A 68,686-nucleotide genomic window follows, 5' to 3' on the forward strand; every position below is an offset into this window, starting at 1 on the left:
AATTGAACTACATCCAAGATAAATGTGCTTCCATTTCATGTATAATTCGCACATGCACGTTTGGAAAACACTCCTTTTTGCAATTAAGTTTTGCTTATAAAAACAACAATTCACTACAACCAATCATTTAAACCAGCATTTGCACACCAACAAGTTAAATATTTTTTCAAAATAATCTCGTAGTTTTTTTTGTCGTTTACAAGTCAAATTTTTACCTCTAGTTTTTTCTCTATATAAAAGTAGGACATTTGACACAAAGTTTATAACGGACAGGACTAGGTCGAAACCACAAACACCCCTGGAGTAAACAACAACATATAGTAACAAAACATGAAACAGAAGAAAATGTGCAGGTCTTAAATGTAAACAAGGTTGTACAATTTTATGATGTTATTTTCACGAGAATGTGGGGTGCAGCTTGAAGTAAATATTTTTGTACCAATTTACTTACAAATTACTATTTTATGCCGATTCGTCGAATGCATGCGTAACAAAAGTTATATTCACTATTTGAGTACAGTAAACCTTGAGTATTTTCTACACTTATTGCAACGCATTTTAAATCCCTCCCTCTCCAGCTAAAGTAGAATTGATACCTGGAACCAACTAGCACTCTCTTTAATGAAACATTAACAGAATGATAATGCGAGTTCAGCTAAACCCATGGAAACTTATCAGTACAGCGTAATACTAGAGCTTGTCGCCATGCAATGTAGAACTTCGAGAGTATACCTGTTTTAAAATTATATATTTATTGAAGTATCCTTAACTATTTTGTTTGTCAAATGGCTTGCTATTACCTTTAAAGGGTTTCTTCAAAACTGTAATAAAATTTGTATAATCTATCTTAGAAAATGTTCGGCAATTTAGTTCAAACCTGGATTATTCAGAACGTTTAATATCTGCAATTGCCGTAGCCCAATGTTACACTTCACCAGACGACCAATCAGACTGTTATTCTTCAAAACTGTAATAAATTTGTATAATCTATCTTAGAAAAATGTTCGGCAATTTAGTTCAGACCTGGATTATTCAGAACGTTTAATATCTTCACTGCCGTTAGCCCAATGTTACACTTCACCAGACGACCAATCAGACTGTTATTCTTCAAAACTGTAATAAATTTGTATAATCTATCTTAGAAAATGTTCGGCAATTTAGTTCAGACCTGGATTATTCAGAACGTTTAATATCTGCATTGCCGTAGCCCAATGTTACACTTCACCAGACGACCAATCAGACTGTTATTCTTCAAAACTGTAATAAATTTGTATAAATCTATCTTAGAAAATGTTCGGCAATTTAGTTCAAACCTGGATTATTCAGAACGTTTAATATCTTCACTGCCGTAGCCCAATGTTACACTTCACCAGACGACCAATCAGACTGTTATTCTTCAAAACTGTAATAAATTGGTATAATCTATCTTAGAAAAATGTTCGGCAATTTAGTTCAAACCTGGATTATTCAGAACGTTTAATATCTGCATTGCCGTAGCCCAATGTTACACTTCACCAGACGACCACTCAGACTGTTATTCTTCAAAACTGTAATAAATTTGTATAATCTATCTCAGAAAATGTTCGGCAATTTAGTTCAAACCTGGATTATTCAGAACGTTTAATGTCTTCATTGCCGTAGCCCAATGTTTACACTTCACCAGACGACCAATCAGACTGGTTATTCTTCAAAAACTGTAATAAATTTGTATAATCTATCTTAGAAAATGTTCGGCAATTTAGTTCAAAACCTGGATTATTCAGAACGTTTAATATCTTCACTGCCGTAGCCCAATGTTACACTTCACCAGAACGACCAATCAGACTGTTATTCTTCAAAACTGTAATAAATTGGTATAATCTATCTTAGAAAATGTTCGGCAATTTAGTTCAAACCTGGATTATTCAGAACGTTTAATATCTGCATTGTCGTAGCCCAATGTTTACACTTCCACCAGACGACCAATCAGGACTGTTATTCTTCAAAACTGTAATAAATTTGTATAATCTATCTTAGAAAATGTTCGGCAATTTAGTTCAAACCTGGATTATTCAGAACGTTTAATATCTGCATTGCCGTAGCCCAATGTTACACTTCACCAGACGACCAATCAGACTGTTATTCTTCAAAACTGTAATAAATTTGTATAATCTATCTTAGAAAATGTTCGGCAATTTAGTTCAAACCTGGATTATTCAGAACGTTTAATATCTGCATTGCCGCCGTAGCCCAATGTTACACTTCACCAGACGACCAATCAGACTGTTATTCTTCAAAACTGTAATAAATTTGTATAATCTATCTTAGAAAATGTTTCGGCAATTTAGTTCAAACCTGGATTATTCAGAACGTTTAATATCTTTCACTGCCGTAGTCCAATGTTACACTTCACCAGACGACCAATCAGACTGTTATTCTTCAAAACTGTAATAAATTGGTATAATCTATCTTAGAAAATGTTCGGCAATTTAGTTCAAACCTGGATTATTCAGAACGTTTTAATATCTTCACTGCCGTAGCCCAATGTTACACTTCACCAGACGACCAATCAGACTGTTATTCTTCAAAACTGTAATAAATTGGTATAATCTATCTTAGAAAATGTTCGGCAATTTTAGTTCAAACCTGGATTATTCAGAACGTTTAATATCTTCATTGCCGTAGCCCATTGTTACACTTCACCAGACGACCAATCAGACTGTTATTCTTCAAAACTGTAATAAATTTGTATAATCTATCTTAGAAAATGTTCGGCAATTTAGTTCAAACCTGGATTATTCAGAACGTTTAATATCTTCATTGCCGTAGCCCAATGTTTACACTTCACCAGACGACCAATCAGACTGTTATTCTTCAAAACTGTAATAAATTTGTATAATCTATCTTAGAAAATGTTTCGGCAAATTTAGTTCAAACCTGGATTATTCAGAACGTTTAATATCTGCATTGCCGTAGCCCAATGTTACACTTCACCAGACGACCAATCAGACTGTTATTCTTCAAAACTGTAATAAATTTGTATAATCTATCTTAGAAAATGTTCGGCAATTTAGTTCAAACCTGGATTATTCAGAACGTTTAATATCTTCACTGCCGTAGCCCAATGTTACACTTCACCAGACGACCAATCAGACTGTTATTCTTCAAAACTGTAATAAATTTGTATAATCTATCTTAGAAAAATGTTCGGCAATTTAGTTCAAACCTGGATTATTCAGAACGTTTAATATCTTCACTGCCGTAGCCCAATGTTACACTTCACCAGACGACCAATCAGACTGTTATTCTTCAAAACTGTAATAAATTGGTATAATCTATCTTAGAAAATGTTCGGCAATTTAGTTCAAACCTGGATTATTCAGAACGTTTAATATCTGCATTGTCGTAGCCCAATGTTACACTTCACCAGACGACCAATCAGACTGTTATTCTTCAAAACTGTAATAAATTTGTATAATCTATCTTAGAAAATGTTCGGCAATTTAGTTCAAACCTGGATTATTCAGAACGTTTAATATCTGCATTGCCGTAGCCCAATGTTACACTTCACCAGACGACCAATCAGACTGTTATTCTTCAAAACTGTAATAAATTTGTATAATCTATCTTAGAAAATGTTCGGCAATTTAGTTCAAACCTGGATTATTCAGAACGTTTAATATCTGCATTGCCGTAGCCCAATGTTACACTTCACCAGACGACCAATCAGACTGTTATTCTTCAAAACTGTAATAAATTTGTATAATCTATCTTAGAAAATGTTCGGCAATTTAGTTCAAACCTGGATTATTCAGAACGTTTAATATCTGCATTGCCGTAGCCCAATGTTACACTTCACCAGACGACCAATCAGACTGTTATTCTTCAAAACTGTAATAAATTTGTATAATCTATCTTAGAAAATGTTCGGCAATTTAGTTCAAACCTGGATTATTCAGAACGTTTAATATCTGCATTGCCGTAGCCCAATGTTACACTTCACCAGACGACCAATCAGACTGTTATTCTTCAAAACTGTAATAAATTGGTATAATCTATCTTAGAAAATTTTCGGCAATTTAGTTCAAACCTGGATTATTCAGAACGTTTAATGTCTTCACTGCCGTAGCCCAATGTTACACTTCACCAGACGACCAATCAGACTGTTATTCTTCAAAATAAGAGTAACAACGACTAAGTGGATTAAAGAATGAAACATTGGAAAAAAAAATAGCGAAATTCTAAAAGAAATTCCTTTATCCCCAATTTCCAACAAGGTTTCAGTCTATCTTTCTGATTGAGTAAGGCGACTAACAGTCAAGTAACAGTTTTGTGGTTATTAATTCTTCCTAAAAATCTTTTATGGGCATTTTAAGTTAGACTACTCGCTTCGCACTCTGTGTTAGGAGCTTTACCTGAAATTGAAACTGCGCAAAAGCACACTTTCTTCTACGATTAGAGTTTATCCCCACAATTATGGCTGATAAAACTAGACCGATGTAAGGCTTATCATATGAGGAGTATGATCGATGATGAATCAAAAGGTACACTTACAAATACCGATAACATATTATAATGAATTCACGTGCTCTCTTTCCAAAAATTGTGTAAATCAGTTTAGTTACGTATCTTTCTGAACCGAACTGATTAAAAATAAATCAACATACCGTACGAAAAACCATAAATCCTCTGTATTTCAGAATTCCCAAACAAAAACAAACAATGTTATTGTCGGTATTAAATAACGTTATGAAAATTTAAGTTGACGCGAAACACAACGTACAAGTTTTTAAAGACAAGTGTATACCAACATTGTATACGGTCATGAATAAGCTGCGCACGAATTCTTGCTGGAAAGGTCAACGGAGTATCGTATAGTAACTGTCTACTGTATGCGTCGTATAGTAACCAGTATAAATGTCGTACACAGATTGAGTAAGTGGTAAGAACAAGGACTGTCGCGTTAAGAGCTTGAGTACACACCGACTTGTGAGATAGGCCGCTCTCTTCCTAATAGGTGAGCAAACTCTCACAGTTGTTGGCCCACTAGCATAGCACACCCGTGCTGGGCGGTCTACTGTATGTATCGTATAGTAACCAGTATAAATGTCGTACACAGATTGAGTAAGTGGTAAGAACAAGGACTGTCGCGTTAAGAGCTTGAGTACACACCGACTTGTGAGATAGGCCGCTCTCTTCCTAATAGGTGAGCAAACTCTCACAGTTGTTGGCCCACTAGCATAGCACACCCGTGCTGGGCGGTCTACTGTATGTATCGTATAGTAACGAGTATAAATGTCGTACACAGATTGAGTAAGTGGTAAGAACAAGGACTGTCGCGTTAAGAGCTTGAGTACACACCGACTTGTGAGATAGGCCGCTCTCTTCCTAATAGGTGAGCAAACTCTCACAGTTGTTGGCCCACTAGCATAGCACACCCGTGCTGGGCGGTCTACTGTATGTATCGTATAGTAACGAGTATAAATGTCGTACACAGATTGAGTAAGTGGTAAGAACAAGGACTGTCGCGTTAAGAGCTTGAGTACACACCGACTTGTGAGATAGGCCGCTCTCTTCCTAATAGGTGAGCAAACTCTCACAGTTGTTGGCCCACTAGCATAGCACACCCGTGCTGGGCGGTCTACTGTATGTATCGTATAGTAACGAGTATAAATGTCGTACACAGATTGAGTAAGTGGTAAGAACAAGGACTGTCGCGTTAAGAGCTTGAGTACACACCGACTTGTGAGATAGGCCGCTCTCTTCCTAATAGGTGAGCAAACTCTCACAGTTGTTGGCCCACTAGCATAGCACACCCGTGCTGGGCGGTGTATTGTAGGCAACGCCATCACGCTTCCTACAATTCAGCAGTGGCGTAACGAAAGAAGGGGATTTTGTGCCCCTCCCTCCTTCCCAGCAATGTCATCTCAAATGAAAGTCTAAAATATAAAAGAAAACATTAAACCAAGGTGTACTAGTAGTATTTTGCCGATCAGATAATTTATACTTTTCATATTCACAATAAAAGCTTTTTATCTTGGCTTGTATTCTATTGACCATATGTATGACTTCCAAAACCCACTCAGATTCTTTTTTACGTTTCTAACTACATCACTGCAATTCGGTAGCCATAAAGACCCTTTAAATCGGCCTACAGAAAAGAAAAGACGGAAATATGTTTTTATACAGCATCGGTCCATCAGGTTCTTTAAAGTACTTTATAGATCGGTCGATTATTTAATACCCTTTACATATTAGTGTTTCACTTTTTTAGACGCTATAGTCCTTGGATTAACCGAAGACGATGTATACAATGTACTTTACATGTAAGAATAGATTTTACATTTTAAAAGAGCTCTACATTTTAATAACCCTAAAATTATACATAACCACACATATTATTGTCCTTTTTAAGGTCACTATTATCACAGAGTATTAAGCCTCATGTTCAAAATTGATCAAACAGAACTTATGAAAAATACTAATAGTTCACTGGGTAAAAATGAAAATTGGTTAAATGAAAAGCCCGAATTTAGGGAAGTAGAGTTAGGAGCACATGGTCTCTTTTAGAATTAACCTTTTTTATGTAGCTTTTATTATACACTTGGTCTATGTTGCAGATTTTTTATGTAGCTTTTATTATACACTTGGTCTATGTTGCAGATTTTTTTATGTAGCTTTTATTATACACTTGGTCTATGTTGCAGATTTTTTGTGTAGCTGTTATTATACACTTGGCCTATGTTGCAGGTTTTTTTGTGTAGCTTTTATTATACACTTGGTCTATGTTGCAGATTTTTTATGTAGCTTTTATTATACACTTGGTCTATGTTGCAGATTTTTTTATGTAGCTTTTATTATACACTTGGTCTATGTTGCAGATTTTTTTGTGTAGCTGTTATTATACACTTGGCCTATGTTGCAGGTTTTTTGTGTAGCTTTTATTATACACTTGGTCTATGTTGCAGATTTTTGTGTAGCTTTTATTATACACTGGTCTATGTTGCAGATTTTTTGTGAGGCTTTTATTATACACTTGGTCTATGTTGCAGATTTTGTATGTAGCTTTTATTATACACTTGGTCTATGTTGCAGATTTTTGTGTAGCTTTTATTATACACTTGGTCTATGTTGCAGATTTTTTTAAATTTTTAAGAGCCTAATATGCTATTCTCTTGGCGGAAAATATAGTTTTCGCACTAAAAAAAACTAGTGTCCTTGGAACAGATCATATATTTCTCAATTCGACACCCTGAATATCATCACACATGAAATACGATATGTCTTACTGTACGATGATACGTAAATGATTGATTTACACTGATTGCTAACCACGGTATCATTTTCAATACTGACAGATTGATCAGACTGACATTCGGTCCGGTAAAAACATCGATGGACCTAATTTTCAGTGGTGTACTATTGATTACATGAACGTTAGTAACAATGAATGAAAGAAAAATACCTTTATAAAAGAGTAAAAGCAACCAAGTCGTCCCTAACACTCAAACTCTAGTATAGCTAGTATTGGCGTTTCTATTTCGGACAAGAATCATATGTCTTTACAATAAGTGAAAAACTCAAAAGAGACACTTTTTACACATAAGTTAATATTTTTATTGCAGGAAAAGTTCAATAAAGTAAATATTATACGCATATATTTGAAAAGCTGTATCTGTGAACTCCTTCACAGGTAGAAAGGAGCTTAATAACGAACTTTTATTTGAAATTCGCTAATGGCCAGGAATTAATCTAATAATAAGAAGGACAAGTAGCTTACATTTTTACGAGCACTTTATGCTGTGAATTGTGCTAAAGTATAATTGGTAACAAAAATAGTAAAATATTGTCAACTAAAATAACCACAACAGCAACAACTTGTAGATTCAAACAAACATACAATAATGATAATATTGTAAAGTGAAACGTTTTGTATTATTTAATTGGTCAATTCACAGTTTATCTCTATTTCAACTGCCATTGCTTCAGTTTTTATCTCAGACCTGTCAACTATGAATTTTCTAAGTGAATCTGGATAATGCGATCTTTGATAGACAACTCCACTATGTGAATAAATTCGACGCCGTACTCGTGCAAAGGTAAAAGAATTCTTAGATTATGATTCCGTTGAAAGACAGCTGGTCTATTCTGCGACCACCAGACTATACCGACAAGGCAGAATGTGAAAGATATGGCCTTACTAACTAGGGCAGCGACTCGCTCTACCTCTAACCGTACTCCGACTCCACTCGGCAGCCACATCGCGGAGCCTCGTACACGATATCGTCCACCGTCCTCGACTCGTTAATTGCGCCGCGTTAATGTTAATCGATAGCGACGATTAATTAGCGGGTGGTTTTGAAACGCGCGGTGCGCCGCGCCCGGTCGGGTCGGTCGGATGACCCAGAACGGCAAAACCAACAGGTTTTCACTTTTTGCCGAATCGATAGCCGCAACAGGTGTCCGGCCAGAGATAAGAGCTGCGGTGACACAGCCTTATCATTAGCAAAGCCTCTGTAACTGGTTATAAATTACGTTAATTTACGACACACTGTTGTTTTCTCCGTGTTGTGTGTGCCTCGTCGTGAATGGGTAACATGAGGCGCTAACTACATCATATTATAATATATTTAAAACAAATCTATGTAGATTCTTTATAGAAATTTTTAAAATATAACCATTGTTGTTATAGTAGTTTTGCAGTTAAATTTCACGTGGAAAATATGATTTCTAACTGTAGACTTGCATTATTTGTAAATAATCTACTGATTTAGAAGAACAAATTATTAAACACTCCACTCAAAAAAATAAATATACGAATAAAACTCGTTAGGCTCATTTACAGAAAGTGCTTAGTCCATTATTTAAACTCTTATAGGATAGATTCATTAATTTTATAAGATCGTCGAAATTTTTCTAAAATTTCCAAACAAAATTTATAAAATATTCAATTCCAATTGAATTTTCAAACTACTAATAACAAAAGTGAACTAACTTTCTGTGGTTAATAAAATGAAGGACTCACCAGTAAATTTATGAGTGCAAACAATCCTTATAAACGTAACACAGAACCACCAGCTCGCGAACGCCGCACGATCAAGTAGCGACTGAGTGGAAAGCAGTGGGTGAGGAGCGCGCTTAGACTGTTGCTCGCAGAGCGCTCTAGCGGACCTTGGCGACACTACGTCTGTAATCTGATTTATGCAGGACATTACAATCAACTAACTTTACACGGCAATAAACAGCACTAATCTCGAATGAAAGGTTAACATAAAATAGGCAATGTTCACGTAGATTATGAACAACGCCATTTTAACGATAGAGATATGCCGCTGACATTTATTTACAGATTATAACAAGACTACAAATGGCCCAGTTGACAAAATGTTTTGCTTATCTTTGTTATTGCTTGTACTAACTTTTATGAGCGATTTCCATCAGGGCAATAATTTCTTGGTATGTCGGACTTTGGCCGTTGGCTAGCAAAGTTTCAGCCTGTGAGATTCTAATGCAGAATTATTGTATCGTCTGTGTTTTTTTCCGTACTCAGTATTGGTCGGATTCGTAACTTACCATATGTAAATAAAGGGCTGGGGGTGGATTTTCCTTTCATGTTCAGATTTATATGCCTACAGGTTCATTATTAGTGTAGTGCATAAATTTATTTGACTCATATATTCTAATTGTGCAATGTTCCTTCCAGCACAGTCGGAAGAAAGTTCGATGTAATGTTTTACTGTTATCTTGAGATGAAAATACAATATCAGTAGTCTATTAGATTTAAGGGTTTATTTGTACAACACTGATGGTATGATAACTTTCAAATACACAACGCTTTCTCTAGTGTATAAACTCCCATCATGTATGGATAATAATTTATTATAGCTAGGAATAATTAGATCTTAGTTATTGAGGTGGTGAAAGGTGTTTTAGAATTCTCATGTTATAAACAGGAAACAGCATTTACAAACTTGTGGTTAATGTTCAAACTCGGGTACCTATACTTGTTGATCATAGAGTAGGTTAACTATTGATGAACTATAATATTTTACCATGTTTTAGGAAATGTTCAAGCTCAAGTCAAATATATCAGATACCATCATTAAAATATAACCTATATTAATAAATTCTATATCTAGCACAAGTCGCATAATACATTTGACATGTATTTGAGGAAATTGACTTGAGGTGATATTATATTTATTGGTTTCAATACACGTCTAACATAAAATGCATCATTCTCTTAAGTGAAATCTATTACTGAACAGTTGTTTTTGTCGTATTGCAGGCAGATATCCCTTGATATCCAAAATTAATATCATCTGCCTATTAGGTTATCGTGAATATAGGTTATCCACGAATAGAACATTTTCTGATAAGGATTCTGTATTGTGGACTGTTAGTTTTACATATTACGCCACGTCTCAGAACTTATAACTAATACTAAAAAGTATTAAGTATACTGTACGTGTTAATGAATCTTATAAAACATATTTTGATCTATTTATTAGTAAAACATAACTCTGGCAATGGACGTAAGTTAACTACTAAGCACTTTCATCTCACTAACACATATACTGTATAAATAACAATTACTACCATGCGTGTCTCAAGAGTAGCATGAGACACACAATTTGTTACCCATGTTGTCTTCACTTTGACTTCCTTAGCATCCTTGGGATGAATATTATGAATATTGCACCAATCTCAACTAAAAATGTAACCAATCTGCATTAAACTTTGAGTGATTCCGTATTGCAATGTACGAGTACTTAATTTGTTATTGATATGGCTTTATGAATAAGCTAATATAAATAAATAGTGGTTGGAAATACAGAAAGAAACGGGCTTAAGAATAACTGAAGTTTGTTTATCTCTTGGCAAATCCATCATGATGGGCAGATGCTTATAGTCTATATGATATACAGTATATGATGCTTGTACGATATATGATATGACTTAAAATGTTACAAGTACGGATCATCGTACTATGACAAAAATTTTTTTATTTGATATTAAAATACTTTTTGAAAAAATTACCAGTATTCATCTTTCCAGAGATCTTAACATGAGCATGTAAATAAATAAGTAAACTACATATGAAATTTATTAAGAAATCGGCCCGATTACACCACTGATCGTTGGGCCAACGACCCTCTTATTTAAAACTAAACTAATGTTTGGGTCGTTGGGTGAAGTAATCGAACCAGACCCAATGAAATCTCTAAGCGTATATTTCATATATAAAATTTTAATATGTTTTTCTAGTGAATAATATACTAAAACTTCACATTTTGCCAATTTTTAAAGGATTATAAAACTGTTCTTAGTAAAATATTTATATAAACAATAGGATAATAATGTTCAATAAACCCCGTATTTTGCTTTAAGCTTATCTGTAACATTCGTAAGTGTTAAACATTATTTTTATTTAAGTGTATGTTTTACAAAAAAACTTAATCTCAACACAACGCTTTCTTGTTGTATCATTACATAAAACATGGGTATTTCATTTCGATGATAATTTTATAACCATAATAGGCTATTTCATCTTTAGCAAAATGAATCGATAACAATTTGATGTTGTTACAATAATCGATGTTTCTACCTCTATATAAAATCATACATGTAATTAAAATCAATCAACAGTCAATAACAACACTAAAATATACAAATGTATGATGTATTAGTGTTACATAATTATATTTATATCATAATAATCAGTGTTATATCATAATATGTATGCTATGAAAGGTGAATAATTTATTATATTTATTATTAAATCGAATGCACAAAGTACTATATAGAAAGGGAACAGGCGGACGTTAACCCGCCAAAGTAACGCATAAAATATTCTGTTGTATGTTAATTTACGCTTGGTACCATTTTATTCACAGTGCAGTGGGCTGTTCTGGCATTATCTAAGTCCGCTGCTCAATCGCGTACTACGTCCATTGTACGCCACAAAGACCCCATTTGTCCTGAACTATTCATGAATATTTTTGTATACTTTTACTAAGGACTGTGCGATTTAAAAAAATATAATATATGAGGTACATAGGGGCACAAACAATTTACCTTGTTCAAACAGTTATAAAAGTGGCATTCTTATCTATTTTATCAAACATTTTTCAGAATTTAAATTTTAAATGTTTTCTTCAAAAGAGTATTCATTTGCTATCTTCGTTTTATAATTGTAGTATGCAAATTTACATTGAATTTACTATTATAGTGAAATAATTTTAAAATAGATTTAATAGGTCATTTAGTTGATAGGAAATTGTGGTTTACAGACGTTTGTGCCTTACCCTGAAACACAACGTTTTAGATAATCAAGTTCGAATTAAATCATAAAATTTTAAATAAACTCAATTCGTTGCATTGATTCTAGTGCCATAGGTTTTCTCTTCATCTTTCAGGCCTTCGAGCTTTCTTTCACTTCTTTCAAACACCCTAGCCCTTCTCATATCTTGTTCAGCAGCCTTTTTCATCGCTTCTTCAGCTTTTTTATTTGCTTTGATCAAGGACCTAGAATCAAAGCAAACACTTTGTCTTTGCATCACCAATATGTTTCTGTAATTATTTTATTCTTCCTCGACAACCAGAGTTGTGTGATGGCAGCCAATATCGTGGTCAGGGAAAGTTCTAGGGGTCAAGACAATTTACATTTCCCAAAGCGGACAGAGAGTAAGGCCTCATTTTGTTCCTTAAAAGGTTCTTAACCCGTATCTGTGTTGAGAACGATCTTGCAGCAGTACATGTCAGTAATACTGAATTACTTAAATAATAATAATCGTTTACTAAAAAAGTAATTGAAACAACCAAAAAATCGGGGGAAGTCCGGACCCCTTGAACCCCCTCGCTGGCTACGTCCTTGATGGCAGCATTCAAACTCTTATTATGAGAGAGCCAACGAAAATCACAGTTCAAAGAACGAGTATTTTAGATTCCGTGTCCTCTCAATACACCTTTTCCATAAAGATCTCCAAAAATTAACTTCATTTGTGTCATGGAATCTTCGTAAATAGATTTACTTGTTTATAATGATATTTTGTAATGAGGCATAGTTGATATTTGCATCAGGAACCAATTTCCTTGAAAAAGCCCAGATTATATTTTGTTCCATTGTTGAACAACCTATGAAGATAATAAGGTGATCAAACAGTTTTATACATTACTTGGTTGATTTTTTTATATAGATAGTACATATATTTATTTTCAAAACAGCTCTTTACTTGATTTGCTTTACGTTGGGTATAATAGATAAACAGAAACTTCTTACTGAACAGAATTACTTTCAATATCTACAAAGTAAACTTCAATTACAATCAGTTAGCAGTTAACTGAGACAGTTTTGAATGCACTGTACACATCCTGTTATAAACAGTACACAAAAATAATGCCAATAACAATGTATACACGTTATATGTTCTGCTGTTACTACATGAATCAATATGGTTACAAAAGGTAACACAACGTTTCGAGGAATGGAATCTATCTTCTTCGACAGGTGGGAGAGATATTAGTACATACAGAAATAGAGAAAAGAAAGGAGAAAAGAAGGGAAATAAAAGGTTGAAACAAACCCAAAACCTGATTGGACGATATATCCCACTATTATCCGTGCCGGTGTGATGTGTGATTGTGTTTCTCGTACTCGTGACTTGTGTTCGGGACTTGCTTCTCTGTAGTGAGAACGCCTACACTAGACTCCAAGCAGCTCTTGAGTATGTTTGGACCCTTTTCTTTCCCTTCTTTTCTTCTTTCTGTTCTTTATTTTTTATTACCTTCTCCACCTGACGAATGGGATAGATTTCAATCCTCGGAACATTGTTTTATACCTTTTGTAACTATAACGATGACAAATGTCCAAAATCCTGTTATCCTGTCAAAACTTCCATCGTCAATAAAAAAAACTTTAAAAAAGAAATGAATCAATTATTTAAGTGCCAACACCATGTACTGTTATATTCAAATTAATACTACATGTCTTTTTTGTCAAATTTTATGTGTTGTATACTAAAATGGTCATAATAAACTACAATATAAAAATATAAATGTGTACGAAACTTGAACTCAAACTGCTTCCGTATTAGTTGGTGTATTACTAGATATAGCAGAACAAAAGTTTGTCTAACTATTTGAATTAAATATAGTGAAAGTGGTTTCTATATAGTAATCTTGCTTGGTAGTATAGTAACATTTAAAGCAACGTAGTTCAGAAAATCTGTAATTAATTCTGCACACATAACCCCAGATGCGTATGTTCTCTGTTCCTCAACCCATGTTAAAAAGAACTAGTTTAAAACATTTAATTTATAACATTTATTCAATAACAAAAATGTAAGACTGCGTTCGAGGGTTGGTGTATATTTTTTCAGCGTAAGGCAAATGTTAAACCAGCACAAAATTTAGATTCGACAAAGCATGACTAACAACATAAAAGCTACAGTTGTGAAAATAAAATATTGTGTATCTGAGTTATTAGTTGGCAAAATTTTTTTTTTATGAAAGAAAGTATTTACACTAGACTGAGTTGCATCGAGATGGACACGTAAACAGATTAGGCCTTGAATGGAATGTGATCCGAGAGTACAAATTATTCGGCCACCTGCAACGCCAGTAGATGAGAGGGTAACGAGGGTACAGATTTTGAGAGTGTAAAATATACTACGGGTACACTAAGTTTACAATGTAAAAGCTAGTCCACCTTACAAATGAATCTACGCAGTTTTTACAAAGACGAGATTAATAAGAAAATTACAGAGACAAAGTTAACTGAAAAAATTAATGTACAACTTAAATAAATAAATTTAATGAAAATCTTCAATGAACAATTTGAATTTACAACTTTATTGGTGTTATAACATATTAAATCTATAGGGCTAGAGAACTACATCCGGCTTGGAAGACCATGAACGAAAGTGAGAGTATATTAAGAACAACAGATCCAGGCTCTGATTAAAACATTAAGAAGAGACAAATGAACTAAGAATAAAATAGCGTTTTAGGGTTGATGCCGACACAGTTTCGTGATCTTCCTCATCTCACACACGCTTCATGTCTCGGCTGTCACATCGCATCCTCTAGAGGGCTCCCGTGGGACCGACTTGGTGTCCTTGGGTGGATGGACAGTTAGCGATGACTTAACAAAAGTCACTGGCCTCGGCGTTTATTCTTATATCTCTTACAGAATCTCTCCTTACATTGTTACAAATATAAATTGACACTTTTATGAAGCTGTAACTAAAGTAAGGGGTTCCTCAATGTTGTTGTTCTAGACCAATCATATTTTCTGTACAGCGTACAGCGGGAATTGAATCATCTTTTTCTGTACTTTACAGTCTTGTGCCGATGATGCGCAAACCTTTTTATCCATCCTGTAAATAAAAGTACAGTCCAACGAATAAACAAAAATCATTTAAATATGGCTAAATATTATTAAAAAGTACTGTGTGCTAAGTAAAGCAGGATTCAGGGACCTTTAAAATAAAGAGTAATACAGATAATACTATAAGAAGGCAGTCATGATGATTGCAAATTTAAAATGTGGAGAGTCGTGCAGGAATGAGTTCAGGAGTTGGTGATCACTGACTTTACATTGCTTCTATATCCTGAAGAAAGTCCTTTATTATCGATCCAAATATGAGTTGACACAGGGCAGTGAAGTCCACGGATACAACATGGGAGGAAGGAACAACTTGATAATTCAGTCTTACAGAACGATGGCGTATGAACAAATATCATCTTAGGTTGATGTCAAAGTTATCAACAGATTTCTGGAGTGCATCAGATAATTGGCAACAAAGAAACGTTTAAAAGCTCAATTAAGAGATTTTTGAGTGTTGAATGTGCTTTATTCCGTTGATGTGTTCATGACAAATCGCTGGGAAGAATAATTATCGAAATAATTATTAATTAATTAATAATTATTGGTTAATTCTGTTACCGAAATAAAAGCAATCTTAATGTTGACGGTTGTAAAAAAAGAGAGGTGCAATTAATGTAACTTGTGTCAAAATGAATATTTATACTTAATACAAATATACATAATAGTATTAATATTATATATAAATTACATAATAATATATTATATAAATTAAATTAAATTAGTTATAAGACTGACACATGCATACAATTGTACAAATTGTCTAATGCAATAAATAAAATATAATTTGAACTATACTTATGTTTAGATTTGAAACTGTTCAAAAAGCCAACTCCGATACCTCCAAAAGTGTAATTTTAAGACGTGTAGATCTAACCGACTTGAAAATAATATTCTAAATTTTTTTTATGTGGGGTTACAGTTAAAACAAATATTCTATTTCATTTCGATTGGCCGATACAGGTAGAGGTGGCCCTAATGATCCGGCACATCCCGTATTACTATTAGAGCACAAATTCATTATCCTGACTGCCCGCAAATTTCCGTAGGTTTAATGGAGTAATCAATAGATAAATTGCGACATTCTAAATATCAATGTCCATAGATTAAAGGAATAGTCCTCACTAGTTTACCCACTCTGCGCTATTTCTCCAACTTCCCAATATTCCTAAAAATTTAAATCTAAAAACTGAATCATTATCATGAGGATCAAAAAACATCCATGGGGTTAAAATGGAGTTACAGCTTCTAGAAAGACTATATTTTGTTTTTCAACTTATCGATACCCTATAAAGATGAAATTAATTGGAACTGTATAAATTGTTGGAATTATTCATTACAAAATTATGGAATGTTTATAGAAATTTGAGTATTTCATTGGTGACCATAAAAACTGTATAGTTCTCCGACTTCAGGGAGACTGGCAAATCTTCCAATGTCCATCACCTCTTTTCAGGAGTGTTTATTACGCAATTTAAACAGTACCTGCCAATGACGTACTTATTATTCAATAGGAAATCACACAAAAAGCCTCTGTTAACTGATAGTATTATAATAAAAAGCAAACCATAAATCATATATGTCTAATTCAATATCTTAAAAACCCCTGATAAAAATATTTTAACAGTCCCGTCAAATGAAACGTATAGATACAACAATTTTAGAAAGACAATCATATAACGCGAACTTAGTTCTATGCTCGACGTCGCACTATAATACTTGTTATCGTATTATGAACCGGCAACTTTCTACTCGTATCTTGAAACAGTGCAGAGAGATGGAAAAACAAGGTTTGCCTTATTGGTTCGAACAAACTCAAAATACCGTGACATAAACGTGTAACATATTCTGAGTATATTGTTCACATTATACATATATCGATATGGTTATCAGCTAAAGGAAATGTTTTTTGCTTTGTATGTTTGATGGAAGTTACCAGATTTTAATATAAGAGATATTTTTATTTCTTCCACAATTTAATTTATTCTTAAAAGCGCTTTCGCCGGTTAAGGTATTATCAGTTATTGTTAACAGAAAAACACACATATAAAATAGAAAATACATATGACCAAATAGTTAGGATAATAATATTCAAAACTAATTTTAAATACCAAAAACTATAAAAGTATTTTGTACAAATTTTAAATCATAATCAATCTAGTTTTTAAATAATTTTAAAGAAACAAAATTTAAAGTGCATGTATGACAGTTTTGAAAGATAAATGTATTTCCCAACCTTCCGTAAATTTCAGTGACATTTTTCTACCATTAGTAAGAAATCCATTCAAAAATTAAGAATTGCAAACCATATTTTTCTACAAAATACTTTTATAATTTATTATAACACAAGGACATGTTAGCTAATGTACATTCGGGATTCAACCGATTCCATTACATAGTTTTATTACAAGTGTCGATAGTTTTAGTAACAAAATAATATCAATGCGTGTCAGTGTTCATTTATATTTGTTTTGTTTTCTGCGCGGTATCTCTTTTGCAATTATTTTTAAATACGAAAAATACTCTGTTTACTCCAGATGTTTCCAATGCTTACATGGTTACGCGTAAACCCGTTGTGAATGCACGTTGGCATTGTTTTACTGTCCATAACATTAAGACAATAAACTATCAAATATTTGCCTTCTAAAAGAGGAAAAAGTTTAAATATATCCATTGCGGAACATGAAGATAATTTAGTTAAACCTAATTTTTGTTTTCGTCTCCTAGAACTGTGATCTTAGTGCGGTGTTTTCTAACCTCAAATGTGTGACGCAGGGATCCACTTGAATTATGTGGCACAGTTTTTATTTTAAAATTCGTGATGACCAATGGTTTGATCAGTGAAATGGATTACTCAATGATCGCTCCGTCAAACAACAACGGCCTACCAGCAGCGGCACGTCGGAAAATTCATAGGCTTCATCTACCTCCAATAATAGAGGTAAAACAAGGCTTTGGGTAGTCTCCCTTCTGCCTGATACTGAACGTGACTTGGGACTATCGAGAAACCCTACTGAAATATACTCACTAACTCTATTGTTTTGTCAGTGTTAAGGTTAGGCCTGAAAGAAACTATCTGGCCCGGTCAGAGATACAAATGCCAATCTTTTCACTGTGGTTCAGGACACTGCCATGTGTTCGTTGTGGTAGCCCGCATGAGGGTAGACAATGCCCAAAACCACAAAGTGAACGCGGGAAATGTTGTAATTGTTGTGGTCAATACAACGCAAACTACATGGGGTTCTCCAGCTGTTTGTCTGAGAAAAAAGTTCTTTTTCATACGTTGATTATACAGACCGGCTGCCTCCGTAGATACGCTGCAAGGCCATACAATTTTCAATCCAACTGAACATTATTCCGCCTAATCACAGGAAAACATGAGGCAAAGTGATTCCAAATTGAGGGAAGAAAGAGCTGGTCATATGAACTCTGCAACACCATTGCCTGAACGTCAGGAACTATCGGAGCGCGTTGTCCCAAAGCACCGCCTGGGCCACCTTCACGCTGATCTATCTACAGAGACGTTCCTTCATGACCAACAATGAGACAAAGAGGACAACAACGTAGATGTAAAGAAGAAACGCCACGGAATCTAGCTAACATGTCCGCAAAGTTTCGCACATGGGCTGAACCTGTACGAGGCCAACTAGCTGATCGCCGAAAACCACGAACCGATTCAATCACACACCTAACCTTAAGATCGTTTCTCCAGGGACACAATTCTTTTAGATAAACAACAATGTTTTATCAGAAAGACGTCCTGTAACCTAACGCACACAATGAAAATGTCATCCCAAACCACCGGAAGAGATCTTTTTAAGAATTACCACTTTCCCAGTTCAGTATATCGTGATCCACCCGCCCAAATCTCTGGAAATTGTGAAAACGGACTTCCTGAGACCAATCACTCGTCCGGGGACCAAAACACGATGAAATATCTACTATACTCAACGGCATTATAGAGCTGGTCAGTAGCAGGGTATTTCCTATATTACCAAAAGAACGTGTAATATTATTTTTGTTACTTGTAATTTATCAATGTTCCGACATGTCAATAAATTGAAAATCTCAAGAGGACATGTAATACATTTAAAACAAATCATGTTTAGGTTTCGTTTCATTATGAATCTTCGTAATATGCTGATTAAATTGATACATAACTCTTGGATATTTGAAGTCTATTCCCGACTATAAAAAAATTACAAAATTATGCTTTCACATTATACCGACAAAACTAAATTAATTTAAATCAACGCCCTTTACTGGTTATAAACCCTAAACCTATCGATAAGTTTTATACATAATGTATATATTCAACTAATTTGTGATTTTACAATTACTTCAATTTTTGAGCTCAATTAATAAATTTATTTAAAACAAAGTAACTATCTGTATATTGGTAACATAAATGTAACCTGGATAAGGAGCTTCAACCAAGGAAGCCTGATGGACCCTTAGCGAGAAGATATCCTAGATCCTTACAAAACTTCTACGTCAAGAAAAAAATAGTACATTGAGGCAGCATGGTATTTCCCGAAGCCTATTAGCCTGGACCTAACAATTAGAGAAGAAAGAAAAGTGCATCGGATACGGATATGTTCAGAAACGCATTGGGGGGAGGTTACGGTGTGGCATGAAAGAGAAGAACTTGAGCGATGAATTGAAAATTGGTGGAAAAAAGGGAGGCTGACTGATAGTGCGATAGATTCAATGCAAAATTATTACAGTCTTGCCATTATACGCAACACTGGTGATTTAGAAGCAATGAAACAAACAGTATGGGCGACATTTTGTCACAAAATATCAACTGATGATAATAACCAAAACACGAGCTACGTGATGTACAGTAGTAAACAATTTAAAAAGAAAGTAAAGTTATAAACATAAAATTAGCAACCAGTTGTCGATTGGGCACAGTCTCGGGGACCTTTGCTTTTACATTATGCTAAAATACTTATATTTATAACACTTATAGCAACAAAATTAAATTACATTAAATTAAATGCAGTGCAAGGATTGTTTACTAAATAAGTAAGTATTAACACTATAAAGTGTATCATATATAAAATCTTTAACTTTACTCATGAAGAAATTATTAAAACCCTTTAGATGTTAGACTGCAATTACTAGGGACTTGTATTCGTGATATAGGAACTTACTTTTATGGCCTCATTATAACCTGCTACGTTCCAATCATAAATAGTGTGTTTTGTTACTATATAATGTTAATGTTAATACATGTTATACGTATTAATAAAAACAAGAATCGAATAAAGTATTTGAATGGCATTGGAGAGCCCTTGATCATATGTTGACACAAGAAGAGTTTTGGGTTGGAGAGTGTGAAACATCAGCAGTCACACAGAGTTTATTTCCACCATCTTTGTAAATTTTAGTTATTTTATGAAATTTAGAAATTATGATGCTTACCTTCCGGTGAAATAAACATTATTGAGTGATTGTACTTAGTACTAATTCTGATTCAAGTTTATTGCTTGTGCCAACGATGAATCGCAGTGACGGTCTTGTGCAAAGACGTAACATCAATCGAGAGAACTCTGGTCTTTCTTCAAGAGAAAGTCAAGAGAATTTTGAAGACAGAAAATCGGATAGGGAAGAAGATACTGAAGATGGAGATTCAAAGGAAACAAGACTCACTCTTATGGAGGAAGTATTGTTACTTGGCCTCAAAGATAAAGAGGTAAGATTACTTAAATTAGGTAGATTTCTGAGTAGTTTTATCAAGCACATTAGACGTATTATCAATGTTGACATTATGGTGAAGATGTGGCTCATACAAAACATATAGGTTCAATTCTTAACTCACAAATTTTAACTTATAAATTATGTTGTTGATAGGCTATATTGTGAGATACAAAGGCCCAACCTAATTGCAGAACCCTAATAAATAAACTTTGAATTTGTGCAGTAGAACTAGATAAGTACTCTAAAAGTCTACTTATCACTAACATAACAGTTCTTATGCAACCCAAATTATAATACATTAACAACAAGAATAGTAGCCTACATAGGCTAGTTAGAATAGTGGCTGCAGTTTAATAGCTAAGCGGCCACCACCACAATCACATCATCGATAGGCTATTCATGATTAAGTTATCTAAACCACTTATACCAGAATGTCGAACCAAATTATATTATAGTTAGGCCTATTTGAAATTACTGTGTAGACTAGGCTGATTTTATACAGAAAAAGGTATTAGGCCTAATGATGAATAAGTTTTTTCTAGTTTTTTTGTTAATTATTTGTGTAAGTTAGGCTAGTGAGTAATAACATAATATGCAAGAACAATGGCTTGGAACATGAGCTTTTGTGACAAAAATTTATTTGTAAATATTGAACAATATTTCAAATGGCTACAAAATAATGATCTTGCTTCTTTAAATCTAGTGTCTAGTTTGTAGTGAGGAGATGAAAATTAGTCCCTACAGTTGAATTTATAAGACGTGAAACAGTTTGTGCATCACAGGTGGCTGGGGATGTAGCAATATCCGTAGTATAATAAAGTCAGATCATCAGATCACACGTACTGCTTGTCCCGGGCATAACTTGCGTTACGATTGCACTTGCAATGTTAGGATCATTCCAAACAATCAAAAATAGTTTTTAACTTGACCATTTCGGATTTGGCTGGTTTATTTATAATCTCTGAGATCATGAATTCCACTTTTGCTTTGATATAGTTCATTTAAAAGAGTCATTTCATGGGCTTTAATTTGATTTCCAATTTTAACATTTTGGGTAAAAATGTAATTTTTTTTGTGAAACTCAAAGAAATTTTTGAGTCAGTGTTTTTTAATTAAAAAAAATATATAGGATGTTTTAATGTATGATTTTGTGAATACTCCATACAAATTTCAGAGTGGGACCATTCGATGGGATCAGGAGATATGTTAAAAATAGGCTAGGCCTGCATCAATGGTGTCAAAACATGTTCAGCACGTTATTGGTATAGCATTATGTACAGTCTGATTTTAAGGGGAGAGCCCACACTCATGAGTGTCACCTTAATTGGCTACTTTGCTATTCATACTAAGATCATCTAAGTGCAATCTGAAATGAAGTTTTTGCATCAAAAGCTAGAAAATATTTTCTTAGGCTATGAGACAGGTAAAAGACATAAGTTTTAAGGTATTGCATTGATAGGGGAACATGTTAACCCTAGAACTGTTAATCGACATAATTATGTCGGTTAATGCCGCTATTGTGGTGTTAACCGTCAAAATTTTGTCGATCAAACATTCCCTCCTATAAATTACTTTTTATAATATACTACTCCGTAACGTATCGATATAATTCATGCACACATTTGGATTCGGGAAGAAAAATGCTAAGGAACAGATGAGTTTTATTCCTCTTTGTATTATGGTTATGACGTAGCAAGCTTGTTATTTTTGAACGTAAAAGAAAACGCGACGCCGTTTGTTGTGACCGCCGTATTGCCGCTGCCGTTCTGTATCACTTTCGTGCCGAGCTGTGGGATATTTGTAAGTTTTAATAGTTTTACGCGTGTTTTAGTGTCGTATTTAATGTGTAGTGTGTTGTTTGATGTCGTAGTAGTGTAAACATATATATTTTTTAGAATAAATCAATTTCTATTTACTGAAATATGATTTGAGAAAATTACCGGCTCTGTGTAGGCTATGGCAAAATGACTTGGCTAAAATTCATTTCACATAGTTTGTTATTGTTTTTCACTTACTAAACGTTATTTATAGCACTCTTTTAGCTCTGAAGTAACTATTTATTTTTGGTAAATAGATAGTTTTCACAATAAAAATATATATTTCCTGTAATTTCTTTGGTTATATATAATAACGGTTTGGGTTATTCCTCTATTTTTTTAATATCTTTAGTTATATTTATAGTTTTTCTAACTACATAGCCTAATATTTCCTATTACTTATAAACCATAAATTTATAAATTTTGATATAGTACAAGCTTTAGAAACTATTTTATATTTTGCTGAATGAAAATTTTTCGCAAAAGTTTTGAATAATGGCAAAATTTAACTCTTTTTTACTTTTCAAAAAATAATTTATGGTAATTATTTCATTACTACTGTATATTCTATTTTATTCTAAGTAATAAAATATGCAAAATAACATGTATTCATAGATAAATGTATTTGAAAAACTTGTTTTACCAAAGTCTTACGTGTACACCCGATTTTCAGAATTTATACGCATCGCTGCTTTTTTGTTCTATAGCTTTATGATGCTTTCATAAATGTGTATAATGTTTATGTTTTTCTGAAACTAGATAAAATTTGACACAGAATGGCTATCTCACTTATAAATATTTCTCACTATAACTTCATTTGTTAGTTATGGTCCCCCCCAAATTTAAGAAATATTTTTCATAAATTTTTATATTTGATTAAAAAAAGTGTTTATTAGAAAATTTGGTAATTCTAAGCAATATATGGGTCAACCTCGATTTTTTCTCATATTACAATATAATGTTCCAATAGTCAATTAGAAAAGGAAATGACTAGAATTTCTTGCCGGAAAGGAGTTATAGGGAGCAGGCAACTCATATTACAATATAATGTTCCAAATAGTCAATTAGAAAAGGAAATGAGTAGAATTTCTTGCTGGAAAGCAGTTATAGGGAGCAGGCAACCGCGAGAATTACCTATTAGTGATCAGGGGCACTGACGTGATCTGGGCTTCAAATTTGGAACTACTCGAGTTAATTTTTTTTTCTAAAAAGAGCAAGCAGCGCGAAGCGCTGCGCAGCGGGCAAGCATCGTGCGTGATCTTCGTATATACTGAATTGATTCAGGGCCAAAGGAACGACACAGATTCCTTTACAGATTTTTACGGAGATTTTTGTATTGGGCGGATTATATTGGTTTACTTTGCTTTCCAGCATGTAATTATGTGTTTAAAATTGTTTTACATACATTACCTACATTATATTGTAATATGTAATAACAATTTATCAGAAATTTTTAATAAAAAAAAGGATCACCCCCACGATGCCTGTCCGCTGCGCAGCGCTTCGCGCTGCTTGCTCTTTTATGAAAAAATTAACTCGAGTAGTTCCAAATTTGAAGCCCAGATCACGTCAGTGCCCCTGATCACTAATAGGTAACTCTAAGCAATAATATGACCGTTGCTTGCTCCCTATAACTGCTTTCCGGCAAGAAATTCTATTCATTTCCTTTCCTAATTGACTATTGGAACATTATATTGTAATATGAGAAAAATCGAGGTTGACCCATATATTGCTTAGAATTACCGAAAATTTTTGATGGTTAATTTACAATATAGTGCAATTCTACGTTTCATTCTGAACACAAAAATATATACTCTTATTTATATTGCTTTTATTTTATATTTTTAATAATTTTTTTTAAAAAAACCTTGCGCGAAGCTCCAAAACAGCCCGACACTACAGGATGAAATGACCACCAGTTCTAGGGTTAAATCAACACATTAAAACAATTAGTTCATGAAATTTTAAGAAGTTGTAATTTGGCTAAAATAATTCATTCTCTTAATTACATTGTTCTACAATATATATATATATATATATATATATATATATATATATATATATATATATATATATTTCTTGAATTTTCCGTTTTAATTATTTTAAATTTTATGTTTTTCAATTTTGACCACAAATAAGTGAAAGAATGCGTTGTTGGAACATGTTCTTTTAATTCCTTATGGTACTGGAATTTTTTAATTTGGCTACACAGATCTAAAAAGAAATTTTAATAACTTTGTGGGGAAGTCATGCCATATTTGACTACAGCTTATTTCTTTTTATATTTAAGTTTCTCTGTGTATTTAATGTTGTATTGATACCATTGATTAGCTGTTTACTCTAAAAGGAAGTGCGCTGTTTAGAATCTTTGCTTTGTTAAGTGCCTTGTCATTTAGATTGACACTTTACTTCAATTGAAATGACATGTCTGATGATCAGAGTAATAACTACACAGAAGTAAGAGTTTAATTAAATGTTTGTTGTTGGCTCTTAGTAGCAAACTGTTGAACTTTTTAATGAAACAAGATGTCTTCTAAATAAAGCAGTTTGCTCATTGACAAGATAGAATTAACTGTATTTTTTTCATTAGTCATGACATTTTTAGTTGTGGAATAATAGGCAAACATTGGATATTTTATTTTAGATGAGATTTTTATAATTGCAGGCCATTTTTAATATCCTAAAACTATGTGGACTGAAATAAATTATTTGTTTTCCAAAATATCAAGTTAATTTAAAATTGGCAAGGCAGCTTTCTGGTATGTCTGGGTTATTTGTTGTAGGTTGATTGATTGTTATTAATAAGCCATAACTTGAACTCAATTTTGTGAGCTCTTCTTCTTGATTAAGTGTTACAATGGAAGGGAATGTGAAATCTCCCACAATGATTAATCATTTGGTGATAAGAGCTCAGTACTTCATGAAAATTGAAAGAACACCTCTCATCAGAACCACAACATTGTTGAAACGATTGGCCATTTCTTCTCAGGTCTTAAAATGGGATTCCAGTGGTCTCAAAGCTAAGCTGTTCTCAAGTTTGGATCCCTACACATACTCACCACTGCAGATGTAATACACAGGTGCCCTCACAACAATGTAGGGATATGCAGCATTGTGACAGGGTCTCTATCTGATGATTGTTGGACTGCAGCGCATTAGTTAATAACCCAATCTTAGCAACATTGTTTCAGTGTTCTTAACAAAAGTAATAGGCACTTACTCTTTGTACTACACATTATAATTAGTAACAATAATTTAAAATTTTTATTAAGAACTTTGGTTGTAGGACTATTAAGAAGAAACTTCTTTCTTTATAATTAATTATTATCCTTGTGAACTATTAAAAGTTTTAAAATTTCCTCCTGGTTATCCAATTTCCATATCTCATGTCATTTGAAAAGCTAAAAAGCCAACTGTTCCATTAGTGTCATAAAAATCTATGTTATCTCTTTATTCATATCAGGGATGAGTATCTGCGTAATCCATTAATGTCCAACCACTTTAACTTTTTTTTTTCTTTGTGAATTTGCAACATATCCAAAATAATGGATGTTTGTATTTTACCCGTCAAAGGCTTGATTACCAAATCAATGTCAGAATTCTCTTTGGCACTAGATTTTACCCGTCAAAGGCTTGATTACCAAAATCAATGTCAGAATTCTCTTTGGCACTAGATTTTACCCGTCAAAGGCTTGATTACCAAATCAATGTCAGAATTCTCTTTGGCACTAGATTTTACCCGTCAAAGGCTTGATTACCAAATCAATGTCAGAATTCTCTTTGGCACTAAATTTGTTATTCAGTTTTATGATAAAATCAGAGTTTTATTATAGATCCTAATTGATTCTACCACAGATACATTTTGTTACAGGGATACACATCTTTCTGGAATGATTGCCTATCAAGCGGTCTGCGTGGGTGTATATTAATAGAACTGGGTTTGCGAGGGCGGGTTGAACTGGAGAAAGCAGGGATGCGGCGCAAGAGCCTGCTGAACCGCAAAGTGCTGGTGAAGAACGACACTCCCACTGGAGACGTTTTGCTGGACGAGGCACTGAAGAGGATGAAGGAAACTGATCCTCCTGGCACCACACAGTGTTGGATAGATTATCTCACTGGTAATTTATGTATAGGCTGTAGAACTGACAATAAAATCAGGCAGATGACAGTGCAAGCTCTGTTGTCTGTTGTCATGGATTCAGTAAAGCAGGTTTGCGTTGAGAATTGTTTATCATGCAGTCCAAAATTCTACTAATGTCCTTCATCCCTTTCACTGTTCATCAGAAATTGAATTTGTAACCGTTCAATGCAGTTTTACTGATTTTATTAGGTTCATAAAAATATGTGAAGATGTGAGATAAGTTACTAATAATTTATTAGAATAACATTAAATTAAAATTTGAAAGTTGTATCAAACGTTAAGTTTAATAGGTGTAGTTGTTAGGGTTTGTATATATTGAATAAGTTCAGTGTTTAAAGATTTCTGGAAGCACTTCAATAAGATTTAATTGTTTGCAGAAGTCAGTGGGTCAACAAAGATTAACTGTCAATGATATCCGTCTGCAGTTAGACCAAAGTAGGCTTTCTACATATCTGATTCTATTATGGTTTCTAGTATAAATACTAAATGAGTTAAGTATCCCATTTGTTTCTGTGTAAACCTATAAAACAAAACCTACTCACTTTTCTTTCCATTTTAGAAATGTCTATACTTGATTATCCAACATTCCAACCACACACATACCATCTACCACTCTTGTACGGTTATATTTTCTCTTTCTGATCTTTTGCCCCCTCTATTTCTACTACCACTCTTTACCACCTAGTGCTTTTCGTTTTCAAAATTTTCATGTACCCATAAAAAACAAATTTCTTTTCAAAATGATTATTAATCTACAGTTGTATTTGTACATGTTGTAATGCTTTAAAACCACATTCATTAATTAAAAAGTTAGTCAGTGACAGAACCGCAAAGGTGCTACTCATAGCCTTCACACAAACCTACCTTTAAAATGAAATAAGTGTTAGTTTTAAATATATTACATACGGTACACATTTATACTGCACAAGTGTAGTATAATGTTGTAATACTATACAACATTATAAAATGTTTACTATCATGGTCATGTACATCAAAAGAAATGAACAAATGAGGTAGTACTACCAAATGCCAAATATTATGAGCAAGAACCACTTGTCTGTAATTGTGTGATGTGTTTGATATTTATGGCAATTTAAGAGAGTGAAACCAAATATAGATCTTTGTCATTATTATAAATACTAGGGAGCAATATTAAAAACAGTACAGTATAACAGGCTGAGCTCGTCGCCTTGTGCCATAATGCTACATAACTGTGTGACAAGATATCTGGTCAGCAATCCGTAATGGGTTAATATCCATTTCCTAAAAGCATTAAAGTAGTGCTTGATGTTAAATTTAAAAGCAGGTTTTATAGGACAAACCTTTAATAAACCTTATGTTTCATCTCATTGGTTTCATATGATGTATCTTGCATGCAAGCTTACAGACACACTGCTCAAAATAAAAATATATAATTTTACAGTATGTATAAATTATGAAAGATGACCAATAAATATGAAACTTTGATATATTATGAAACTATCAATCAAAGGAATACATTTCCTTTATTTTATTAAAAAAAAAAACATTTCATGAAGGAAAATTATTTCCTTAATTCATAAGTAATTTAAAAAGCATGTCATTCTCTGAAGTCATATTTTGTATAGGTACATACCGTAAAATAAAACTCTTATTTTTCAGGTGAAACATGGAATCCCCTGAAAATGCGCTACCAATTGAGGAACGTTCGAGAAAGACTTGCCAAGAACCTCGTGGAGAAAGGTGTTTTAACTACAGAGAAAACTAACTTTTTTCTGTTTGATATGACTACACATCCACTTACTGATAATATTGCCAAAACTAGACTTGTGAAAAAGGTAAAGAAATGTTACTAATACGGTATAAAAATTTCAATAGTTATAATGTGTGTTACTTTTTTCTGAAGTAACGTAACAGTGAAGTAAGTAAAAAAATGTTTCATAAATTACAATTATTGGTAAAAGAGAAATAAAGTGAGTTGCAATATATGACTGAATTCTTTGTTTAAAGTTTGTTATTGACGATGGAAGGTTTGAAATGATAATAGGATTTTGGATATTTGCCATTGTTATATGTTACAAAATGTATGAACTACATTTCAAGATCTGCAATGTGTTCTCTGTCCTCAGGTGACTAACTAACCTACCATATAACTACAGTCTAGGTTAAAATAAACAACTCAGTGTTGCTTCGAGTCCAGGCATTTTCACTGCACAGAAAACAACTGCTGAGCACAAGTCACAGGTTGTAAATGTAAGAGAAGAATCAAGAATCTTTATTAGTCATCATAACATTATTACAACACATTGACATCGGCACCAAGGCTTCAATAGAATATTAGCTCACAATATATTAAATTAAATGTTAATTCAAGGGAAAACCTGGATGGCCGAGATGAAACAATATCTTGTGTTTAACTAAGCATGGACAATTAACAATAAATACATGTAATGACAGATTCTACTGATAATAAATTAATAAAATTGGAATAAATTGATAAAAGATTCAATAATAAATAAATAGTACAATAACAGACAATTAAAACAGTTAAACATATATGTAAGCTACAATACAGATAGGTTTAAAATTAAAAAGAAACATCTATCACAGAAAGTGCCAGATATTCATCTATACTATAAAAAGGTTTAGTTAACAGCCATCTATATATCACTGATTTGAATTAGTAATAAGACTAATGTTATGACTGGTAAGAGGTAGTTTATTAAATAAATGTATACCAATAAAAGAATACATAGATTGTGATTTGCTTAATCTGCAGTAGGGCTGATCTAAATATAAGCTGCCTCGAGTAGGATATTGATGGATGTCATTTCTAAGAGGAAAGTCACCAAGATTCTGTTTTACTTTAATCAGACACAAATAAATATGAAGGTTGATAACTGTAAGAGTACCTTCCTCCGCAAAAATAGGTTTACATGTAGTTAGGGAGAAGACATTAGCAAAAATTCTAACAGCCTTTTTCTGTAATAGTAATACTTTTTGAATATCATGACTGTTACCCCATAGGGTGATTCCATGCAATATGGTGCTATGAAAAAATGCATAATATGCAGATTTAAGATAATCTTTGGGAACAAGTTTCTTTAGGTGACACAGCAAAAAAGTTACTTTTGACAGCCTACAACAGACACTTTGAATATTGGGTTACCAAGTCAACTTGAATCTAAAGTTATACCCAAGAGTCGTACACAGGACTATAAATTTAAATTGTACTTTGTTAACGTAAGATTTTTAAAAAGAGAAAATAAAATATTTTATGATTTATTATTATTTAGTAACAGACCATTACATGAAAACTAGTAGTATTTAGTAACAGACCATTAGGTGAAAAGTGGTTAGCTTGTTGTAGGACATGAGTCCTCTCTACAAACAAGGTATCTATATCATCATTTGTACAATAAAAACGTGGAGTTATGTGTGAAAATTACTGAACCGCATTCCACATTGATAGGCAAATCATTTTATGAGAATAAGAATGGGCCCAGGACCGATCCCTGTGGTACTCCACCTTTAACTAAAGCTAACTCAGAGAGTGTGTTGTTGAAGTACTCCCTCTGAGTACGATCAGTCAGGTAAGTTCGAAAGAAGTATAGCTTAACACCATTTAGACCATGATGTAGTAATTTGTTAAGGAGGATGTCATGTGAAGCACAATCAAAAGACTTTGTCAAATCACACAAGTTGGCAAGTGTGCTAGAGCAGTGTTCAAAGCCACCTATTACTCCTGAAACTAGAGGCTCGACCGTGCTCTCAGTGGACAAACCCTTGTAAAAGCCAAATTAATTTTTTTTTTTTTTTAAGAGAATTAGATTTTGAAAATTCACTAATCTGGTATATCACAGCTTTTTTAATGATTTTGGAAAAGGTGGGCACCACAGATATAGGTCGATAGTTCTCAGCCTTTGACACAACTTTTGACAACTTAAGCAAGTCAGGAAACAGGCCTGTAGAAAGACAACGATTGGTGCTAACCATAAGGGGCTCAAGTAACACAGGCAAAACAAATTTCACTAGATTAACACAGATATCGAAGATGTCTTTACTGGAACTGCTTTTGATGCTTTGAACACACTTTAATACTTCCCCACTTGAAACTAGTTTCCACAAAAAACAGGTGACACCTGGTAGCCGCTCACAAGTTGACCGGAAACCGCTGTATAAGACGGAACCTGACTACATGCTTCTTTCACTGTTGCAATGAAGGTGTAATTGAAGTCATCAGGGGTTAGGTTGTGGCAGATCTTACAGGCATTTGAGCTGCCTTTATATCTGATAACTTTTGACTTGCCCCTTTTGCAAAGTAATTTTTAGCAAATTGTAGAACTTATTATTACTTAAAAATAAAAAGTTATCTCTCATTTATGAATTGCTTCTATTTTAATCAAACATGTATTCACAGGTTCAAGATGCAGTGCTGGGGAAATGGGTGAACGACCCACAACGGATGGACAAACGAATGTTGTCACTTCTTCTCCTTGCACATGCTTCTGACGTCCTTGAAAACGCTTTTGCTCCTCTCAACGATGATGACTATGAACTAGCCATGAAGAGAGTGCGAGAACTCATAGACTTAGATTTAGAAGTAGAAGCAATGAAATCGCAGAATCACGAAATTATTTGGGCTGTTTTTGCTGCCTTTACCAAGTGAGTATTCATACATTTTATTTCAATTATTTCTAAATTTACGTAATATAATTCAGCATTTTACACGTGTGACTTTAGGGAATAAGCACTCAAAGGGTTCATGCTACGATGAACGTATGCAATGTTGATTTGTACCATAAGTTGAAAAGTGAATTTTTTGTAGTGTCACAGTTACAGTCATTGTATTTTTAAACATTATGTAAGGTTAAATGTTTTTATAAATATAATCAATATAACTAACCATATCACATACATCCTACTGAAATAAATAACAAATTTGTAAATTCGGTGCAAAAAACTATAAATTTTTGTATAATCCCTCTTTTAGCTCAGGCAGTTTGGCAGGCCCACTATATCAGTTGCAGGATTTTCTTCTGATTCTTAACCCTTTTAGGACGACAAAAATTTTGGTTATTTTTTAGGTACGCATTTTTTTGACGTGACCATATTTCATAGCGAACATACCAAAGAAGACGACGGTGAAATTGGGCAAAATGTAGTAGTTTGATAAATATATTATAAGTCCATTATTTTAAATTGTCCTTACACCATTTTTTTATCCACATGTACATAATTAAATTGTCTACAATATGGTAGCATTTATTACTATTTACAATAACCAGAAAAATTAAAAATTAAATAAAATTTTAGAATTTTTATTTTATTTTTTTATTTTATTAGTTTGGCTTCAGTTTACTATGATAAAAAAAAAATTTTTTACTGTGGGAACTAATATTACTATGTTTCTTACATAGTTTTCAGTTTAAATACAAAATTTTATTAACATTGGTTGAGAAATAATTGTTTTACAACAAAAAAACTTACATTACTACAAAGTACCAAATTATATAAAACGGACTAAAATAAAAGTCAAACAATTAAAGTGGTTTTACTTACCATATAATGTGGTTAACAGGTCAAATTTATCCACAGGTATTGAAATATGTAGTATTGCTAAGAAACACTATAAAACACTCACAAAAATATATACACTATATACAACAATGGTCTAATTAGTTAGCACATTTAGCAGTTAGCACTGCTGTGATCAGCTAAGTTAAATTGATCCATATTCACAAAAGAAGTTGAACAAAACACATTTCACTATAAATCTATAAACACTAAGTTTTATAACTGATCTGAAACAATCAACTATAGTCAACGCGACCGCACTGTGACTGACTGAATGTAAACAAACTAGACGGAATTGGCGCGCTCCGCCGACTGGCACTACAATAGGCGCTCACGTGCAGCTGTTCTAAAAATAGACATATGTTGTATTGTTTGGCCAAGATAAGTTCCGAAATACTCCATTTCCTGTCTCAGGATGTGCCTCTACAAGGAAAACTAATTTTGTTCATCGTATTTTCGATATTACGTGAGTATTATGTAAACGTAAACCGGCGGGCACATAAAAGTCCGCTCGTCTTCTTCGGTAAAACTAGTGCGGACTATTGAAAGCCCGCATCGTCTTCTTCGGCAAAACTAGTGCGGACTATTAATAGTCCGCTCGTCCTAAAAGGGTTAATACTAATAGTCAGGTGTCATTCTTACCACATAAAAAGAAATATTTAAATGTAATTGTAAACAATAGGATCGTTTATATAAAACAAATTATATTTATCTGCTTATAGTGTACATAGTGTATTGCATGAATACATGTATCAGTTATGTTTCCTCGCCAGTGTTACATTCACATATCATAGCTCAGAGTTAGCTATGCTCATTGCAGTGTTATCTCTATGGGTGTCTGTTGTAATGAGCAAGACCATGTGTTGAAGCTGGAGTATTATCAAAAGTGTTAACCAAGCTCACTAAATAGATAAGAAAGTATGTAAGAGTTTAAAGAAAATTTTAAAAATTTTGGTTTTTCAAGATATATTTGTCTTATATGTGTGTATTGTATTTATACATTTTTAGTGTTTGTTTATTGCTCACCTCCAATTAAATTTTTGGTAGGGATAAATATTTCATTAAATTTCTTTCAGTAGCGTATTGGTGATAAAACACAAATCTAAAAAAGTCATAGTTATGGTCTTATCAGGTTTTTTTTGCTAATCTGTGATTTGTGATAACATTTTAAATCTATGTCTGTAAATATTTTTGTTTCAGTTATTTTTTGGTTGTTTCACAAGAGAAAGTAATGACTATTAATTAGTCAACTCTTTCTACTCAAAAGCCATGGAGCTTGTGTTACTCATATTTCCAAGGCAGCTTTGTTATATTAAAGCAAAGTAGAAACAGCTACATGTACATACTGATATCATAGTAACCGTGTAAAGTACATTTTTTTGTAGGGTTTACAATCCTAAATATTAGTATTACAACATTATGTAAATCAAAACAGACAGGACAAATTATTTTGCCAAAACTTCAAACCATACACAATTAAATAACTTAATTTCACCAGCAAAGTCTTATTTGCACTTTTATTATTTCTTAATGAAGTGCAGATAGATGTGTTCATTCACTGTATTCCTCAAGATTAATATTATATAATATTAATATTTTATTCAATGCTAATTTTTATGTTTTCTAATAGTCTTATTATTTAAATTATTTATTTAAAAATGACATAAATATGAAATTATTGCTTGTGAGGTTTTATACATTTCTTTAGATTAAAGTTAAAAACAAAGGGAGTCGTTTCTTACACTAAATATCTTGCATAGGAATGTATTACTCTGCTAGCAAATATATTATCTGTTACTAAAAATATCTTTTGTAAACAAATCAAACCAAGGCCTAAATCGGTTTTGTACTACTGATATCATGGGTCACAAATGTAATACATCTTTATCTATTGATTGTGGACTGTTGTTATGAAGTATTGTATTTAATAACTGTAATCTGTATCAAAACAATGTTAGCAATCTGACCTATTCTCACACTTTTATTTGCATTTTTAAACATTGGAACTCCCGTGTACATGCAGTGATATGCAACTGATATTGATCAGGAAATTCAAAATTTCAGAGTAAAACAATGTCATGGCAATTAAATTTTTGTATATATTTTTTACCCAGTAGTAAAATTCATCAATAGATTTTTATAAACTGTTGGTTAATAAAGTGAATTTGTATGGATTTAAATGTGTCTTAAACCTTCCCCAAGATTGAATTGTTTTATTAAAATTAAAAAATTATAAACCCCTATTAATGTATACTAAGTTTTAAATTTGTTGCAAGTACATCTCATATTTGTTAGGTGTTAAAGTTAGTCTACAGGGTTTGTTCTGGTGTAAGAATCATGTGATATTCAATGAATTTTATGTGACACATAGGCTACTGTTAAGCAAATGCAAAGCCTTCTTAGTTACAACTTTCTTGTTGGATTTGAAATTAGTCAGCTGGTGTTTGGTATGTCAGGCCAGTCATTGTGAAATATTAGCTTCTTACATTATAATATTTCATCATGTGTGTAGAAGTTGGCACATTAGGTGTACGTGTAGTAAGATTTTATGGCTCGGAGTAGACAGAATGCTTACTATTAATAAACAGGTATTAAATTTGAATGATTTTAGCTGTGGATTTTCGTTATTCACTCATTTAACACATTCTTCAGTCACTCTAGGTCGTCCTGTAATCTTTCCTTCACAAATCTCATGATACCCTTTATGTATATGTTACCAGAATAGAACACTATTTTTTAGGATAGATTTTTACCTGAAATCTGTAATACATAACAATAGCTAATGTCCAAAATCCTGTTATCCTTTCAAATTATCCATCATCAATAATAAGCTTTAAAAAGCATTAACAAATGTCATTATCATTTGGAGGATTACAATGAAACTTATGTTGAACTGTAATTACATATTCAGTTTTTTCATACTTGTTATTTATTTGTACTAGAGATAGAGGAATTCAGACGCGCGCATAGATCCCAGATACTACCCGTTCAAGAAATAAACTCTTATCTGTTTTGTAGGTTGCGTTTATGTGCCCGCTGCTATTTAACATCAGATTTTAATCACGATTTCGATTTTCCGATTAGTATCAACAAATAAGTTATTTTTAAAAACACGTTAAACAACACTGTAATAAAAATTGAAAAACAAGTATATATCCTTTATTGCTATTATTTGGGTTTCTTTAATTATTTAATTTACAGTGACTTCAATAATCTTTAGTTAATAATAAGGCTCACCGTTTATTTGAGTCACAACTCGCTCAGATACACTAGGTGCTGCAGTAATTCTTTGATGAGCCTTCGACAATATAATATAACAGTTTGGCGGTCTGCCTCTTCCTTCATAAATTTATAAACATTACTCATGATTTCGCGGGCCTGACTGTATTATTCTACCTCTGACTCTCCACTTTAACTCATCAGACATCAGTAAAAACAAAGCACAAGCAACCACTACACTCAGCATCGTCACAAAACAGATGGATTTTTAGCGAGTGAGGTGAGTTATTTGCGTCAATATGATTTCGAGAAAGGAGGCTGTCGTTGATGAGTCATAGGAAATGTTCTTGGGACGCAACGCATAACACTACCCAATACCCCTCCCACCTATAACCATACACTCAAAGTCACAAGCGCCGGTGAAGTCCTCAATCTGTATTAGTGCGATCTCTAGTGAGAGATTGAGGAAACAATGTATGAGACAACATATGCCCAGGTGTACGCAATAAAACATTTGAGTTGCTCATACAAATTTATAATACTAAGTCAAATTCTATAAGGCTTTCAAATCCAGGTATCGATCTTTTTAATCAGATGTTTGTCCACACATATATAAAATTGAAAAAAGAAACTAAATGTAGTAGCCTACCATTTAAACACATTTTATTGACCGACGTGTTTTGGCGTTCATACCACTTTCATGGTAAAGTTATTCTCAACTAAAGTGTAACCAAAAGAGTAAAAACAAAAATAAATGTGTTAATAACCTGTAGATAGACTCAACAAAACATCATGGTAGTCTAGAAATTTATAACTACACTTTTAATTTTGGTAATTGTATCGTATTTTGGTACTGTTCAGATCTCTTTTAAAATTTAAATAGATGTGTTGTTCTTTTTTTTTTAATACAGCACAATAATTGGTACTGGAAGTTATCCGCATAAACCGGGAACACAGTCAATTATATATGTAATAATAAAGGAATTTATTTGTTTCAAACACAACAGTAAGAGAGAGCTAACTTAATATATAATTTTTACAGTGATGAGTTATATAAAAAACAAATAAATGAAAATGCTGTTTACTGTTTTATAGTTAACTCAATAGGTTTATTGTCTTTTGGCACACTGCTTACTACAAGGCTTGAAGGCCATAATTTCCCCTAAAGAAAATGTTTACTGTCTTTCAAAATAAACCATAAGCCCCTCTAGCTACACAATGGCATAGAAATAGCCATAAAATCTTCCAGTTCTCAGAATTGTTTAAATTGTCCTCCGTTACCAATGAAGTACAAGCTGCTGATACAATATTTCCAGATGATATTGACAGTCTGTAGCCAATCATTTACATCTTCCAAATTTACAATATCAACTTCTCGTAGACTTACTACATGTATTAACGCAAAAACAAATTACACTGGATATTCAACGCAAATAGTTTATTCTTCAAACATTTGATTCATTTCTCTGTGTGAAACAATGTTGAACTGTTTATTGGTTTTACTTTTTTTCAGTTAATAATTTTTTATGTTATCTTTTATTTGTATTTTTATTATTAGTTTGTAACAAATTCTCTGAAAAATTTGACTTCATGGTTGTTCTGTTGTTTGATTTTAGAGAGCTTGTACATTGTATTCTTTGAATCCCAGTTTGATATTTTAACTTGTATAACCAAATATATTTTTTCACACTCACTGCAATAAATTATGTAAACTTCAAAATTGTTATAACAATTTTCTTGTTGTTGTTCGTCAAGAGAACCTAAATTAAACCATCAAAATCAAAATAAGATGGTCAGTGCTAGTCTTTAGTTCATTATTGATGGATCATGTCACATACAAACTTTCTGTTTTAAGGAACCTATGAAATTTTCACATGTCTGTTTTGTAAATTAGACCTGTTTTCATAACTCAATATTTTATACTAGGTTTTTAGAAATTTATATTTGAATTTTACATATAGTGTTGAAGATTGAAATTATAAACTCCCATAGTATCTTATTTGCTTATTCACTTCAAATTTTTAGTCATTATTTTTCATATTATTTTTCAGAATGGTAACTCCAGTTAGTTCAGGTCAGTAAAAATACCTTTGAGCCCAAAATTGCTTAACAGAACTAGACAACTCCCTGTGTTTATCCATGTTGGGTTGTACTTATTTTAATTGTACTAATCAAAATTTGTCCCCAGATTAAGTTGCTAGATTGGGAAAGTTAATACTGTAATTCAGTCGGGTTAGAGGTGCTTATGTACTGCATGTATTGTGTACTAACTGGGCGTATCGTGTCATATCGTCTGCTTGTGCGACAGTAATAGGCTAAATTGTGTAGACAGCAAGTCAGTAGATTAGATAATCAATTGTCTCTTCAACACAGAAATCAATTGTAATGTGAGTTGTATATCGTTCAAAGCTTTTTGAAATCAAGTATGGTATAGTCAGTTTCAGTGATATAGTAGATTAATCTATAGGAAAATAATCTCATCAAATTAATATTTGCTACCGGTGAGTGTTTAGAGTGGACTGTACAATACAACTGATTGTGTATAGTAAATTAAAAACCAGATATTTGTTTTGTGAGTTTGACCAAACTTACCTGGAAGGGACTAGCTTCACTGTTAGGTTGTCTTCAAGTCAGGTTCACTGCCATACTTTATCATTTTTTCAAATTGCAATTTTTTATAAGTTCATAATTTCAGAAATTCAAATTTTTATGGAAAGAATTGTTATTATTATGTGCTAACTAAAAGCCACTTAAAGGTAATAAAAATCAGTAAAATAAATTCATACAAACTTTTTTTAATCAATTTATTTTTATGTCAGAAATGTACAAGGCATATCCAGGAAGTAAGTGTACTGAGGCTCTCATGGCCGGAGGGAGTTTTGTTTGCTACACTGCTGTGTACGCACGACGATATGTTTCATGAAAAATGTCAATCCAATCTCCCACCAAGTGCAAAATACGTGCTGTCATCTGTTATCTCGTTGAGGTTTATAATGAAGTAAAACCCGCATATGGTGATAAAGCTATGAATCATACGAGTGTGTTCAAGTGGTGTTGTGAGTTTAAAAAAGATGGTACGTCTGTGCATGATGGTTAGAGGAGTGCAAGACCTTCAATGGTGACTCACAAAATCCTGGAAAAAATTTGAAAATGCGCTCCTTACAACGATGGCAGGTTGACTGTGGATGAACTTTCTGTGATAATTCCACAAATCTACTAATCACTGTTACACAAAACCATAACAGAAACCCTTGGATATCTGAAACGGTCCATGAGGTAGGTCCCAAAACAGCTGACAGACTAACACAAGTTGAATTGAGTGGAGGCCAGGCAAGAGATTTGAGACTATAAACTCCTTGGAGATGAATTTCTCTGCTCCATTGTTACTGCGATGAAACTTGGATTGCACATTACACACCTGAAATCAAAAGACAGTTTTAACAATGGCGTCACATCTCTTCACCCTCCACCAAAAGGTTCAAAACCACAATTTTAGTGTAACTAACCATAATTTGTACTAGTGTAACTAGATAATCTTTTTGTTCAAATAAAAATTGTTGTTATCTACAAAAATTCAGTGCACTTACTTCCTGGATGTACCTTGTATAATGACACTTAAACACAGCACACTTACTTAATATACTGTATGTAGTTTTTCATTCTGATTGCTTGATATGTAGCTACTATGATCATAAGGGTTAAGTATATAAGAAGTTAACTTCCTTTATTGTATTAAAAATTGGCAAACATCACAAGATAAATCCAATTTACTTATATCATTTTTATGTTTATTAACCCTTTGAGTGCCTTATCCCAAAGCTCTGGGTCCACAGTATAATCCTTTCAGTGCCAGAAACATTACTTGCTTCTCAGCATTTCTTTCATTACCTTTTTATTTTATATCTCTGACAGAAACTGTACTAAATGCACTTGAAAAACTGATTGATGGTGTTGTGCAAAGTGTCCTTACTAGTAATCCTGGAATTGTTTATTGTGTAAATCTTAGATTTTAAAAATATTTCTTCTGGGTGTAAAAATCATGTTAACACTTTAAATGCCAAGTCGGTCAGAGTTGACCGACGCCTATGATGTTTGTACAGATAACTGTCGGCCATACCTGACCGACAGCGTTGCTACGCAACAGACAACCATTATGCCCGTCCTGTATAATGCACTACACTCTAGCGGAAATTATCAAAACTACGTGACCTAGAATGACATTGGCTATTTACAGAACACTGTTTCAGTTCAGATACGCTACAATAAAGTGCTGTTATATGGCTCGAAAGATAGAGTATTTCTTTAGCATCTCGTCGGCCAAAGATGACCGACAGATGTTTTTGTAATTTTGGTGTAACATAATTTTTGTTATTTTATTGTAAAAATAGTAGTGATTATAGCAAATACTATTACCCTGTGTTTGCATTATAAAATTTAAAGGAAATCAGCAATTTGTATGGTGTGCTTTTCTTGTTTTTTAAGATTTAAAGATGTTGTTTGTAAAATAATATACGTATTATGCTGTAATAAAATATACGTTTTATTATTACCACACAAAAAGTGTTAATTAATTATTAATCTGTAACCGAGAAGGTTACTTACATGAATATCATAATGTACAGTATTATTTAGAATTATACTGTCAGGAATAAAATATTCATACATAAATTCAGAACATTACTACAAAGCTTTCTTATAGCTTCTTGTAAAGTTGGCTTCCTTATACCTAAATTACAAATATAATTAACACTTTGTGACATAAGGTTTTTTGTTAACTTACCACAAAATGAATGATCTAATTTTAATGTCATTTCTGTATTACATAGTAAATTTTTCATTTGTGAATGTCCTTGAAACATGTTTCACATAAAAATGGTTTGTCAGGACACACGCTACAAAATGTAGTGACTTTTGTCATATTTCTTGCTACACTGCGGCCTCTCTTGTTCGGACAGTTTTTGATAACACATTTTGCAAAACTTTCCTAACTCTGTGTTTTTTTGCACCTTCTCCAACCATAGCAGATGATGTTAGATAGTGATGCCCAGTCCTTGATACTTCAGGAAGCGTGGCGTTTCCTGCAAACACATTAAGGAGCAAGCTAGCTGTTGTTCTTTGAATTTTGTAATCGAAATTAAGTGCTTCTTTTTAGCATTGGGAGGTTTTTTTTTTGTTTTCAAAAATGTATTGTATGCCAACCAGCTGTTAACCACAGAAGTACCAAGAACGAGTTCTTCACCTACTTTGTGGTACCATCTCATTAGTCTTTCTCACAGCGGTTGCTGTATGAAGACATCTGATCAGAAAGATCTATGCCTACTTTAGCCTTATTGTAGGCTGTGACAACAAGTGGCTTTAGTACAGACGGCTTGTCTGGGTTTTTGGATGGAATTTCTACATATTCCGGTTTGTGCACAGTTGACAACATTAAAACTTCTCGTTTATCCTGCCACTTAGTTATAAGGACCCCTTCATCATTTTCTAAACAAATCATTTCTCCTTTCTGGATTTTTTCTTTTGTCAAGTCTTTTGGAATGCCCTTTCGGTTTTCGTCTTAAGGTTCCACAAAGATGAGTTTGTCTCGATAACAAAGAGTTTGCTAGTTGAACAGAGGTATAATAATTGTCAACATATAGGTTGTGGCCACTGTTCAAATGGTTTTGCCATGAGCTCCATTACTACAGAGGTAGCTACTGAGTTGTCTGTTGCAGCAACGGTACCTTTCCCCATATAAACTTTTTTAAACCATAAGTATAGCCAGTTTTGTCACAAAGTTTAAATATTTTAATACGTACTTATGAGCTTTGCCAGGTATGTACTGGCGGAAAAGTAACCTACCACGGAATGGTATCATTGTCTCATCGATGACAAGGTCTTGTTCGGCTTCCTTTTAGGTTAAAAAAACATACCATTTATAATAGAAAGCAGGGTTTTATTTTGCCGATACGCCCATCTCTTTGCAGATTGTTGTTATCATTGAAGTGCCAAAAAGCGTAAAATTAATTGGAATCTATTTCGGCTCATTACTTTTGAGGCACCTGAGAAGCTGTATAAAGCATTTGTGGACCAATAATCACTTATTCGGGGAAGTGTTACTAGGGCCCATGTACAAAAGTAGGCCTATAAACTTTTTCATTTCTTCTGGATTGGTGTCTCGCCAATCTTTAAAAGCCTACTCTTACGGCTCAATCGTAATTTAGAAATTACATCGTGAGCATTCCGATTTGTTTCTGTGACCATCAGATCAATGACATCGGCATTAAGACACTGTTCAAAGAAGTCGATCGGTTTTGAATCATTAGTGGTAATAAATTTGAATGTAGGCCTAGAGTTAAACTCAAAAGATCTGCTGTTTACCTTCAAAACTATGGCCAATTGTCACCTTCGTCAGGAGTACTGTTAACTGTCGTTTATGGTATTATCAACATCGGCGTCTGTGTCTTCGTTTGCAACCATAAACTCATTTTTCAGCAGCTTCGTCCGAGCCATCACTTGGTTGAAAGTCAGGGTCTGAATCCGTGTCGTCAACCACACTATAGTCCATGTCCTCAACACTTTCATCTTCACTTAATCCGCAAATAAATCAACCTTGAGATGAGGGAAGGTCAATTATTCTGTCAATTTCCGATTGTCGCAAAGGATCGCCCATTTTACGAACGCACTTCCACTTTCTAGGCTTAAAGCTTCAAAACAATAGCAGGTTGATGAGGAAAAGGCGCGAAAGTACAGTGAGGTGTCGTCCGAGAGTGATGTAATACACAGCTGACTACAGCTGCAGTACAATCCAGTGAGCTATTCTGCACTACCAACCACAAAAACGTAATATCCCACACCTAATATTGTGTCGGTCATGTACGACCGACGGCATATTTTATAGTGTACTATGTAACTGTAAAATGATCGTGTCGGCCAGGAATGACCGACGATGTAAAAACGTTTATATATACAAAAAAAATTATCAAATCACAAATGGTAAGTGACCAACTAACAGAAAAAACATGAATAGTTCCTAGTTTTAGCCACGGATAATTTTGGCACTCTAACGCTAAAACAGAATATTTAGGCTTGGCATCTAACGTGTTAAAGAAAGAATTCAATATTACACAGTAATCTTTTAGCACAGGTACAGGGGTTTATAATTAATCATCAATAAAAAATTAAGTTTGATACCAAAAACATGTTCTACTAATTTTTAAATGCTCTTGTAATGAAAAAATACTACCAAAATGTAAAAATTATGTTTTAGAATAGTTTCATAAATCAAGCACAACGAATTTACGTTTTGACAAAATTGTCTTCTATTTTATATTAGACCTCCTGAAAATTTGTCTCATTGCTTTTTATTTTATTGGACAATTTTCTAAACAAAATCAAATTTTTTAAAAATTTTCAAGGAAAATAGCATTTGGTTTCAATAGTGTAATTGTTTATTAGTACATAAAAGTTCTATTAAACTGTCATTTTTATGACAGTAATACATATTTTTTTAAATAGCAGTTTTCACAAACACACTTTTTCTCACGACACTGAAAGAGTTAAGTGAAGTATTGAAGTAAAACTAAAACATGAATAAAATGTCTTTCTAATCAGTTTTTGTTTATTTCTTAGAGGAAATGGTTTTCAGTTTCAATGACTACTTTTGTCTAAATATCTATTTTTAAATTCTATGAATTTCTTTTAGGTTTTCACACATTTTATAGTTATTAGCATAATACAGTAACAAATTGAAAGTATGTGCTGTAATGAGTTGGGCAATTCCTGAGGGTTATTATTTATTATTTATGTGAATAATTCTCAAAATTAAATGACAGTTACTTAACAGTGACAGCGGTAATCAGACTGTTAGCTGGCCGTCACTCAACTCTTGTCAGTTTCTCTTCCTTAGTAGCCCACATTATTTTGTGATTGCACAGTGATGTGTTAGTTATACTGGGAATAGAGTAGTTTCGATTGTTAGAGTAAGTATGTAATTATTACACATATTCAGTTGCTTTATACAATATGATGTGTTTTCATTTTATTTATCAACCAAATACTACAATTTTGGGACTCACTAATTTGATATCATGAATGAACTACTAATTATTTTAGTCACTATGAATATCATGAGGCAATGTTCTTCAGGATTTTCCATTTCGATCAGAAAATCAATTTTACTCATCAAATAAAATACACTTAATCGCACTATAAAACAAGATAAACATATTAAAGTATAGACAACACTATCACGTGATGAAGAACAGTAACAAGATACATAGTTGACCCACTCATGACAACGTACGAGTCAGTAATACACGCCACTGGCAGACAACGTATATGTTTGGTTATGGCTCTGTTGGTGCAAGGCAGACATGTAGGTGGACGGAGCTAGACAAGGGGTGTCCCCTGCTCCTGCCACAAAATATAGGTCATCTAAAAATAATTCCTAGCCAACCAAGAGAGGCTCAGAGCGTGCCCATGCCATTTCGAAGGCTTTTTGTGAACTGAAAAACTCCAAGAGACACAGTTTATAATAATAACAGATATAATCGTGTTTGGCATTTAGGACAAAGCCTACTATTGAAATACATCTGTCCAAGGCAAGGGAAGGGTTAAATGCGTACGTGGCTTCTCATGACTATCATCGTAAGTTTTATGGTCCACACTACATAAAATATTGCTAATGCAATTTATTAAAATCCTTGAAACGAAACATTTCAGTCTAGCTATGGAGAACCTTTAGTCAACAGATGTTAAACCTAACCCATTCAGGTTTTGACCTGTACAATACTTTATACTACCCCCATTTGAGGTTTCTACTGGTCAAAGCAATAGTTTAAGTCCTCTCCAGGCGTATGTTTGTCCTTCATGGTTTCAACTGTCTCAAATCTTGTTCTTCTCGTTGTAGAGTTTACATTCAAGAGGACATGAAAATGCAGTGGTGCAATATTTAGCCTAAAATTAGTTTATGACCAATGCAGTATGGGCCAGCCAACTTATTGTCCTGGTACGAGAACCATGACGTTTTTCCACAACTGGGATTGTTTCCATCTTACTTGTTTACAAAATGTGCATATAGGAGACCTCAGGATATTAGTCCTTGTTCACCGTTTGATTTTTGAGCAAGATTCACGTACAAGACTGAATGTTTACTTTTAGCATTCAACCTTTATTGATTTCTCAAAAACTCGAGTATGTGACAAACATTTATCACTGCACTATTATTGCATTATATGAATAGTGGACCTCTTTGGCGGACTTTACAAGTTTCACTAAAGTTTGACATAAATTTGTTGCTCCTTCTAAACCGTAATCATATAACCAATAGTCAGCTGTTACATAGTCTGACACAATCGAAGGCTATGGCGTGACTGAGAGGTCAGTCACTGTTGTGCCAAACCTTGGTATTTCTTTTGGGTTATGAAATTATAAAGTAACTAGATGGTTCTCTGAATTTATTTTGAGTCAGGATGGTCTAGGTTAAACTTCCTGATTCAGAATATTCCAGGATTTCTGGAATATGTTGGCTAGGAATTTATTTTGGCTGAAACAGACTGGCTTTGGTGTGTTTTACCCATGATCCTCTTAAACAGTGGATTTTTAGTCTCATTAGAATCTATATGATTTTAAAGTTTCAGGAAATATCAGTTCAAATGTTGAGACAGCGGTTGCACAAAATTTTAAAACATGTCGATTTTCAGACACTCGATAGTTCTGTAATTGGTGGTTTGGCAGATAATACTAGAAAGTCATAAAAAGGTATTAGTAATGTGAATGTTGAGTTTAGCTTCAGTTCACCTTCCTCTTAGCGCAACGTTCTGAAATCTGATTCTGTCACAGACTTAACTCCTGGAACCTGGAGTCATGTTCACCTGTGGAAGGTGAACTGGAGCTAAACTCAACATTCACATTTAATCAACCCTTCCCACCATAGCTTCGTATGTGAAGTATTATTAAGTAAAGACAGAAAGTTACAGAAGACTTATAATGAATAGAGATCGAAAGTTCAAGTTTATGATATTTACAAGGTGACTGAGAGAAGGAAATGTTAGGAGACAATAAGAAATTAGAATGATAAGGGGAATATGGATGACCAGGAGTTTGCTGTGGTGGGTATTAACCCTTTGAGTGCCGGAGCATTGCTATTTGCGATCCTGCATTATATGCAAGAAACGCCAGAATCGCTATTTGCGACTTCTGCAGTAACGCTTATATTTTATATAGTATTTATCTAAATTGGCTCAATGACTATACATACGCATTCCAAAGGCTTCAACGTAACTTTTGATGAAGGTTTTGTTGCATTCTGGTTAGATTCTGATATTTACAGTGGTTGTAAAGAGAGCGCGAATTTAGAATCGACAGCTACACGGACGAGCCGTCACATGTGTTGTTAGCGCTGGTGTTTATTTCACAAATGTTTGTAAATATTAAAAGTTTTTAAGTGTAAATGGGTTTGTAGTGTTAGTATCTTCATACTATTTTGTTTGTGTATGTTACAGTGATCGTAAGCAGCTAGTACTTTACTACATACATTTGTATAATTTTTGTGTTTGTTCAGTGATATTTATAAGCAATGAGTCGTAAAAACATTGCTGACAATGAAGACCTAGTATTGTAGGCATTAGATTTAAGCATTAGCAATGTAGACAATACACAGAGTGTTAGGTTAGCTTAGAAAATTTCTAGTTTTGTAGCGGTTCATATTTTCATGCATTTTCCTAATTTTATTTATAAGTATAAAAAAGTTATTAGATGTCTTTTTGTAAAGAATTTAATGAAGTACAAGATAGAATAACTGAAAGTGAAAAAATAAAATATTTCAAAAACACTATGTTGTCTCAAAATAAAAAACAAAATGTTTTGGCTCATAAAGTTTTTGTTAGTGTTTTTTTTAATAGTATAAAAACGTTAAATAAGTAATCAATGTATTATATTTATAAATAAAATATATTTATCTACAAAAAAACAAAAACCAGGTCATTATACCAAAAAATAATTTTTTTTATGAATTTTTAACCAGACCCTTGTAAAATCAGGCATTTCGCTCGGCATTTTATGCATATCATATAGCAAAACGCTGCGGCACTCAAAGAGTTAAGTATGATTCAACAGTTTATATATAATGTTATAGGCAAACTTCTATATTAAAACAAAGTATAGTAGTTAAAGTTAACGTGTACTTCAGCAAATTGTGTTGTTACAATATGATGTGATGTATGTTTGCTTATTACAGAACCTAATTATCTGAGGGAATGAGCAGTTGAACAGCAATGGTATGTGTTTGTCTGATATGTTTCGGTTTTGGCTGCACGTTTTAAATCTTTTAATTTCTTCTCTTTAACGTATTAACCTATACTTTCAGACTCCAATTATATACTTCTCTAATAGTTACACTGATTTTATTTTGCTCTATTGTTTTGTTGTTTAGTTTCTACTAAGATTTTCTGCTTTTCATACCACCTTTCACTTCCTCTACAGTAGACCTGGGCCTTCTATCTGGTTTTGACAGTTTCTATATATATTTTAGTTTGGTACTCTTATAGCTTATTTGTGATGCAATGATGAATTTTAACACATTGTTTAACCCTTTTGCTGACATTGACCTTTGGGTTTTTTCCCGATTCTATGGTTGTCCTATACATCAGACCTCTTAACAAGTTTTTAAAAATTGAGTTATATGAATCCCAATCACTATGAAACTACATCAAACTATACAGAATAATACTATCATCATGAGAAAATGGTTTCCAACATATCTAGAAATTATAAAGTCAGATTTTGGAGAAAACATTTCATAACTTGGAAAATGTAAGGCGATAAGAGCCTCTCTAGTGGCTACAGAGCAAAAGGTAATTTATTTTCTGGATAGCCCTCATACATTGTCAGAAAATGTACGAATAATTTGTTTATTCTATTTTTGTAAATTGAAACTAAAAATTGCATTGAAACTTTTAATAAATTGTAATTATTTTATTTGGTGGTTTTAAGTATTAAATACTTAGTGCAGTAATAATTTTTGGAACGTAAGTATTCGTTATTAAACTGGTTATTAAATTTCGTAAATAAATTATAAAACTGAAGCACAATTTGTACAGTAATGTATTTTTACCATTAAGAACAGTTTCACTTGTACCACAGTAAAATGGCCTGCAGTTAAAGGGTTAAAATATATTTGCCTCTCTGTTGTTTTTATTTTCTTTACCTAAGACCATTAATAATGTATTTATATTTTTAAAAATTTAATAAAACAATGATCACTAACTTTGGTGTGAACAGGTGAACTATATGAAGTAATTTACTTGGTTAATTGTTCCCTAGTGGTAATTGTCTTCAAGTATGTTAACCTTTCATCACAATCATTCACATACACACTCAATCATTCATTGTACAACACTTTCGAAATCACGTAAGTTTTCAAGTTTCACCATTATTTGTGTTTTAAACAAGTCAACATATAATAAAGACAACTGTTACTATCAGTCACTTTAAAATGAATGAACATTCCAAAGATATCTTGCAGATATACAGCAATTGGCCTTGGGAATGTCCCAGGTCTACATCACCAACCAACACGTACGTCTACATCAATGGGTTAAATTTGTAGAGTTATACAATTTTTCTTATGCTGTTTGAAAACAACGGTTGTGGAAAAATGTGAATGTTTAGTAAAATCCAACTGTGCACCACTTTATGTATGGGATTGTTCACCATTTAAGCCAGAGCTAAGTTCCACCCCCCCCCCCCCTCCAGGGAGGGGTTTAGACCACTTGGAGGTTGAGTTATGGACTTGATGGTGTGGTAAAAGTTTAGTTTAGTTGATATTTATATGGCTGATCCATTTCCAAAAATAGTTGTAGAATACTATGATTTCAACCATATTTTGTAAGATTTAAAACAATTTTAATTGGTTGCTCAGAGGTATTTTACAATTTAAAACATAAGAACAGTTTATATATATATATATATATATATATATATATATATATATATATATTATTTTGATATATGATATATATATAACAAATTTAGGTGAATTTGTTGATAATTTATTATCAGTAATCAGTCATTGGTCTGTGGAAAGAGGCAGTGTTCCTTAACACTTTGTTGCCTAGATAAAATATTATGTACTGTAAGATAGTTTAAGCAAGTACATAATTTTGGAATCATTGACTCCAAAAGGCCTTGCGCAATAATAAAATTTATGTTGAAAATGTTTTATTAATTTACCAGTGACAGTAAATTAAACCTTTTTCCAATGCTCCAAGATTCTTCATTGTACTAAAGACATTTTTCTGGGTATTTCTTTTATATTCTACTGAATAGAAACCCTTCTGCTTCAGCCATTTCACAATACAGTTTTTGAAATTTCTTAAAGGAGTGGTAACTGCATCTGGTGGTAGTAAAGTTTTACACTGATATATACATGTAGCTGTTCTGAGTTTTACTTAATCTAAAGTATTTGAGGTCTATTAAGTTCTGGGATCTAGTACTTATGAACATAACTTCTAAAACTATACAAATTAAGATCATTGTAAAATAATATATATGAAAGGGTAAGAATAACTAGATCAACAAAAACAGGCCTACAAGAACAATAGATATGACATTTTTAAGAAACTTAATGGTAGATAATTTACTTCTGAAACCATACAGTTATTTATGTAGGACTTATCTCTCTTTTTAAAAACTGGAACCATAATTGTAACTTTCAAGCCTTTTGGGAGGATTCAGAATTTATAACCTTCCACGCCGTTCTACATTGATTATTAGATTCTATTATAAGTTTGTCATTTGCAGTATTTTTGCCAAATCTATTTGAATTCTATAAAAAGTCTTAAGTCTATTATGTGCTAGTAGAAGGCTAGGGATTGCTTTAAGTTTATCATAACTAACATCCAAAAGTAGCCTAAGTTTACCAAGGTAGGTAGGGTGTGTACCAGTTGTGTTTTATAACTTACCCAGAGCTTCTAACACCACTATATTTTAAACCTTAGTTATAATAATACAGGAATCATTAAAATTTGCATGAATGATTTAAAGGCTTCATCAATATTACAAGCCAATGAGAACACATTACTCCAGTTAATCCTACTTAACTTATTGATGCAGAAGTTGTTTATCGATCTGCAAGTAATAGTTCTAGGAATGCAGGTCACATTTCCATCATGAAAAACTCCAGCCGATGGTTGGAAGTTGGGGATAACATTTTCTAGACACGAGTGCAACTGGGTGGATTCAGAGTTTATCCAGAAAAAGTTGTTTACAAGTATTCAAATGATGAAATACATTCAATTTTGAGATTTTTCAAAATAAGCAGTAAAAATATGAAAATCTAATAAGCGTTCAGATCCGAGTTAATTATATCCATAAAACGAAGATATCTCCTATCATTTACTTTACTGTATGTTATTATTTGTTTTATATTTTTGCCATGTGGCCCTGAATAAATAAAGAATGTTTTATTTTATTTAATTTTTTTATCATTTTACGACTATGGGTAAAGTGAAGTTAATTGATCTATGTGAATCAAGAAGGCCACCATTACAGTCGGCCTTTTAGATGATCAGGAGAGTCAGATATTGTTTGTATGAAATATTCATATAACAAGCCTTGTATAATTATTGAAATGTATTACTTTTAGATGATCAGGAGAGTCAGATATTGTTTGTATGAAATATTCATATAACAAGCCTTGTATAATTATTGAAATGTATTACTTTTAGATGATCAGGAGAGTCAGATATTGTTTGTATGAAATATTCATATAACAAGCCTTGTATAATTATTGAAATGTATTACTTTTAGATGATCAGGAGAGTCAGATATTGTTTGTATGAAATATTCATATAACAAGCCTTGTATAATTATTGAAATGTATTACTTTTAGATGATCAGGAGAGTCAGATATTGTTTGTATGAAATATTCATATAACAAGCCTTGTATAATTATTGAAATGTATTACTTTTAGATGATCAGGAGAGTCAGATATTGTTTGTATGAAATATTCATATAACAAGCCTTGTATAATTATTGAAATGTATTACTTTTAGATGATCAGGAGAGTCAGATATTGTTTGTATGAAATATTCATATAACAAGCCTTGTATAATTATTGAAATGTATTACTTTTAGATGATCAGGAGAGTCAGATATTGTTTGTATGAAATATTCATATAACAAGCCTTGTATAATTATTGAAATGTATTACTTTTAGATGATCAGGAGAGTCAGATATTGTTTGTATGAAATATTCATATAACAAGCCTTGTATAATTATTGAAATGTATTACTTTTAGATGATCAGGAGAGTCAGATATTGTTTGTATGAAATATTCATATAACAAGCCTTGTATAATTATTGAAATGTATTACTTTTAGATGATCAGGAGAGTCAGATATTGTTTGTATGAAATATTCATATAACAAGCCTTGTATAATTATTGAAATGTATTACTTTTAGATGATCAGGAGAGTCAGATATTGTTTGTATGAAATATTCATATAACAAGCCTTGTATAATTATTGAAATGTATTACTTTTAGAGAGTAAGAAGAATGGGCAACTGAGGAAAAATTATGTTGATTTTAACACATAAATTTGCATCTATATTTTACTTGTATTTTGGATGATTAGTCTTAACGATTATGAGTTGACAGAGGCTAGTGGCAAAAATTTGATTCTAATCCACCGACTTCAAAGAGTATTAGGATTTGTGTTTTTGTCTCATTGAATCTAATCACTTGGATTATGAATATAATAAGATATCTGGCCACCATTTGGTGGTGGACTTGTGGAAATTTTGAATTATTAAGAAAATTGTTTACTATACGAGTAAGGCACTAATTGAAAGAGTTCGCTGTTATATAAAAAATAGGCTACTGAAATAACGATTCGAGAAAATAGTCCCTTAATATTTTCATTCTATGTTTTCAGGTGAATTCAATGCTGACTTTTGGTGACTGGGGTTTGCAACTTTGCTCCTCTCCAGTCGTTACTACGATGGCAGTTATTTCCATTATAACGCTGCAAGAAATGTGTTTCCAATACAATTTTGTCCTTGTTTGTATATAGGTATTTATCATAATTTTAAAACTAAACATATTAAATCCTGTCAAGAATGTTATCAATTCTAAATTTATTATAAACATAATAATTTTGGATTTAGCTAGCTCTATTTTTTTATATATCTATTCTAAATTTTAAACGTTAGTGCATGCAAATTGTGGATTTTTTAAAATTATATTATTTATATATTGTACGTAAAAATTGTAATTAAAAAGTTAAAATAAATTTGTTTCTTAAAGGCACATATTAAACCAAAACATTAAGTTAGTGTAAATAAAATGAGAAAACACTCGGAAACTATTTTATAAGATCTAAAAATTGTTTGATTTGAATTTTAAATTATCACCAGGTCCTTTTTAATTATAATTTTTTCTCGCAATTCTAATATTTAAAAAAAAATTGTAGAGATTAGAACAAATATCCAATAAATTTATAATATTATTTAGCTATGATATTTTAAAATATAACTTTCCTGAAGCAAATAATTGTGTAATTTATCCAAATTTATTTTACATTTGTAAAATGTATATACATATAGTGTAATTAACAATTAAATAGGTATTTGTACTGGAGTTTGTATTATATATTACTGAATGTGTCTTATGTTATTTATTTTGTTCTAATAGATAACTGTAATATTTAATAAACTGTATGAATAATAACGGTTCTAGTGTATTGTTTATGTTCTATAGCATTAATGTAAATAGCTCAGGTTCAGAAAAATAGTCTTTTTTTCTTTACAAATTTGGTTTGCAAGGTGCTTTATTTTTTATTTATCTGTGACAAATCCCATGTGTCTTTTACTTCTTGAATGCAAGTTCTATTTAAAATATTCGTTTCTAACCGTTCCTTACTAATTTATAAATTTAATAATTATATACAATTTTAACTATAGTGACTTTTCTACTTAGGTGGTTTATGTTTTGTGTTGTGGTGTTTTATAAATAAGTAAATATCATAGTGCTTGAAATTAAAGAAATTTCTTAGTAAATAATACAAGTTATATTCAGAATTAAAATTTAGGTCTTATAAATTCTATTTATTGTTTCAAACTAAAATGCTATCGATTATAAATTATTTCTATTTTGTGGTAAAATTGTTCATAATATTTAGAACTGTTTACATTTGTATTTATTCATCAGCAGTCATGTAAAATTATTGAATGACTATGAAATATACCATTAACCCTCTCCTGGTGTAAGTGCCTCGAGTTGACGGGATTATGACATTACTGCGTTTGCCATAAAAGGATATTTTTTTTTGCATTGCATAGTGTTTAAGAAGTCTATTCACCAAAACTTCCATACGTTATTTATATATTTATAATCAAGTAATATTACAATTATTATGCTTACATAGTTTATGAAAATGTGAGCTACTCAGAAAAAAAATGAAAATAGCAACAAAGTTCCGCATGGTAAGTTATGCAAAACAAAATAATTTTAGTAGTACAATATTAATACACATTAACTTGGCTTTTCTACACATAACATAGGACTAAACAACATTCACAATGTCATTGGAGCAAGATATAGTGTTTCGCATAATTGACAGCCCACAATAGCGGAACAGTCAATTCATATGAAACATTATCACCAATAGATCAAATTATAGGAAGTATGAAAACCTGTGATGAGTGACAACTCGTAGCAGAGGTACTTGTCAAAAATACATTAAAGCATTTTTGAGTTCCAGCTTTCTGTAAGGTTTGCAACGTAAGAAGTGAGGTGGAGGCCAGCCAGGAGAGGGTTAGTTTGTGTGTCAGTCAGTTAATTACAATATTTCTTTAATGTTATTTCTGTAATACTTACTGTTTGAAAGCATGTTGTTTTGATTTTAAACTATCTAAATTAATTTACTCTATTTGTTAATTGAACTAGTTCAAATGTAATACTTTACTGTTTCAACCCATAAACATGCACAAAATTCAATTATTTTAGTCTCAAACATTATGACTCCTCAAAAAAACTGAATCTTAGAGGTTATTGCTCAATGTTACATCAATTTATAGAGAGTAATCATTTTTATTAAATTAAGCTTAATTGTTGAATATTCTTAGTTTTGCTCCCGCATTCCACAATTGTGTATATGTAAATATTGAATAATAAAACTATATTTGATTTACAGTATTCTTCTGAATTGACATTTATTTTAGGTTTAGAACAATCTGTTTGCTGTAAACGATACTTATGGTGCGGAAAACAAGAAAAATACTTGTGACGCATTTTTGGGTTATTACTACTTTTAACACATTCACTGTGGGAAATGAGGTAGGTAACATGTGAACCTAAAATGTGGAAAAAGACAAATGGTTTTACACACTCAAAAATGATGCCGGTATATCCAAAAAATTAATTGAAGGTGTCCAGAAACCCTGTTGACTAGAATTGATAACGTCATTTCTGGTGCTGGAATTCCAGCCTACCAATACTGGTACCGGTCCTCCTACAGTCTGTATTCAATACTCTGATAGTTTTCCAGCCCATACCCACCGGTAACCGCGAATCAGCTATTGATTTCTTCTCTGTCAGAAAGCTGTTTACTGAGTTCAATTCGTTCTCCTTTTTTTTCTCTCTCTCTTAGGACAAGAAGCTTATAAATTGCATTTAGTCTTATAAGAACCTTAGCGCCGCTTCTGGAGTGACAGGATATTTAGGATGGCTAAGGTTAGGGGTAGGGGCCGCCATCTATTGAGATCCATGAGGCATTATTAGGGCACTAAATCTCAAAGTCATAAGTCTCCCCGGAAGAAGGCGAGACCAGCCTCTCTAGTCAAAGTAGGCAGGGAGTGGCACGCCCTTGTTGAGACTAGTAAGAACCTCTGAGGTTAGGGAACAAACCCCACCAACTCGAACAGTCGTTTCCCGCAGTAGACTAGACCTATCGAATTGCCCTTAAACCCTCGAGCTGGCAGTTGAAATTTCCTCAAGTGGCAGGCCATTTTGAGGTGTTTTGCAGTAGTATTGGTTTTTATTTTTTTTTAATACAATTTGATTATAAACCTATATGTATTATATATCACTGTTTTCACCAGAAATTTACTTTTTATTCATGGAAATAAAAACCCAAAAATATAAGAAATTTATCACTTTTTTTTACTAAGTTTGTTTTCAAAAAATAAAAAAGGTATGTAAAAGTGGTGGGGGTGCACCTATAAAAGACATATTGTGTGAAAAAAAAATATTTCCAAAATACCCAAAATGTTGAAAATTTTTTATAGTTTTAGAAAATGTATAGTTTACTACACTTTTTTAAATTAAAACAATTATGAAATACTGTAATCTGAAGATAGTACAATACGGCTAAATTCGTTGCTATGGACACGACTGTGTTACAAAAATTTATCAAAACCTTAATACTCGAAAAATTCATAAAATACATTAAAAGTAAGCCTATAAAAATAAATAAAGAAGCTTTATATCATGATCATCGCATATGAAAATGATCCTAAAGCTAACTAAAACTATCACAACACTGCACATAGCCTAGAACACAAAATCTCACTAATATATTTTTTCACATATATTTCTTCATAACATGACAAAATAAACTGATAAAACACAATATACGAGAATTTAGACGCATAAATAAACACACTTATTACATAAAAACACTTATTTCATGTAATAAACTTACGTTTTAGATGGACAAGAATAACGCGACCGGGGTAACAATAAAAACAACAATGGCCGACTGTTTACAAACAACTCTCGTTTTCAATATGTCATACCTAAATCATGGCATACAAAACAAAACAAAATACATCGATCAAATCAGCAACTATTTCTGATTCCAGTGGTATATGAATCATTGCAGTTTAGTTCGTGTATTGATTATAACAGATGTCAAACGGGCACGTGTCAAATCGACTGATTTTCAGGCGACTGCCACTACAGAAACATTAATATCGACTGATAATCAGGCGACTGCCAGTTGTAGGGTTAAACCCCAGAGTCTCGACATTTGCGGTAGTGATGTACTGCTCCTGGACATCCATAAGGTTGCCCAGATTTAAGTGACGCATTGGTTTTTTCTGTGCCCAGTGGTAGCTTCAACTGGAAGGTATAAACCAGCCAGAAGTGAACTCTGCTGGGTTCATCCTTCTCCATTGGACTACAATTAAATATACACAATCATGATACGGTAAACACCAAACAGCAGAGAAAATGAACCAAGATGGCAGTCTGAGATCGGTTTGCGCGAAAAGAAACAGTGGAACCGGTACTACATGTGGTAAGCAGCACAGCCTTCCCTGTCACGCTCATGCTGAGTCGAGTGGAGTGTGGGGCTGGATTTCCAACTGGCTGCAGCATGCATTAGAGTTGCAGGAATCAGAATCAGAATATTCTTTATTAACAATTTCTTCAAGAGATGTAATAGTGTCATATGTACAAAATTATGTTTTAAAATACACAATAAAATGAATAACATTAAATGTATATACCTCTTTTTACTGGTAAAGGCGTTGAAAGAATCTTTTGTTCATACCCTTTTCTTGACACGTCAGTTCTACAACCTGATGTCTGTCAGATAAATAGTTGAAAAACCATTCTGCGGCTTTTGTCACTACACCGAGTGAATTACAGGGTTTGAACTTCAGCCTCCCTCAGCGTATACATTAAACTAACCATTGAACTCTGAATAATTATATGCAACCAGTTTTATCCAAAAATGGAGTGAGTAAAATGAGTTTGAATATTTTGGAGGGAACCTTTAATTAGGAAAATAGATTTTAAATGTCTGTTATAATTTCTTTTGTAACATTTACCAAAATACACTTTACGTTTAACAAGAACCAGCTATCAAAAGTATTGTCCTAAACATTGTTTCAAAAGTTGTTTTTTACTTTCTGTATTGGAGATTTAATTACTATTTATATTGTAAATCTTAAAAGCTTTGTGTAAAGGTATATTAGGTGTTAATGTTTAATATTTACACTAGTTGGTCTTGTCAGGTAATCATAGAAGCTTGTGCTCTAAATTCAACAAATTTGTGTAGCCAATGTTTATAAGTTCATTATTTGAATGTGATTCGAGTTTATTAGTTCTGTGTCCACTTTCTAGGTAGATTACAATTATTCGTAGGATGCCACTTTTGAATGACATGTAAAACGTTACTGGCTGACATTATTTTATACTATACAAGATCACTCTAAAGTTTAGAGATATTTGGAGAATCAAGAATTTCGTAGTTTAAAACAAGTAATTGTGTGGAGAAATGTCAATAAATCCTAAAACCTAATGACTAGCAAAGTAGTCTCATAAAATTCCTTAACAGTGTAAAGATTAGGTTTTCATAGGCTAGGTGAATGTATATATTTGCATAATATATGTTGCAGAAAATGTCACTTTTTCTTAAGGATCTTTACATAAAAATGCTCTTCGAGATTTCAGAAGCTACATAGAGTCAATGTGATGTTCCCACTTAATCTTGGATTGAACAATTATACCCAAAAATTTAAGATGATATACTCAAACTAAAGGAAAGGTCATTAATACATAATATATAAGCTGAGTAGGCCCCGGGATAGGACTCTGGAGCACACAGTATAATTTACAGATTGCGTAGTAGAAAAGAAACCATTTAATAAATATACAGACTGCATCCTGTCACTTAAATTTAAGACCTAAAAAAATCAACAGTAACTCAAGAGTGAAGGGCACTTTGTCAAAAAGGATTTCATGTGTCAGTGTTATTCATCTCAGCCCCTTCAAAAAAGTTAGTAAGCAAAGAGTGGGCTGCCTCGATGGTACCATGGTTAGGCCTAAAACCAAACTGTCTTGGAAAGTAAATTATCAGACTCAAGATATGTTCAATTATTTGGCAGTGAACAAGGTGCTCAAAGACCTATGACTCAGTAGAGGCTTTCTTGAACTTATCAAATGTTAGACATACTTAAAATAATCCCCTCCAGCGTCAATATACTTTTGAAATTGGATGTAAAACGTTACTGGCCAACATTATTTAATAATACGAGGTAACTCTAAAGTTTTGAGATATTTGAAGAATCTTTGTCCTGGACGTACCAAACGTTAGGCATGTTCTAGGTATTCCCCTTCAGCATCAATAAACTTTTGAAGTGGGATTTTCCAGTAGTTGAAGCACCCAGACAGTGAATGTTTGGAATGGAGACAAAATATTTATGTTAATGATCATCAATTTTGGCTTATGAAGAAAAGCAATATCCACACAATATTTCTTGATATTCATTTTCAGCGTAAAGTTATAGTTTTGTAGCAGTGTGAGAAGAGGCATTGCCTTGGTGCAAAATCAAACCCTGAACGTTCAAGTGCTAAAGAATTTCTGGCAAAAAATTGTTAAGTACTCTCCATGATTTGGAATACCACAAAATGCTACTGTAAGTACATCTCATCACCAGTGACTATGGCCACCATTATTTGGCAGTTGAAGAACTGGCAAACATTGTTAAGTACTCTCCATGATTTGGAATACCACAAAATGCTACTGTAAGTACATCTCATCACCAGTGACTATGGCCACCATTACTTGGCAGTTGAAGAACTGGCAAACATTGTTAAGTACTCTCCATGATTTGGAATACCACAAAATGCTACTGTAAGTACATCTCATCACCAGTGACTATGGCCACCATTACTTGGCAGTTGAAGAACTGGCAAACATTGTTAAGTACTCTCCATGATTTTGGAATACCACAAAATGCTACTGTAAGTACATCTCATCACCAGTGACTATGGCCACCATTATTTGGCAGTTGAAGAACTGGCAAACATTGTTAAGTACTCTCCATGATTTAGAATACCACAAAATGCTACTGTAAGTACATCTCATCACCAGTGACTATGGCCACCATTACTTGGCAGTTGAAGAACTGGCAAACATTGTTAAGTACTCTCCATGATTTGGAATACCACAAAATGCTACTGTAAGTACATCTCATCACCAGTGACTATGGCCACCATTACTTGGCAGTTGAAGAACTGGCAAACATTGTTAAGTACTCTCCATGATTTAGAATACCACAAAATGCTACTGTAAGTACATCTCATCACCAGTGACTATGGCCACCATTATTTGGCAGTTGAAGAACTGGCAAACATTGTTAAGTACTCTCCATGATTTGGAATACCACAAAATGCTACTGTAAGTACATCTCATCACCAGTGACTATGGCCACCATTATTTGGCAGTTGAAGAACTGGCAAAAATTGTTAAGTACTCTCCATGATTTGGAATACCACAAAATGCTACTGTAAGTACATCTCATCACCAGTGACTATGGCCACCATTATTTGGCAGTTGAAGAACTGGCAAAAATTGTTAAGTACTCTCCATGATTTAGAATACCACAAAATGCTACTGTAAGTACATCTCATCACCAGTGACTATGGCCACCATTACTTGGCAGTTGAAGAACTGGCAAACATTGTTAAGTACTCTCCATGATTTGGAATACCACAAAATGCTACTGTAAGTACATCTCATCACCAGTGACTATGGCCACCATTATTTGGCAGTTGAAGAACTGGCAAACATTGTTAAGTACTCTCCATGATTTGGAATACCACAAAATGCTACTGTAAGTACATCTCATCACCAGTGACTATGGCCACCATTATTCAAATCAAATCAAATCAAAATTCTTTAATTTACATATTCTTTGAGAATAGTATTTAAGTCAAATTACAATAATAACAGTAACAAGAAAATAACTTTTAAATACATTAAAAGTCAAAAATCTGTTGATAAAATTCTTCCATCGAATAAAATGGACGTTCGATAAGCCATTTGTGTAATGCAGGTGGTAGCTCTCTTTCATTCTTGCTTCTCAGATCTGGAGGTAGGAGGTTGTGAAGTTTGGTTCCCATGTATGACGGTTTCTTCTCAAACTGAGTCGTTCGGTGTGCCTGAAGATTGTACTGGGTGCTGTTTTTTAGGTTATATTGGTGAACTTCGCCTCTTCTAGTAGGGGTTTTTGCTATTGCATGTATCACAGCTTCTTTGATGTAGAGAGAGACAACAGTAAGAAGTCCAAGTGATTTAAAAGCTTCTCTGCAGCTGTCGAGTCTCTGCAGTCCCGCGATAATTCTGATTGCTTTTTTCTGTTTCTTGAGAACCTTTTGCATGTTAGTGGTTGAAGTTCCACCCCAGGCTAACAGTCTGTATCTTATGTGTGACTCGAAAAGCGCAAAGTATGCCACCCTAATTGTTCTCTCATCTGTTGTATCCTTTATCCGTTTCATCGCATAGAGGCTGGAGCTAAGCTTTGTGCATAAATTATCCACTTGAGGCGTCCAAGAGAGGTTCTTGTCCAGAGTTATGCCCAAGAATTTAGCTTCATCTTGTTTGTTTACATCTGGTAGGTTTGGGACTTTGTCAGCTTTTCTTCCAAAAGCTATTTGAGTGGTTTTAGCTGTGTTAACTGCAAGGTCGTTATTGTGGCAGTATTGGTAAGCCATGTTCAAGGTTACATAGGAAGCTACTTCTAGACTTTCTGTTTTTGGTTCTTTAAATACCAGGGTGGTATCGTCAGCATAAATTATAGTATTACAAGTATTTCCGAGTTTTTGGGGGAGATCAGTTGTGAAGAGAATGAAGAGTACCGGGCCCATTACTGATCCTTGAGGAACACCTCGGTTTACAGGCTGCAGGCTGGATCTTGCTGTTTTGACGGTCCCATTTTCTGTATGTCTTAGTTCCACCAATTGAGTGCGGCCTTTCAGGTAGCTTATAAACCATTCTTTAACTATGCCTGATAGTCCCAATGTTTCTAGTTTTTTAATTATTAGCTGGTAATCCAGGCAGTCGAATGCCTTACTAAAGTCAAGACAGATTGCAGTCGTCAGGTTTCCTTCCTCCAAGCCATCAACCAAAGACTCTACCATTTGAACTATTGCTGTTGTAGTAGATTTTCCTTTGGTGAAACCATGTTGGGAATCACTGAGTAGGTTATGTTCTGTGCAGTGGTTGAAAAGTCTGTTTAAAACAACTTTCTCGTAAATTTTGGAGAAGGTCGATACAAGAGATATTGGTCGGTAGTTGCTTGCTTCGTTAGTATTTCCAGATTTGAGTTTTGGGAAGACCTTTGTAGTTTTAAGCTGGGAAGGAAAATGACCAGTATTTAAGGATTTATTAATTACATCAACTAAAGGGAGTAATAGTTCATTACAGCAGAGTTTAAGGACTTTAGATGAGATTTCATCCATTCCGGATGAGTTTTTTGTTTTTAGCTGGTTTATGATTTTCTTGATTTCTTTTTCACTTGTATCTTGAAAACTACAAAACTGTGGAGGTCGAGGTATATTCATTAATACGTTTTTAGTTTTAAGATTTTTCTGTGGTAGTAGTGTTTTTTCTGCAATACTTATGAAAAATATATTTAAGTGTTCAGCAACATCTGTCACTTTGTTTATTTGTTTTCCATTTACTTATGAATTCGTTTCATGTTAGTTTCTTTTTTGGACTATGATGAATTAATTATCTCCCACATTGCTTTTGATTTATTTTCAGAATTCTGTATGTGGTCTGAGCTTGCTTGCTTCCGCAGTAGTTTTAGATGGAGGTCATATGTCTTTTTATGTTCAGACATTACTTGTTTGTCATTTACGTCTCCTGTAATTTCAAATTTTCTGAGTGCTTTTAAATATTCATTTTTAAGTTTATTGGCTTCAGGATCAGATAGAAATTTAAGTTTTTGTTTATGAGATATTTTTATTTTCTTCTGAGGGCAAGCTGAATTTAGTGCAATGTTCACGATGTTAAGGAATATTTTAAAAGCTTCTTCTGCATCTTTGGTGGAAAGAACAGTTTGCCACTTCTCTTTGCTAAGCAGGTATTTAAGATTTTGCAGGTTATTATTCTTGAAGCAACGTCCGATTCGGAATTGAGTGCTTGTATTCGGATTGCAGTTGACAGCGCAGCTTTGGGCGGTGTGGTCTGACAGCCCAGCGTCAATTACCTTAGTGGTAAGCTGATTAGTATTCATGTTAGTGCAAATCCAGTCAATAGAAATTTCTGAGAGGGAAGTGATTCTTGTTGGAGGAAGCAGGAGTCTGACTATGTTGTGCATAGCAAGAGTCTCATTTAGCATAAGATTTTTTCTATTTGGTTTTAGTAAGTCCACATTTATGTCCCCCATAATTATAAGTGGGGAGTTTTCAATTTTTGTCTTCTCAATGAGTTCTGAGAGGGCATTGAGTGCTTCTTCCAGATTGCCGTCAGGTGATCTGTAAGTACCTAATATATACAAATTGTATTTTTTTAGTTTTAATATTTACTAGAACTGCTTCAAATATGAGCTCTCTGCAGTACTGGGAGATGTCTATGGTTTCTGTGTAGTTCTCAAGAATATTATTTACATAAATACATACACCACCTTTCCGGAGTTCTATTCTACTAAAGTGAGCTTTAAGGGAGAAACCCGGAAACATGACGGTGTTAATTATTTGATTGGATTTTAGACCATGTTCTGACAAAACTATTACATCTGGTTTAGTTTCCTCTACCAGATGTTGCAGTCTATTTATTTTATTTGAGACTTCCTGTGTGTTTTTGGTGTAGTAGTATCAGTTGGGATTTGTTACATTTTTTGGACTGTAGTTTAAGTGTTTGATTTAGTTCTTGATTAGGGTTTATTGTGTCGTTTATCGACTGCAACAGACGAGCCCTGAACATGTAGCAACTGTGTAAATGTGCTCTTCACAATTTTAAATATTATAGTGGTAACATTTTGATTTTAATAGTGGTTTTTTGCATCAAAGTGTTCAGTGAGTATGTATAGTTGTTATTATACAAAACAATTTGGATTAATAACTGCTTATAAGGAAAAAAATAACATTTTTACTCAAAAACTTCAAGAATTTCAGGACAGATTTGGGAGTAGATCGCATGATTGATAGGAACTCTAGACACCTGCAGCCACTTGACCCTTGCACTGACTGATAAGATAAGCTAATCTCCTGCAGCCAACTATTCTACATATTTTGTTGGTATGAAATGAAATGAAAATTCTCTTTATTTTTTCAGGCGAAGTTAGGACTACATAGTCCTTTCTTACACTTAACCTGATTATTAGTATATGTAAGTACAAGCTATTTGTAATCTTCAAAATAAAAACAAATCTCTTAACAAAAACAAAATTGCACTCTTAAATTTATACTGTGTATAAAATTAATATTTGATTACAAAATAATATTGATGATACTTTTAAACAAAAATTTAGTCAAAATATACAACATTACAATATTAAAACATTATATTTTTATTAAAATTATTTACTTACACTCACACATTCATTCATTCTGTCTGCAACAAATCATGACTAGCAATCCTCGGGCACCACGGCCGCGGACATCCGCTGCAAAAGATACAACTTAACAGCCGAAGCAAACCGATCCCGGCTCTCTCCAAGGATTTTAAAGGATCTGGAAGAGAATTCCACAAACGGCAAGCAGACACTACAAATGATTTATTAAAGACAGTCGTTCTGTGGTGGGGGATTCGCAACGTCGACGAGCCAGTGCGGGTGTTCCTTACGCCTTCTTCAATAGCAATGAACTTAAAATCGTTTGTAAAGTATTTTGGAAACCCGGTTTTAAGGATAGAAAAAAGTAAAATTAGGATTCGGAAAGCTCTTAGATCTTGCAATTTTAACGTTGACATTAGTACATAATAAGGTGAGATATGCTCATCTCGCTTTAAATTAAACAAAAATCTTAAACAATAATTTTGGATTTTCTGCAATCTATTATTCAAAACCACAGTCATGTCATTAACCACGGCACAACAGTAGAGGAAGTGGGGAAATACGAGTGATTTTAATTAGTAAAAGCTTTATGTGGTGCGGTAGAAATCGATGCATTCTTTTCAGCGTATGCACTGCTGCAAATACCTTTTTACAGGTATCTACAAACGTAGTCGGTCCAGTCCAGCGTTTTCGTAATTGTCAATCCCAAACTTCTGACACTACTACAGTATGCTACAGCCTCTCCGTTTACCAATATTTCACGTACATTGTTAAAGTCAATTGTATTCAAAAGTCTAAAATGCCCAATTATTATGGGTTTAGTTTTGTCCGAGTTGAGTTTCAGTCCGTGCTTTTCAGTCCAAAGTACAATCTGTTGAATGTCCAAGTTAATGTTTTCAATAGTTTGGTTAATGTTACTAACACTGCAGTGAGCATATATCTGTAAGTCATCAGCATAAGAGTGAAACTTCGTATGTCAGTACCTTGCTTATATCGTTAACATATAGTGAAAAAAGTAAAGGGCCAAGAATGGATCCTTGTGGAACACCACACGTAACAGGCTTCCAGTCAGATCTAATGTCATCAACCATAACACACTGCTGTCTTCCACCTAGATAAGATCCCATCCATGTAAGAACCTCGGTGGAAAATCCTATGTCTCAATTTTTCTACTAATAAAAGTGTGATTAACAGTATCGAAAGCTTTAGAATAGTCAAACTGTACTAATACAGTGCACTGCCTTTGATCCATGGCAAACCGGATGTCATCTGTAATTCTCAATAACGCAGTTTCATTACTGTGATACTGTCGAAATCCAGACTGATAAATGTTAAGAATATTTTGCGATTGTAGAAATTGAGTAATTTGACAATGCACTATTCGTTCAAGACCTTTAGATAAAGCAGGCAAGATGCTGATAGGCCTGTAGTCTTGCGGAAAAGCAGGTGATGGGATCTTGTTTAGTGGACGGATTTGGGCAATCTTCCATATATCAGGGAAAATACCAGTTCGCAAAGATTCATTAAAAATTAAAGTAAGAGATGGGAAGTATAGCGAACAAGACACGTTTCACCAGTCGAATTGATATGTCATCAGCACCAGTTGCATTGGTACTGATTCTGTTGATTACATGCAGGACATCCAACTGCATCACTGGCTTAAATTTGAATAGAGGATATGCATGCTCCGTGGGGGGCAGACTTTGTAATTGGTTGATGTAATTTTGCAGAGCAACATTATTATTTGGTCGAGAAATTAATAGAAAGTAATCATTTAAATCATTCAAGGGAACTTGGACTGGGACTGAAGAGGGCTGCTTGCCAAAGCCCAGCTTTTTCACATTACGCCACATGATCGTTGAAGACCTGTTTCTTATTAGCAAATAACGTGTTGATGTATCTCAATCTAGAATTTCGAAGGGCTCTGCTTAACCCTGTTTCGGAGTCGGCGATACTGATCCATGGCCACCGCATCACCAGTCCTCCTGGCTTTCCGATAGATTGACTGCGTCTCGTTGAGCCATTAAATTTAAAAATGTCTTGAGTGAGCCAAGGCACTGGGCGCCTTTTATTCACTAGTTTTTTAACAATTGGAGCATGCTTGTTGAAGAGTGACAGAATCAATGAGTTTAATGTGGCAACCATTTCATTAACGGTCGACTGAGTTTCTACAGAGTGCCATGGTGCTTGAAGTACATCTTCTAGGAAGACATCCTCATTCAAACGCCTAAAATCCCTATATTTCAAGAATCTTTCAAAAGGCTTAGGCGTTTTATAGGAAAGCACACAGAAAAATAAGATCGTGTTTTGAAACTGCAGGGATTGGAAGTTGCCCTTTGTGAACAATATCATTAAGATCGCTAACTGCTATAATGTCTAATAGGGTGTGGGATTCAGCAGTGTGGTGTGTAGCGTCCAGTGGTACAATAGTCATGTTGCAACAATTAAACATAGTAGTCAGTTGTTTGTAATCATTGTTCTGTGTTTTCATGAGTAAATCAGTGTTTCATGTCACCCATGATTAGGACACGACTGTAGCACGGCATCAGGCGCAATAGAACATCCTCAAAGTCAGTCAGATGTCCAATCTTAGGAGGGCGGTAACAAACTCCCAGAAGTAGGGCATCTGAACCAGACAATCCAATTTCTAAGAACAGATATTCAGGGTCTAGCCGAGTACTCCTGAGGTGAAGCATCCAGTAATTTAACCCTTAAAGTTTGTTTGGTGTATACCGCAACACCTCCACCCCCTTTATTGATTCTGTCGTTTCTGTGGAGAACGTATCCACTTATTGATACCTCACTACTGGGAATACTCGGCTTTAGCCATGACTCTGATATTAAAATAATGTCAAAAGTTTGCTGCCGAAATATAGCACTGATATCATCCACGTGCCCCTCAATGACTGAGCATTAATATGGGCAGCTTTTAGTTGTTTGGGATAAGGGGACAGTTCATGTATTCATGAATTAATTTTGACAGGAATGTCCTTATAAATGAACAATTTGGAAATTACCCATTTAAACAAATCTTAGTTTTGTAATTTTCAAAGCATTACTCAGGACAATTAATAACAACTACTATTATTAAAATAAACACTGTTCAGGACTAACATTGAAGGAATCAAACACTACATAACTCAGCTCAATAATACTTTATTTTTGAGCTCTTTTCAAGTTAAAAACTGAATAAAAGTTAATTTTCACTGAATAAATTGACACCACATATGGTGACAACTGGAAGTAGTGTTGACTGCTGACATCTCACATTTTCCACACCTGACCTACAAAACAGCTGATGAGTATACAAAGCGCTGCTTCCACACTAACTTCGTTAAACAACTCTTATTGACATATTTTAACATCAGACAATTGCTACTCAACTTAGACATATAACCAAGATGCCTCAATTTTACTGAAGGAGATTTTGTTTTCGCTAAAATAAGAGGTTATCGACACTGGCCAGGAAAAATAATGGAAGTACTTGAACAAATGAAAAGTAACACTACTAAATACAACGTTTCTTTTTTTGGAGACAATACAGTGGCTGAAGTAAAAGATTCTAAAGTCTTCCCTTATAAGGAAAATGTCCATAAATACGGAATCCCATTAACAAAAGATGGCATAAATAAAACATTTAACAAGGCCCTAAGTGATGCTGAAGCAGCTCTTGAAGCTACAATAGTTGCTAAAAGGGCTATAGAGCCCTCGGAAAAACAAACTGAATTTTCAGACCAATCTGTTTTTAGCTTGGAACTCAACAACAGCAATCACAACAGTACATCGGACCTTAATAACACACTAGAAAATATACAAGCAAAGATCTTAAATACTAACAACACTGACCTTGAGACAATTACCATATTGGCTGCAGAGGCTGGAAATGCGTTGCTAATTGAAAATAATAATCTCAAGCAGGAACTATACAGTTTAAAACTAACAAACTCTAATTTGGCACAGATGATTAATAAACAAAATAACACTGACGAAGTTAAATATCAGGTAACAATTGAAGAGTTGGAAAATAAAAATGTATCCTTAATTAATAGGATTGAAACTCTAAATGAGACGATTGGGCAAATAGAAAAACAATTGGTTAAAGAAAAAATGCTTAGAGATGAACTAACTTTAACATTTGAAAACTATGACAAAAATCAATCAGACATGATTAAAAAATATCAACTCAAAATAAATGAACAATCTAATATCATAGCATCACTAGAAGGATTACGGGAAAAACATAACGAAGAAAATATCAAGGAGCTATCAGACTGTGGGATACAAACAGACCCTCAGCCTGAGACAAATATCCCCGATACCAACCCCGCTGCCAATATTGTCCCCCAACTCTTATCTGTTGACTGAACTGACACAACTAAAGTTAAGGCAAGATAAAATGGAATATCTGATTGAGAACATGGAAACACAATCAGGAACACATTATTCGGGCAGTCTTGACAATACATTCAAAATAGCTAAATGCTCAAAAACCAAAACCAAACAATAAACAGCTTTGGAAAAGTAAGGAATGCAAAAAATTTTTTCAGCATTTCCCTTAAAGCTTCCAAATACAGAGACGAATGCCAAAATCGTACTGAAAAAAATCCCTCAAAGTGGTCTAGGTGTTATTTTAAGCGGTAAACACCAAGAAACAAAGAAAGCCTCAATCCCGCAAAACAAAACATCCAGCTACCAAGACTGCAAAAGAAACATCTTTAAAGAAAACCAAAAACAAACAACTTTGTAAAAAGAAAACCTCCTACGAATGCAGTAAATCGTCCCGAAGACCAAACTATTGAAGATTTTTATGATCAATACATAGAACATTTCATTAATCTAAACCAAGACCCTCAGACAATGGAGAAAACCTCAGGACCAATTTATTCCCCAAAGGAAGACATCATAATCCAAAAATAACAACTGTTTTTTAGAGAAGATTCAAAATTACAAAGAAACCCTTATTTGGCAGTTGAAGAACTGGCAAACATTGTTAAGTACTCTCCATGATTTGGAATACCACAAAATGCTACTGTAAGTACATCTCATCACCAGTGACTATGGCCACCATTATTTGGCAGTTGAAGAACTTGGCAACACATTGTTAAGTTACTCTCCATGATTTTGGAATACCACAAAATGCTATTGTAAGTACATCTCATCACCAGTGACTATGGCCACCATTATTTGGCAGTTGAAGAACTGGCAAAAATTGTTAAGTACTCTCCATGATTTGGAATACCACAAAATGCTACTGTAAGTACATCTCATCACCAGTGGACTATGACCACCATTATTTGGCAGTTGAAGAACTGGGAAACATTGTTAAGTACTCTCCATGATTTGGAATACCACAAAATGCTATTGTAAGTACATCTCATCACCAGTGACTATGGCCACCATTATTTGGCAATTGAAGAACTGGCAAACATTGTTAAGTACTCTTCCATGATTTGGAATACCACAAAATGCTATTGTAAGTACATCTCATCACCAGTGACTATGGCCCACCATTATTTGGCAGTTGAAGAACTGGCAAAAATTGTTAAGTACTCTCCATGATTTGGAATTAACACAAAATGCTACTGGTAAGTACATCTCATCACCAGTG

At 33.4% G+C, this 68,686-nt stretch overlaps 1 protein-coding gene across 5 annotated transcripts; it reads left to right on the forward strand.

The window, feature by feature from the left end:
- Window positions 1–20,682: 20,682 nt before the first annotated feature.
- Window positions 20,683–52,020, forward strand: LOC124372078 (Golgi phosphoprotein 3 homolog sauron-like). 5 transcript variants are annotated; one of them, XM_046830441.1, is made up of 7 exons: window positions 20,683–21,068; window positions 26,762–27,008; window positions 28,673–28,848; window positions 31,431–31,675; window positions 37,858–37,880; window positions 47,022–47,061; window positions 51,723–52,020. In XM_046830441.1, the coding sequence occupies exons 1-6, from the start codon at window positions 20,874–20,876 to the stop codon at window positions 47,042–47,044; spliced, it is 909 nt and encodes a 302-aa protein (XP_046686397.1). In that variant the 5' UTR covers window positions 20,683–20,873; the 3' UTR covers window positions 47,045–47,061; window positions 51,723–52,020. The 5 variants fall into 5 exon arrangements, with proteins under 5 accessions (XP_046686397.1, XP_046686396.1, XP_046686398.1 ...); XM_046830440.1 differs by lacking the exon at window positions 47,022–47,061; XM_046830442.1 differs by lacking the exon at window positions 37,858–37,880 and having other exon boundaries at window positions 20,684–21,068.
- Window positions 52,021–68,686: the final 16,666 nt, after the last annotated feature.

Source organism: Homalodisca vitripennis, unplaced genomic scaffold, assembly GCF_021130785.1.
Source record: "Homalodisca vitripennis isolate AUS2020 unplaced genomic scaffold, UT_GWSS_2.1 ScUCBcl_2482;HRSCAF=7298, whole genome shotgun sequence".
Taxonomy (NCBI): Eukaryota; Metazoa; Arthropoda; class Insecta; order Hemiptera; family Cicadellidae; genus Homalodisca; species Homalodisca vitripennis.

Bases quoted from the DNA above. Each gene is read 5' to 3' on its own strand.
- LOC124372078 (XM_046830440.1), top strand. From the start codon at position 20,874: ATGAATCGCAGTGACGGTCTTGTGCAAAGACGTAACATCAATCGAGAG. The intron at 21,069-26,761 runs GTAAGATTACTT...ATTTTGTTACAG, and splicing joins TTGGCCTCAAAGATAAAGAG to GGATACACATCTTTCTGGAA. The intron at 31,676-37,857 runs GTGAGTATTCAT...ATTATTTTTCAG, and splicing joins GTTTTTGCTGCCTTTACCAA to AATGGTAACTCCAGTTAGTT.